This window comes from Nothobranchius furzeri, chromosome 15 (assembly GCF_043380555.1).
Source record: "Nothobranchius furzeri strain GRZ-AD chromosome 15, NfurGRZ-RIMD1, whole genome shotgun sequence".
Classification (NCBI taxonomy): domain Eukaryota; kingdom Metazoa; phylum Chordata; class Actinopteri; order Cyprinodontiformes; family Nothobranchiidae; genus Nothobranchius; species Nothobranchius furzeri.
Genome location: NC_091755.1, coordinates 15721608 through 15791203, shown reverse-complemented (window position 1 = coordinate 15791203; position 69596 = coordinate 15721608).

The window sequence follows — 69596 nt, the reverse complement described above, 5'->3', positions numbered from 1 at the left end:
ACAGAGGGCCTCCAGGAGAGAGGCCAAAGCAAGACGCGCCCCGAGGAGCGTCTTGACACATGTCAACACTGGGTCTGACAGAGGGCGTCCATGAGAGAGGCCCTAAGCAAGACGCGCCCGGAGGAGTGTCTTGCCACATGTCAACACTGGGTCTGACTGAGCCCCTCCAGGAGAGAGGCCCAAGCAAGACGCGCCCCGAGGAGCGTCTTGCCACGTGTCAACACTGGGTCTGACTGAGCGCCTCCAGGAGAGAGGCCCAAGCAAGATGCGCCCCGAGGAGCGTCTTGCCACGTGTCACCACTGGGTCTGACTGAGCGCCTCCAGGAGAGAGGCCCAAGCAACACGCGCCCCGAGGAGCGTCAGGCCACATGTCACTACTCAGTCTGACTGAGCGCCTCCAGGAGAGAGGCCAAAGCAAGAAGCGCCCCAAGGAGCGTCTTGCCACATGTCAACAATGGGTCTTACTGAGGGCCTCCAGGAGAGAAGCCCAAGCAAGACGCGCCCCGAGGAGCTTCTTGCCACAGTACTCAGCACTCGGTCTGACTGAGCGCCTCCAGGAGAGAGGCCAAAGCAAGACGCGCCCCGAGGAGCGTCTTGACACATGTCAACACTGGGTCTGACAGAGGGCCTCCATGAGAGAGGCCCAAGCAAGACGTGCCCCGAGGAGTGTCTTGCCACATGTCAACACTGGGTCTAACAGAGGGCCTCCAGGAGAGAGGCCCAAGCAAGACGCGCCCCGAGGAGTGTCTTGCCACATGTCACCACTTGGTCTGACTGAGCGCCTCCAGGAGAGAGGCCCAAGCAACACGCGCCCCGAGGAGCGTCAGGCCACGTGTCACTACTCAGTCTGACTAAGCGCCTCCAGGAGAGAGGCCCAAGCAAGTCGCGCCCCGAGGAGCGTCTTGCCACGTGTCAACACTGGGTCTGATTGAGGGCCTTCTGGAGAGAGGCCCAAGCAAGACGCGCCCCGAGGAGCGTCTTGCCACATGTCAACAATGGTTCTTACTGAGGGCCTCCAGGAGAGAAGCCCAAGCAAGACGCGCCCCGAGGAGCTTCTTGCCACATGTCAGCACTCGGTCTGACTGAGCGCCTGCAGGAGAGAGGCCAAAAAAGGACGCCCCCCGAGGAGCGTCTTGCCACAAGTCAACACTGGGTCTGACTGAGTGCCTCCATGAGAGAAGCCCCAGCAAGACGCGCCCCGAGGAGCGTCTTGCCACATGTCACTACTCGGTCTGTTTGAGCGCCTCTAGGAGAGTAGCCCAAGCAAGACGTGCCCCGAGGAGCATCTTGCCACATGTCAACACTGGGTCTGACTGAGCGCCTCCAGGAGAGAGGCCCAAGCAAGACATGCCCCGAGGAGCGTCTTGACACATGTCAACACTGGGTCTGACTGAGGGCCTCCATGAGAGAAGCCCAAGCAAGACGCGCCCCGAGGAGAGTCTTGCCACATGTCAACACTCGGTCTGACAGAGGGCATCCAGGAGAGAGGCCCAAGCAATACGCGCCCCGAGGAGCGTCTTACCACATGTCACCACTGGGTCTGACTGAGCCCGAGGAGCGTCTTGTCACATGTCAACACTGGGCCTTTCTGAGCGCCTCCAGGAGAGAAGGGGCGCGTCGTGCTTGGGCCTCTCTCCTGGAGGCCCTCTTTCAGACTGAGTAGTGACATATGGCCTGACGCTCCTCGGGGCGCGTCTTGCTTGGGCCTCTCTCCTGGAGGCGCTCAGTCAGACCCAGTGGTGACATGTGGCAAGACACTACTCGGGGCGCGTCTTGCTTGGGCTTCTCTCCTGGAGGCCCTCAGTCAGACCCATTGTTGACATGTGGCAAGACGCTCCTCGGGACACGTCTTGCTTGGGCCTCTCTCCTGGATTCGCTCAGTCAGACCGAGTAGTGACATGTGGCAAGACGCTCCTCGGGGCGTGTCTTGCTTGGGCCTCTCTCCTGGAGGCGCTCAGTCAGACCGAGTGCTGACATAAGGCAAGACGCTCCTCGGGGCGCGTATTGCTGGGGCCTCTCTCCTGGAGGTGCTCTATCAGACCCAGTGGTGACACGTGGCAAGACGCTCCTCGGGGCGCGTCTTGCTTGGGCCTCTCTCCTGGAGGAGCTCAGTCAGACCCAGTGGTGACACATGGCAAGACGCTCCTCGGGGCGCATCTTGCTTGGGCCTCTCTCCTGGAGGTGCTAAGTCAGACCCAGTGTTGACACGTGGCAAGACGCTCCTCGGGGCGCGTCTTGCTTGGGCCTCTCTCCTGGAGGCCCTCTTTCAGACCCAGTGTTGACATGTGGCAAGACGCTCCTCCGGGCGCATCTTGCTTGGGCCTCTCTCCACGAGGCCCTCAGTCAGACCCAGTGTTGACACGTGGCAAGACGCTCCTCGGGGCGCGTCTTGGTTGGGCCGCTTTCCTGGACGCGCTCATTCAGACCCAGTGGTGACATGTGGCAAGACGCTCCTCGGGGCGCGTATTGCTTGGGCCTCTCTCCTGAATGCCCTCAGTCAGACCGAATGTTGACATGTGGCAAGACTCTCCTCGGGGCGCGTCTTGCTTGGGCTTCTCTCATGGAGGCCCTCAATCCGACCCAGTGTTGACATGTGTCAATACGCTCCTCGGGGCGTGTCTTGCTTGGGCCTCTCTCCTGGAGGCGCTCAGTCAGACCCAGTGTTGACATGTGGCAAGACGCTCCTCGGGGCGCGTCTTATTTGGACCTCTCTCCTAGAGGCCCTCAGTCAGACCCAGTGTTGACATGTGGCAAGACGCTCCTCGGGGCGCGTCTTGCTTGGGCTTCTCTCCTGGAGGCCCTCAGTCAGACCCATTGTTGACATGTGGCAAGACGCTCCTCGGGGCACGTCTTGCTTGGGCCTCTCTCCTGGAGGCGCTCAGTCAAACCGAGTAGTGACATGTGGCAAGACGCTCCTCGGGGCGCGTCTTGCTTGGGCCTCTCTCCTGGAGGCGCTCAGTCAGACCGAGTGCTGACATAAGGCAAGACGCTCCTCGGGGCACGTCTTGCTGGGGCCTCTCTCCTGGAGGCGCTCAGTCAGACCCAGTGGTGACACGTGGCAAGACGCTCCTCGGGGCGCATCTTGCTTGGGCCTCTCTCCTGGAGGCGCTCAGTCAGACCCAGTGTTGACACGTGGCAAGACGCTCCTCGGGGCGCGTCTTGCTTGGGCCTCTCTCCTGGAGGCGCTCAGTCAGACCCAGTGTTGACATGTGGCAAGACACTCCTCGGGGCGCGTCTTGCTTGGGCCTCTCTCATGGAGGCCCTCTGTCAGACCCAGTGTTGACATGTGTCAAGACGCTCCTCGGGGCGCGTCTTGCTTTGGCCTCTCTCCTGGAGGCGCCCAGTCAGACCGAGTGCTGACATGTGGCAAGAAGCTCCTCGGGGCGCGTGTTGCTTGGGCTTCTCTCCTGGAGGCCCTCAGTAAGACCCATTGTTGACATGTGGCAAGACGCTCCTCGGGGCGCGTCTTGCTTGGGCCTCTCTCCAGAAGGCCCTCAATCAGACCCAGTGTTGACACGTGGCAAGACGCTCCTCGGGGCACGTCTTACTTTGGCCTCTCTCCTGGAGGCGCTCAGTCAGACTGAGTAGTGACATGTGGCCTGACACTCCTCGGGGCGCGTGTTGCTTGGGCCTCTCTCCTGGAGGCGCTCAGTCAGACCAAGTGGTGACATGTGGCAAGACACTCCTCGGGGCGCGTCTTGCTTGGGCCTCTCTCCTGGAGGCCCTCTGTCAGACCCAGTGTTGACATGTGTCAAGACGCTCCTCGGGGCGCGTCTTGCTTGGGCTTCTCTCCGGGAGGCCCTCAGTCATACCCATTGTTGACATGTGGCAAGACGCTCCTCGGGGTGCGTCTTGCTTGGGCCTCTCTCCTGGAGGCGCTCAGTCAGACCGAGTGCTGACATGTGGCAAGACGCTCCTCGGGCCGCGTGATGCTTGGGCTTCTCTCCTGGAGGCCCTCAGTCAGACCCATTGTTGACATGTTGCAAGACGCTCCTTTGGGCGCGTCTTGCTTGGGCCTCTCTCCTGGAGGCGCTCAGTCAGACCGAGTGCTGACATGTGGAAAGACTCTCCTCGGGGCGCGTCTTTCTTGGGCTTCTCTCCTGGAGGCGCTCAGAAAGACCCAGTGTTGACATGTGACAAGACGCTCCTCGGGGCGCGTCTTGCTTGGGCCTCTCTCCTGGAGGCGCTCAGTCAGAACCAGTGGTGACATGTGGCAAGACACTCCTCGGGGCGCGTCTTGCTTGGGCCTCTCTCCTGGAGGCCCTCTGTCAGACCCAGTGTTGGTATGTGGCAAGACGCTCCTCAGGGCGCGTCTTGGTTGGGTCTCTCTCCTGGAGGCGCTCAGTCAGACCCAGTGGTGACATGTGGCAAGACGCTCCTCGGGGCGTGTATTGCTTGGACCTCTCTCCTGGATGCCCTCTGTCAGACCGAGTGTTGACATGTGGCAAGACTCTCCTCGGGGCACGTCTTGCTTGGGCCTCTCTCCTGGAGGCGCTCAAACAGACCGAGTAGTGACATGTGGCAAGACGCTCCTCGGGGCGCGTCTTGCTGGGGCTTCTCTCATGGACGCACTCAGTCAGACCCAGTGTTGACATGTGGCAAGACGCTCCTCGGGGCGCGTCTTGCTTGGACCTCTCTCCCTGAGGAGCTCAGTCAGACCGAGTAGTGACATGTGGCAAGACGCTCCTCGGGGCGCGTCTTGCTTGAACCTCTCTCCCTGTGGCGCTCAGTCAGACCCAGTGTTGACATTTGGCAAGACACTCCTCGGGGCGCGTCTTGCTTGGGCCTCTCTCATGGAGGCCCTCTGTCAGACCCAGTGTTGACATGTGTCAAGACGCTCCTCGGGGCGCGTCTTGCTTGGGCCTCTCTCCTGGAGGCGCTCAGTCAGACCGAGTGCTGACATGTGGCAAGAAGCTCCTCGGGGCGCGTCTTGCTTGGGCTTCTCTCCTGGAGGCCCTCAGTCAGACCCATTGTTGACATGTGGCAAGACGCTCCTCGGGGCGCGTCTTGCTTGGGCTTCTCTCCTGGAGGCACTCAGTCAGAACCAGAGGTGACATGTGGCAAGACGCTCCTCGGGGCGCGTCTTGCTTGGGCCTCTCTCCTGGAGGCCCTCTTTCAGACTGAGTAGTGACATGTGGCCTGACGCTCCTCGGAGCGCGTCTTGCTTGGGCCTCTCTCCTGGAGGCGCTCAGTCAGACCCAGTGGTGACATGTGGCAAGACACTCCTCGGGGAGCGTCTTGCTTGGGCTTCTCTCCTGGAGGCCCTCAGTCAGACCCATTGTTGACATGTGGCAAGACGCTCCTCGGGACACGTCTTGCTTGGGCCTCTCTCCTGGAGGAGCTCAGTCAGACCCAGTGGTGACACGTGGCAAGACGCTCCTCGGGGCGCATCTTGCTTGGGCCTCTCTCCTGGAGGCGCTAAGTCAGACCCAGTGTTGACACGTGGCAAGACGCTCCTCGGGGCGCGTCTTGCTTTGGCCTCTCTCCTGGAGGCGCTCAGTCAGACCGAGTGCTGACATGTGGCAAGAAGCTCCTCGGGGCGCGTCTTGCTTGGGCTTCTCTCCTGGAGGCCCTCAGTCAGACCCATTGTTGACATGTGGCAAGACGCTCCTCGGGGCGCGTCTTATTTGGACCTCTCTCCTAGAGGCCCTCAGTCAGACCCAGTGTTGACATGTGGCAAGACGCTCCTCGGGGCGCGTCTTGCTTGGGCTTCTCTCCTGGAGGCCCTCAGTCAGACCCATTGTTGACATGTGGCAAGACGCTCCTCGGGGCACGTCTTGCTTGGGCCTCTCTCCTGGAGGCGCTCAGTCAAACCGAGTAGTGACATGTGGCAAGACGCTCCTCGGGGCGCGTCTTGCTTGGACCTTTCTCCTGGAGGCGCTCAGTTAGACCGAGTAGTGACATGTGTCAAGACGCTCCTCGGGGCGCGTCTTGCTTGGGCCTCTCTCCTGGAGGCGCTCAGTCAGACCGAGTGCTGACATGTGGCAAGAAGCTCCTCGGGGCGCGTCTTGCTTGGGCTTCTCTCCTGGAGGCCCTCAGTCAGACCCATTGTTGACATGTGGCAAGACGCTCCTCAGGGCGCGTCTTGCTTGGGCCTCTCTCCAGAAGGCCCTCAATCAGACCCAGTGTTGACGCGTGGCAAGACGCTCCTCGGGGCGCGTCTTGCTTGGGCCTCTCTCCTGGAGGCGCTCAGTCAGACCCAGTGGTGACATGTGGCAAGACGCTCCTCGGGGCGCGTATTGCTTGGGCCTCTCTCCTGGATGCCCTCTGTCAGACCCAGTGTTGACATGTGGCAAGACTCTCCTCGGGGCGCGTCTTGCTTGGGCTTCTCTCATGGAGGCCCTCAGTCAGACCCAGTGTTGACATGTGTCAAGAAGCTCCTCGGGGCGTGTCTTGCTTGGGCCTCTCTCCTGGAGGCGCTCAGTCAGACCCAGTGTTGACATGTGGCAAGACGCTCCTCGGGGCACTTCAGCTTGGGCTTCTCTCCTGGAGGCCCTCAGTCAGACCCATTGTTGACATGTGGCAAGACGCTCCTCGGGGCACGTCTTGCTTGGGCCTCTCTCCTGGAGGCGCTCAGTCAGACCGAGTAGTGACATGTGACAAGACGCTCCTCGGGGCGCGTCTTGCTTGGGCCTCTCTCCTGGAGGCGCTCAGTCAGACCCAGTGTTGACATGTGGCAAGACGCTCCTCGGGGCGCGTCTTGCTTGGGCCTCTCTCCTGGAGGTTCTCAGTCAGATCCAGTGTTGACATGTGGCAAGATGCTCCTCGGGGCGCGTCTTGCTGGGGCTTCTCTCATGGAGGCACTCAGTCAGACCCAGTGTTGACATGTGGCAAGACGCTCCTCGGGGCACGTCTTGCTTGGGCCTCTCTCCTGGAGGCGCTCAGTCAGACCCAGAGGAGACATGTGTCAAGATGCTCCTCGGGGCGCGTCTTGCTTGGGCCTCTCTCCTGGAGGCGCTCAGTCAGACCGAGTGCTGACATTTGGCAAGACGCTCCTCCGGGCGCGTCTTGCTTGGGCCTCTCTCCTGGAGGCGCTCAGTCAGACCCAGTGTTCACATGTGGCAAGACGCTCCTCGGGGTGCGTCTTGCTTGGGCCTCTCTCCTGGAGGCGCTCCGTCAGACCCAGTGTTGACATGTGGCAAGACGCTCCTCGGGGCACGTCTTGCTTGGGCCTCTCTCCTGGAGGCGCTCAGTCAGACCGAGTGCTGACATGTGGCAAGACGCTCCTCGGGGCGCGTCTTGCTTGGGCTTCTCTCCTGGAGGCCCTCAGTCAGACCCATTGTTGACATGTGGCAAGACGCTCCTCGGGGCGCGTCTCATTTGGGCCTCTCTCCTGGAGGCTCTCAGTCAGACCCAGTGTTGACATGTGGCAAGACGCTCCTCGGGGCGCGTCTTGCTTGGGCTTCTCTCCTGTAGGCCCTCAGTCAGACCCATTGTTGACATGTGGCAAGACGCTCCTCGGGGCACGTCTTGCTTGGGCCTCTCTCCTGGAGGCGCTCAGTCAGACCGAGTAGTGACATGTGGCAAGACGCTCCTCGGTGCGTGTCATGCTTGGGCCTCTCTCCTGGAGGAGCTCAGTCAGACCCAGTGGTGACACGTGGCAAGACGCTCCTCGGGGCGCATCTTGCTTGGGCCGCTCTCCTGGAGGCGCTAAGTCAGACCCAGTGTTGACATGTGGCAAGACGCTCCTCGGGGCGCGTCTTGCTTTGGCCTCTCTCCTGGAGGCGCTCAGTCAGACCCAGTGTTGACATGTGGCAAGACGCTCCTCGGGGCGCGTCTTGCTTGGGCCTCTCTCCTGGAGGTTCTCAGTCAGATCCAGTGTTGACATGTGGCAAGATGCTCCTCGGGGCGCGTCTTGCTGGGGCTTCTCTCATGGAGGCACTCAGTCAGACCCAGTGTTGACATGTGGCAAGACGCTCCTCGGGGCACGTCTTGCTTGGGCCTCTCTCCTGGAGGCGCTCAGTCAGACCCAGAGGAGACATGTGTCAAGATGCTCCTCGGGGCGCGTCTTGCTTGGGCCTCTCTCCTGGAGGCGCTCAGTCAGACCGAGTGCTGACATTTGGCAAGACGCTCCTCCGGGCGCGTCTTCCTTGGGCCTCTCTCCTGGAGGCGCTCAGTCAGACCCAGTGTTCACATGTGGCAAGACGCTCCTCGGGGTGCGTCTTGCTTGGGCCTCTCTCCTGGAGGCGCTCCGTCAGACCCAGTGTTGACATGTGGCAAGACGCTCCTCGGGGCACGTCTTGCTTGGGCCTCTCTCCTGGAGGCGCTCAGTCAGACCGAGTGCTGACATGTGGCAAGACGCTCCTCGGGGCGCGTCTTGCTTGGGCTTCTCTCCTGGAGGCCCTCAGTCAGACCCATTGTTGACATGTGGCAAGACGCTCCTCGGGGCGCGTCTCATTTGGGCCTCTCTCCTGGAGGCTCTCAGTCAGACCCAGTGTTGACATGTGGCAAGACGCTCCTCGGGGCGCGTCTTGCTTGGGCTTCTCTCCTGTAGGCCCTCAGTCAGACCCATTGTTGACATGTGGCAAGACGCTCCTCGGGGCACGTCTTGCTTGGGCCTCTCTCCTGGAGGCGCTCAGTCAGACCGAGTAGTGACATGTGGCAAGACGCTCCTCGGTGCGTGTCATGCTCGGGCCTCTCTCCTGGAGGAGCTCAGTCAGACCCAGTGGTGACACGTGGCAAGACGCTCCTCGGGGCGCATCTTGCTTGGGCCGCTCTCCTGGAGGCGCTAAGTCAGACCCAGTGTTGACATGTGGCAAGACGCTCCTCGGGGCGCGTCTTGCTTTGGCCTCTCTCCTGGAGGCGCTCAGTCAGACCGAGTGCTGACATGTGGCAAGAAGCTCCTCGGGGCGCGTCTTGCTTGGGATTCTCTCCTGGAGGCCCTCAGTCAGACCCATTGTTGACATGTGGCAAGACGCTCCTCGGGGCGCGTCTTGCTTGGGCCTCTCTCCAGAAGGCCCTCAATCATACCCAGTGTTGACACGTGGCAAGACGCTCCTCGGGGCGCGTCTTGCTTGGGCCTCTCTCCTGGAGGCGCTCAGACAGACTGAGTAGTGACATGTGGTCTGACGCTCCTCGGGGCGCGTCTTTCTTGGGCCTCTCTCCTGGAGGCGCTCAGTCAGACCCAGTGGTGACATGTGGCAAGACACTCCTCGGGGCGCGTCTTGCTTGGGCCTCTCTCCTGGAGGCCCTCAGTCAAACCCATTGTTGACATGTGGCAAGACGCTCCTCGGGGCGCGTCTTGCTTGGGCCTCTCTCCTGGAGGGGCTCAGTCAGACCGAGTGCTGACATGTGGCAAGACGCACCTCGGGCCGCGTGTTGCTTGGGCTTCTTTCCTGGAGGCCCTCAGTCAGACCCATTGTTGACATGTGGCAAGACGCTCCTCGGGGCGCGTCTTGCTTGGGCCTCTCTCCTGGAGGCGCTCAGTCAGAACCAGAGGTGACATGTGGCAAGACGCTCCTCGGGGCGCGTCTTGCTTCGGCCTCTCTCCTGGAGGTCCTCTGTCAGACCCAGTGTTGACATGTGGCAAGACTTTCCTCCGGGCGCATCTTGCTTTGGCCTCTCTCCTGCAGACCCTCAGTAAGACCCATTGTTGACATGTGGCAAGACGCTCCTCGGGGCGCGTCTTGCTTGTGCCTTTCTCCAGAAGGCCCTCAATCAGACCCAGTGTTGACATGTGGCAAGACGCTCCTCGGGGCGCATCTTGCTTGGGCCTCTCTCCTGGAGGCGCTCAGTCAGACTGAGTAGTGACATGTGGCCTGACGCTCCTCGGGGCGCGTCTTGCTTGGGCCTCTCTCCTGGAGGCGCTCAGTCAGACCCAGTGTTGACATGTGGCAAGACGCTCCTCGGGGCACGTCTTGCTTGGGCCTCTCTCCTGGAGGCGCTCAGTCAGACCGAGTAGTGACATGTGGCAAGACGCTCCTCGGGGCGCGTCTTGCTTGGACCTCTCTCCTGGAGGCGCTCAGTTAGACCGAGTAGTGACATGTCGCAAGACGCTCCTTGGGGCGCGTCTTGCTTGGGCCTCTCTCCTGGAGGCGCTCAGTCAGACCGAGTGCTGACATAAGGCAAGACGCTCCTCGGGGCGTGTCTTGCTGGGGCCTCTCTCCTGGAGGCGCTCAATCAGACCCAGTGGTGACACGTGGCAAGACGCTCCTCGGGGCGCGTCTTGCTTGGGCCTCTCTCCTGGAGCGCTCAGTCAGAGCCAGTGGTGACACGTGGCAAGACGCTCCTCGGGGCGCATCTTGCTTGGGCCTCTCTCCTGGAGGCACTCAGTCAGACCCAGTGTTGACACGTGGCAAGACATTCCTCGGGGCGCGTCTTGCTTGGGCCTCTCTCCTGGAGGCGCTCAGTCAGACCCAGTGTTGACATGTGGCAATACGCTCCTCGGGGCGCGTCTTGCTTGGGCCTCTCTCATGGAGGCCCTCTGTCAGACCCAGTGTTGACATGTGTCAAGACGCTCCTCGGGGCGCGTCTTGCTTGGGCTTCTCTCCTGGAGGCCCTCAGTCAGACCCATTGTTGACATGTGGCAAGACGCTCCTCAGGGCGCGTCTTGCTTGGGCCTCTCTCCAGAAGGCCCTCAATCAGACCCAGTGTTGACACGTGGCAAGACGCTCCTCGGGGCGCGTCTTGCTTGGGCCTCTCTCCTGGAGGCGCTCAGTCAGACCCAGTGGTGACATGTGGCAAGACGCTCCTCGGGGCGCGTATTGCTTGGGCCTCTCTCCTGGATGCCCTCTGTCAGACCCAGTGTTGGCATGTGGCAAGACTCTCCTCGGGGCGCGTCTTGCTTGGGCTTCTCTCATGGAGGCCCTCAGTCAGACCCAGTGTTGACATGTGTCAAGAAGCTCCTCGGGGCGTGTCTTGCTTGGGCCTCTCTCCTGGAGGCGCTCAGTCAGACCCAGTGTTGACATGTGGCAAGACGCTCCTCGGGGCACTTCTTGCTTGGGCTTCTCTCCTGGAGGCCCTCAGTCAGACCCATTGTTGACATGTGGCAAGACGCTCCTCGGGGCACGTCTTGCTTGGGCCTCTCTCCTGGAGGCGCTCAGTCAGACCGAGTAGTGACATGTGACAAGACGCTCCTCGGGGCGCGTCTTGCTTGGGCCTCTCTCCTGGAGGCGCTCAGTCAGACCCAGTGTTGACATGTGGCAAGACGCTCCTCGGGGCGCGTCTTGCTTGGGCCTCTCTCCTGGAGGTTCTCAGTCAGATCCAGTGTTGACATGTGGCAAGATGCTCCTCGGGGCGCGTCTTGCTGGGGCTTCTCTCATGGAGTCACTCAGTCAGACCCAGTGTTGACATGTGGCAAGACGCTCCTCGGGGCACGTCTTGCTTGGGCCTCTCTCCTGGAGGCGCTCAGTCAGACCCAGAGGAGACATGTGTCAAGATGCTCCTCGGGGCGCGTCTTGCTTGGGCCTCTCTCCTGGAGGCGCTCAGTCAGACCGAGTGCTGACATTTGGCAAGACGCTCCTCCGGGCACGTCTTGCTTGGGCCTCTCTCCTGGAGGCGCTCAGTCAGACCCAGTGTTCACATGTGGCAAGACGCTCCTCGGGGTGCGTCTTGCTTGGGCCTCTCTCCTGGAGGCGCTCCGTCAGACCCAGTGTTGACATGTGGCAAGATGCTCCTCGGGGCACGTCTTGCTTGGGCCTCTCTCCTGGAGGCGCTCAGTCAGACCGAGTGCTGACATGTGGCAAGACGCTCCTCGGGGCGCGTCTTGCTTGGGCTTCTCTCCTGGAGGCCCTCAGTCAGACCCATTGTTGACATGTGGCAAGACGCTCCTCGGGGCGCGTCTCATTTGGGCCTCTCTCCTGGAGGCTCTCAGTCAGACCCAGTGTTGACATGTGGCAAGACGCTCCTCGGGGCGCGTCTTGCTTGGGCTTCTCTCCTGTAGGCCCTCAGTCAGACCCATTGTTGACAGGTGGCAAGACGCTCCTCGGGGCACGTCTTGCTTGGGCCTCTCTCCTGGAGGCGCTCAGTCAGACCGAGTAGTGACATGTGGCAAGACGCTCCTCGGTGCGTGTCATGCTTGGGCCTCTCTCCTGGAGGCGCTCAGTCAGACCGAGTGCTGACATAAGGCAAGACGCTCCTCGGGGCGCGTCTTGCTGGGGCCTCTCTCCTGGAGGTGCTCTATCAGACCCAGTGGTGACACGTGGCAAGACGCTCCTCGGGGCGCGTCTTGCTTGGGCCTCTCTCCTGGAGGAGCTCAGTCAGACCCAGTGGTGACACGTGGCAAGACGCTCCTCGGGGCGCATCTTGCTTGGGCCGCTCTCCTGGAGGCGCTAAGTCAGACCCAGTGTTGACATGTGGCAAGACGCTCCTCGGGGCGCGTCTTTCTTGGGCCTCTCTCCTGGAGGCGCTCAGTCAGACCCAGTGGTGACATGTGGCAAGACACTCCTCGGGGCGCGTCTTGCTTGGGCCTCTCTCCTGGAGGCCCTCAGTCAAACCCATTGTTGACATGTGGCAAGACGCTCCTCGGGGCGCGTCTTGCTTGGGCCTCTCTCCTGGAGGGGCTCAGTCAGACCGAGTGCTGACATGTGGCAAGACGCACCTCGGGCCGCGTGTTGCTTGGGCTTCTTTCCTGGAGGCCCTCAGTCAGACCCATTGTTGACATGTGGCAAGACGCTCCTCGGGGCGCGTCTTGCTTGGGCCTCTCTCCTGGAGGCGCTCAGTCAGAACCAGAGGTGACATGTGGCAAGACGCTCCTCGGGGCGCGTCTTGCTTCGGCCTCTCTCCTGGAGGTCCTCTGTCAGACCCAGTGTTGACATGTGGCAAGACTTTCCTCCGGGCGCATCTTGCTTTGGCCTCTCTCCTGCAGACCCTCAGTAAGACCCATTGTTGACATGTGGCAAGACGCTCCTCGGGGCGCGTCTTGCTTGTGCCTTTCTCCAGAAGGCCCTCAATCAGACCCAGTGTTGACATGTGGCAAGACGCTCCTCGGGGCGCATCTTGCTTGGGCCTCTCTCCTGGAGGCGCTCAGTCAGACTGAGTAGTGACATGTGGCCTGACGCTCCTCGGGGCGCGTCTTGCTTGGGCCTCTCTCCTGGAGGCGCTCAGTCAGACCCAGTGTTGACATGTGGCAAGACGCTCCTCGGGGCACGTCTTGCTTGGGCCTCTCTCCTGGAGGCGCTCAGTCAGACCGAGTAGTGACATGTGGCAAGACGCTCCTCGGGGCGCGTCTTGCTTGGACCTCTCTCCTGGAGGCGCTCAGTTAGACCGAGTAGTGACATGTCGCAAGACGCTCCTCGGGGCGCGTCTTGCTTGGGCCTCTCTCCTGGAGGCGCTCAGTCAGACCGAGTGCTGACATAAGGCAAGACGCTCCTCGGGGCGTGTCTTGCTGGGGCCTCTCTCCTGGAGGCGCTCAATCAGACCCAGTGGTGACACGTGGCAAGACGCTCCTCGGGGCGCGTCTTGCTTGGGCCTCTCTCCTGGAGGCGCTCAGTCAGAGCCAGTGGTGACACGTGGCAAGACGCTCCTCGGGGCGCATCTTGCTTGGGCCTCTCTCCTGGAGGCACTCAGTCAGACCCAGTGTTGACACGTGGCAAGACATTCCTCGGGGCGCGTCTTGCTTGGGCCTCTCTCCTGGAGGCGCTCAGTCAGACCCAGTGTTGACATGTGGCATTACACTCCTCGGGGCGCGTCTTGCTTGGGCCTCTCTCATGGAGGCCCTCTGTCAGACCCAGTGTTGACATGTGTCAAGACGCTCCTCGGGGCGCGTCTTGCTTTGGCCTCTCTCCTGGAGGCCCTCTGTCAGACCCAGTGTTGACATGTGTCAAGACGCTCCTCGGGGCGCGTCTTGCTTGGGCTTCTCTCCTGGACGCCCTCATTCATACCCATTGTTGACATGTGGCAAGACACTCCTCGGGGCGCGTCTTGCTTTGGCCTCTCTCCTGGAGGCGCTCAGTCAGACCGAGTGCTGACATGTGGCAAGACGCTCCTCGGGCCGCGTGTTGCTTGGGCTTCTCTCCTGGAGGCCCTCAGTCAGACCCATTGTTGACATGTTGCAAGACGCTCCTCGGGGCGCGTCTTGCTTGGGCCTCTCTCCTGCAGGCGCTCAGTCAGACCGAGTGCTGACATGTGGAAAGACGCTCCTCGGGGCGCGTCTTGCTTGGGCTTCTCTCCTGGAGGCGCTCAGAAAGACCCAGTGTTGACATGTCACAAGACGCTCCTCGGGGCGCGTCTTGCTTGGGCCTCTCTCCTGGAGCCGCTCAGTCAGACCCAGTGGTGACATTTGGCAAGACGCTCCTCCGGGCGCGTCTTGCTTGGGCCTCTCTCCTGGAGGCGCTCAGTCAGACCCAGTGTTCACATGTGGCAAGACGCTCCTCGGGGTGCGTCTTGCTTGGGCCTCTCTCCTGGAGGCGCTCCGTCAGACCCAGTGTTGACATGTGGCAAGACGCTCCTCGGGGCACGTCTTGCTGGGGCCTCTCTCCTGGAGGCGCTCAGTCAGACCGAGTGCTGACATGTGGCAAGACGCTCCTCGGGCCGCGTGTTGCTTGGGCTTCTCTCCTGGAGGCCCTCAGTCAGACCTATTGTTGACATGTTGCAAGACGCTCCTCGGGGCGCGTCTTGCTTGGGCCTCTCTCCTGCAGGCGCTCAGTCACACCGAGTGCTGACATGTGGAAAGACGCTCCTCGGGGCGCGTCTTGCTTGGGCTTCTCTCCTGGAGGCGCTCAGAAAGACCCAGTGTTGACATGTGACAAGACGCTCCTCGGGGCGCGTCTTGCTTGGGCCTCTCTCCTGGAGGCGCTCAGTCAGACCCAGTGGTGACATTTGGCAAGACGCTCCTCCGGGCGCGTCTTGCTTGGGCCTCTCTCCTGGAGGCGCTCAGTCAGACCCAGTGTTCACATGTGGCAAGACGCTCCTCGGGGTGCGTCTTGCTTGGGCCTCTCTCCTGGAGGCGCTCCGTCAGACCCAGTGTTGACATGTGGCAAGACGCTCCTCGGGGCACGTCTTGCTGGGGCCTCTCTCCTGGAGGCGCTCAGTCAGACCGAGTGCTGACATGTGGCAAGACGCTCCTCGGGGCGCGTCTTGCTTGGGCTTCTCTCCTGGAGGCCCTCAGTCAGACCCATTGTTGACATGTGGCAAGACGCTCCTCGGGGCGCGTCTCATTTGGGCCTCTCTCCTGGAGGCTCTCAGTCAGACCCAGTGTTGACATGTGGCAAGACGCTCCTCGGGGCGCGTCTTGCTTGGGCTTCTCTCCTGTAGGCCCTCAGTCAGACCCATTGTTGACATGTGGCAAGACGCTCCTCGGGGCACGTCTTGCTTGGGCCTCTCTCCTGGAGGCGCTCAGTCAGACCGAGTAGTGACATGTGGCAAGACGCTCCTCGGTGCGTGTCATGCTTGGGCCTCTCTCCTGGAGGCGCTCAGTCAGACCGAGTGCTGACATAAGGCAAGACGCTCCTCGGGGCGCGTCTTGCTGGGGCCTCTCTCCTGGAGGTGCTCTATCAGACCCATTGGTGACACGTGGCAAGACGCTCCTCGGGGCGCGTCTTGCTTGGGCCTCTCTCCTGGAGGAGCTCAGTCAGACCCAGTGGTGACACGTGGCAAGACGCTCCTCGGGGCGCATCTTGCTTGGGCCGCTCTCCTGGAGGCGCTAAGTCAGACCCAGTGTTGACATGTGGCAAGACGCTCCTCGGGGCGCGTCTTGCTTTGGCCTCTCTCCTGGAGGCGCTCAGTAAGACCGAGTGCTGACATGTGGCAAGAAGCTCCTCGGGGCGCGTCTTGCTTGGGCTTCTCTCCTGGAGGCCCTCAGTCAGACCCATTGTTGACATGTGGCAAGACGCTCCTCGTGGCGCGTCTTGCTTGGGCCTCTCTCCAGAAGGCCCTCAATCATACCCAGTGTTGACACGTGGCAAGACGCTCCTCGGGGCGCGTCTTGCTTGGGCCTCTCTCCTGGAGGCGCTCAGACAGACTGAGTAGTGACATGTGGTCTGACGCTCCTCGGGGCGCGTCTTGCTTGGGCCTCTCTCCTGGAGGCGCTCAGTCAGACCCAGTGGTGACATGTGGCAAGACACTCCTCGGGGCGCGTCTTGCTTGGGCCTCTCTCCTGGAGGCCCTCTGTCAGACCCAGTGTTGACATGTGTCAAGACGCTCCACGGGGCGCGTCTTGCTTGGCCTTCTCTCCTGGAGGCCCTCAGTCAAACCCATTGTTGACATGTGGCAAGACGCTCCTCGGGGCGCGTCTTGCTTGGGCCTCTCTCCTGGAGGGGCTCAGTCAGACCGAGTGCTGACATGTGGCAAGACGCACCTCGGGCCGCGTGTTGCTTGGGCTTCTTTCCTGGAGGCCCTCAGTCAGACCCATTGTTGACATGTGGCAAGACGCTCCTCGGGGCGCGTCTTGCTTGGGCCTCTCTCCTGGAGGAGCTCAGTCAGACCCAGTGGTGACACGTGGCAAGACGCTCCTCGGGGCGCATCTTGCTTGGGCCGCTCTCCTGGAGGCGCTAAGTCAGACCCAGTGTTGACATGTGGCAAGACGCTCCTCGGGGCGCGTCTTGCTTTGGCCTCTCTCCTGGAGGCGCTCAGTAAGACCGAGTGCTGACATGTGGCAAGAAGCTCCTCGGGGCGCGTCTTGCTTGGGCTTCTCTCCTGGAGGCCCTCAGTCAGACCCATTGTTGACATGTGGCAAGACGCTCCTCGTGGCGCGTCTTGCTTGGGCCTCTCTCCAGAAGGCCCTCAATCATACCCAGTGTTGACACGTGGCAAGACGCTCCTCGGGGCGCGTCTTGCTTGGGCCTCTCTCCTGGAGGCGCTCAGACAGACTGAGTAGTGACATGTGGTCTGACGCTCCTCGGGGCGCGTCTTGCTTGGGCCTCTCTCCTGGAGGCGCTCAGTCAGACCCAGTGGTGACATGTGGCAAGACACTCCTCGGGGCGCGTCTTGCTTGGGCCTCTCTCCTGGAGGCCCTCTGTCAGACCCAGTGTTGACATGTGTCAAGACGCTCCACGGGGCGCGTCTTGCTTGGCCTTCTCTCCTGGAGGCCCTCAGTCAAACCCATTGTTGACATGTGGCAAGACGCTCCTCGGGGCGCGTCTTGCTTGGGCCTCTCTCCTGGAGGGGCTCAGTCAGACCGAGTGCTGACATGTGGCAAGACGCACCTCGGGCCGCGTGTTGCTTGGGCTTCTTTCCTGGAGGCCCTCAGTCAGACCCATTGTTGACATGTGGCAAGACGCTCCTCGGGGCGCGTCTTGCTTGGGCCTCTCTCCTGGAGGCGCTCAGTCAGAACCAGAGGTGACATGTGGCAAGACGCTCCTCGGGGCGCGTCTTGCTTCGGCCTCTCTCCTGGAGGTCCTCTGTCAGACCCAGTGTTGACATGTGGCAAGACTTTCCTCCGGGCGCATCTTGCTTTGGCCTCTCTCCTGCAGACCCTCAGTAAGACCCATTGTTGACATGTGGCAAGACGCTCCTCGGGGCGCGTCTTGCTTGTGCCTTTCTCCAGAAGGCCCTCAATCAGACCCAGTGTTGACATGTGGCAAGACGCTCCTCGGGGCGCATCTTGCTTGGGCCTCTCTCCTGGAGGCGCTCAGTCAGACTGAGTAGTGACATGTGGCCTGACGCTCCTCGGGGCGCGTCTTGTTTGGGCCTCTCTCCTGGAGGCGCTCAGTCAGACCCAGTGTTGACATGTGGCAAGACGCTCCTCGGGGCACGTCTTGCTTGGGCCTCTCTCCTGGAGGCGCTCAGTCAGACCGAGTAGTGACATGTGGCAAGACGCTCCTCGGGGCGCGTCTTGCTTGAACCTCTCTCCTGGAGGCGCTCAGTTAGACCGAGTAGTGACATGTCGCAAGACGCTCCTCGGGGCGCGTCTTGCTTGGGCTTCTCTCCTGGACGCCCTCAGTCATACCCATTGTTGACATGTGGCAAGACACTCCTCGGGGCGCGTCTTGCTTTGGCCTCTCTCCTGGAGGCGCTCAGTCAGACCGAGTGCTGACATGTGGCAAGACGCTCCTCGGGCCGCGTGTTGCTTGGGCTTCTCTCCTGTAGGCCCTCAGTCAGACCCATTGTTGACATGTTGCAAGACGCTCCTCGGGGCGCGTCTTGCTTGGGCCTCTCTCCTGCTGGCGCTCAGTCAGACCGAGTGCTGACATGTGGAAAGACGCTCCTCGGGCGCGTCTTGCTTGGGCTTCTCTCCTGGAGGCGCTCAGAAAGACCCAGTGTTGACATGTGACAAGACGCTCCTCGGGGCGCGTCTTGCTTGGGCCTCTCTCCTGGAGGCGCTCAGTCAGACCCAGTGGTGACATGTGGCAAGACACTCCTCGGGGCGCATCTTGCTTGGGCCTCTCTCCTGGAGGCGCTCAGTCAGACCCAGTGTTGACATGTGGCAAGACGCTCCTCGGGGCGCGTCTTGCTTGGGCTACTCTCCTGGAGGCCCTCAGTCAGACCCATTGTTGACATGTGGCAAGAGGCTCCTCGGGGCACGTCTTGCTTGGGCTTCTCTCCTGGAGGCGCTCAAACAGACCGAGTAGTGACATGTGGCAAGACGCTCCTCGGGGCGCGTCTTGCTGGGGCTTCTCTCATGGAGGCACTCAGTCAGACCCAGTGTTGACATGTGGCAAGACGCTCCTCGGGGCGCGTCTTGCTTGGACCTCTCTCCCTGAGGCGCTCAGTCAGACCGAGTAGTGACATGTGGCAAGACGCTCCTCGGGGCGCGTCTTGCTTGGACCTCTCTCCCTGAGGCGCTCTGTCAGACCCAGTGTTGACATTTGGCAAGACACTCCTCGGGGCGCGTCTTGCTTGGGCCTCTCTCATGGAGGCCCTCTGTCAGACCCAGTGTTGACATGTGTCAAGACGCTCCTCGGGGGAAGTCTTGCTTTGGCCTCTCTGCTGGAGGCGCTCAGTCATACCCATTGTTGACATGTGGCAAGAAGCTCCTCGGGGCGCGTCTTGCTTGGGCTTCTCTCCTGGAGGCCCTCAGTAAGAACCATTGTTGACATGTGGCAAGACGCTCCTCGGGACGTGTCTTGCTTGGGCCTCTCTCCTGGAGGCGCTCAGTCAGACCCAGTGGTGACACGTGGCAAGACGCTCCTCGGGGCGCATCTTGCTTGGGCCTCTCTCCTGGAGGCGCTCAGTCAGACCCAGTGTTGACATGTGGCAAGACACTCCTCCGGGCGCGTCTTGCTTGGGCCTCTCTCATGGACGCCCTCTGTCAGACCCAGTGTTGACATGTGTCAAGACGTTCCTCAGGGCGCGTCTTGCTTTGGCCTCTCTCCTGGAGGCCCTCTGTCAGACCCAGTGTTGACATGTGTCAAGACGCTCCTCGGGGCGCATCTTGCTTGGGCTTCTCTCCTGGAGGCCCTCAGTCATACCCATTGTTGACATGTGGCAAGACGCTCCTCGGGGCGCGTCTTGCTTTGGCCTCTCTCCTGGAGGCGCTCAGTCAGACCGAGTGCTGACATGTGGCAAGACGCTCCTCGGGCCGCTTGTTGCTTGGGCTTCTCTCCTGGAGGCCCTCAGTCAGACCCATTGTTGACATGTTGCAAGACGCTCCTTTGGGCGCGTCTTGCTTGGGCCTCTCTCCTGGAGGCGCTCAGTAAGACCCAGTGTTGACATGTGACAAGACGCTCCTCGGGGCGCGTCTTGCTTGGGCCTCTCTCCAGGAGGCGCTCAGTCAGACCCAGTGGTGATATGTGGCAAGACACTCCTCGGGGCGCGTCTTGGTTGGGCCTCTCTCCTGGAGGCCCTCTGTCAGACCCAGTGTTGGCATGTGGCAAGACGCTCCTCAGGGCGCGTCTTGCTTGGGCTTCTCTCATGGAGGCCCTCAGTCAGACCCAGTGTTGACATGTGTCAAGACGCTCCTCGGGGCATGTCTTGCTTGGGCCTCTCTCCTGGAGGCGCTCAGTCAGACCCAGTGTTGACATGTGGCAAGACGCTCCTGGGGGCGCGTCTTGCTTGGGCTACTCTCCTAGAGGCGCTCAAACAGACCGAGTAGTGACATGTGGCAAGACGCTCCTCGGGGCGCGTCTTGCTGGGGCTTCTCTCATGGAGGAACTCAGTCAGACCCAGTGTTGACTTGTGGCAAGACGCTCCTCGGGGGGCGTCCTTCTTTGGCCTCTCTCCTGGAGGCGCTCAGTCAGACCGAGTAGTGACATGTGGCAAGAAGCTCCTCGGGGCGCGTCTTGCTGGGGCTTCTCTCATGGAGGAACTCAGTCAGACCCAGTGTTGACTTGTGGCAAGACGCTCCTCGGGGGGCGTCCTTCTTTGGCCTCTCTCCTGGAGGCGCTCAGTCAGACCGAGTGCTGACATGTGGCAAGAAGCTCCTCGGGGCGCGTCTTGCTTGGGCTTATCTCCTGGAGGCCCTCAGTAAGAACCATTGTTGACATGTGGCAAGACGCTCCTCGGGGCGCGTCTTGCTTGGGCCTCTCTCCAGAAGCCCTCAATCAGACCCAGTGTTGACACGTGGCAAGACGCTCCTCGGGGCGCGACTTGCTTGGGCCTCTCTCCTGGAGGCGCTTAGTCAGACTGAGTAGTGACATGTGGCCTGACGCTCCTCGGGGCGCGTGTTGCTTGGGCCTCTCTCCTGGAGGCGCTCAGTCAGACCAAGTGGTGACATGTGGCAAGACACTCCTCGGGGCGCGTCTTGCTTGGGCCTCTCTCCTGGAGGCCCTCTGTTAGACCCAGTGTTGACATGTGGCAAGACACTCCTCGGGGCGCGTCTTGCTTGGGCCTCTCTCATGGAGGCCCTCTGTCAGACCCAGTGTTGACATGTGGCAAGACGCTCCTCGGGGCGCGTCTTGCTTTGGCCTCTCTCCTGGAGGCGCTCAGTCAGACCGAGTGCTGAGTACTGTGGCAAGAAGCTCCTCGGGGCGCGTCTTGCTTGGGCTTCTCTCCTGGAGGCCCTCAGTAAGACCCACTGTTGACATGTGGCAAGACGCTCCTTGGGGCGCTTCTTGCTTGGGCCTCTCTCCTGGAGGCGCTCAGTCAGACTGAGTAGTGACATGTGGCCTGACGCTCCTCGGGGCGCGTGTTGCTTGGGCCTCTCTCCTGGAGGCGCTCAGTAAGACCAAATGGTGACATGTGGCAAGACGCTCCTCGGGGCGCGTCTTGCTTGGGCCTCTCTCCAGAAGGCCCTCAATCAGACCCAGTGTTGACACGTGGCAAGACGCTCCTCGGGGCGCGTCTTGATTGGGCCTCTCTCCTGGAGGCGCTCAGTCAGACTGAGTAGTGACATGTGGCCTGACGCTCCTAGGGGCGCGTGTTTCTTGGGCCTCTCTCCTGGAGGCGCTCAGTCAGACCAAGTGGTGACATGTGTCAAGACGCTCCTCGGGGCGCGTCTTGCTTGGGCCTCTCTCCTGGAGGCCCTCTGTCAGACCCAGTGTTGACATGTGGCAAGACGCTCCTCCGGGCGCGTCTTGCTTGGGCCTCTCTCCTGGAGGCCCTAAGTCAGACCCATTGTTGACATGTGGCAAGACGCTCCTCGGGGCGCGTCTTGCTTGGGCCTCTCTCCTGGACGCGCTCAGTCAGACCGAGTGCTGACATAAGGCAAGACGCTCCTCGGGGCGCGTCTTGCTTGGGCCTCTCTCCTGGAGGCCCTCAGTCAGACCCAGTGTTGACATGTGACAAGACGCTCCTCGGGGCGCGTCTTGCTTGGGCCTCTCTCCTGGAGGCTCTCAGTCAGAACCAGAGGTGACATGTGGCAAGACGCTCCTCGGGGCGCGTCTTGCTTGGGCATCTCTCCTGGAGGCCCTCTGTCAGACCCAGTGTTGACATGTGGCAAGACGCTCCTCCGGGCGCATCTTGCTTGGGACTCTCTCCTGGAGGCCCTCAGTCAGACCCATTGTTGACATGTGGCCTGACGCTCCTCGGGGCGCGTCTTGTTTGGGCCTCTCTCCTGGAGGCGCTCAGTCAGACCCAGTGTTGACATGTGGCAAGACGCTCCTCGGGGCACGTCTTGCTTGGGCCTCTCTCCTGGAGGCGCTCAGTCAGACCGAGTAGTGACATGTGGCAAGACGCTCCTCGGGGCGCGTCTTGCTTGAACCTCTCTCCTGGAGGCGCTCAGTTAGACCGAGTAGTGACATGTCGCAAGACGCTCCTCGGGGCGCGTCTTGCTTGGGCTTCTCTCCTGGACGCCCTCAGTCATACCCATTGTTGACATGTGGCAAGACACTCCTCGGGGCGCGTCTTGCTTTGGCCTCTCTCCTGGAGGCGCTCAGTCAGACCGAGTGCTGACATGTGGCAAGACGCTCCTCGGGCCGCGTGTTGCTTGGGCTTCTCTCCTGTAGGCCCTCAGTCAGACCCATTGTTGACATGTTGCAAGACGCTCCTCGGGGCGCGTCTTGCTTGGGCCTCTCTCCTGCTGGCGCTCAGTCAGACCGAGTGCTGACATGTGGAAAGACGCTCCTCGGGCGCGTCTTGCTTGGGCTTCTCTCCTGGAGGCGCTCAGAAAGACCCAGTGTTGACATGTGACAAGACGCTCCTCGGGGCGCGTCTTGCTTGGGCCTCTCTCCTGGAGGCGCTCAGTCAGACCCAGTGGTGACATGTGGCAAGACACTCCTCGGGGCGCATCTTGCTTGGGCCTCTCTCCTGGAGGCGCTCAGTCAGACCCAGTGTTGACATGTGGCAAGACGCTCCTCGGGGCGCGTCTTGCTTGGGCTACTCTCCTGGAGGCCCTCAGTCAGACCCATTGTTGACATGTGGCAAGACGCTCCTCGGGGCACGTCTTGCTTGGGCTTCTCTCCTGGAGGCGCTCAAACAGACCGAGTAGTGACATGTGGCAAGACGCTCCTCGGGGCGCGTCTTGCTGGGGCTTCTCTCATGGAGGCACTCAGTCAGACCCAGTGTTGACATGTGGCAAGACGCTCCTCGGGGCGCGTCTTGCTTGGACCTCTCTCCCTGAGGCGCTCAGTCAGACCGAGTAGTGACATGTGGCAAGACGCTCCTCGGGGCGCGTCTTGCTTGGACCTCTCTCCCTGAGGCGCTCTGTCAGACCCAGTGTTGACATTTGGCAAGACACTCCTCGGGGCGCGTCTTGCTTGGGCCTCTCTCATGGAGGCCCTCTGTCAGACCCAGTGTTGACATGTGTCAAGACGCTCCTCGGGGGAAGTCTTGCTTTGGCCTCTCTGCTGGAGGCGCTCAGTCATACCCATTGTTGACATGTGGCAAGAAGCTCCTCGGGGCGCGTCTTGCTTGGGCTTCTCTCCTGGAGGCCCTCAGTAAGAACCATTGTTGACATGTGGCAAGACGCTCCTCGGGACGTGTCTTGCTTGGGCCTCTCTCCTGGAGGCGCTCAGTCAGACCCAGTGGTGACACGTGGCAAGACGCTCCTCGGGGCGCATCTTGCTTGGGCCTCTCTCCTGGAGGCGCTCAGTCAGACCCAGTGTTGACATGTGGCAAGACACTCCTCCGGGCGCGTCTTGCTTGGGCCTCTCTCATGGACGCCCTCTGTCAGACCCAGTGTTGACATGTGTCAAGACGTTCCTCAGGGCGCGTCTTGCTTTGGCCTCTCTCCTGGAGGCCCTCTGTCAGACCCAGTGTTGACATGTGTCAAGACGCTCCTCGGGGCGCATCTTGCTTGGGCTTCTCTCCTGGAGGCCCTCAGTCATACCCATTGTTGACATGTGGCAAGACGCTCCTCGGGGCGCGTCTTGCTTTGGCCTCTCTCCTGGAGGCGCTCAGTCAGACCGAGTGCTGACATGTGGCAAGACGCTCCTCGGGCCGCTTGTTGCTTGGGCTTCTCTCCTGGAGGCCCTCAGTCAGACCCATTGTTGACATGTTGCAAGACGCTCCTTTGGGCGCGTCTTGCTTGGGCCTCTCTCCTGGAGGCGCTCAGTAAGACCCAGTGTTGACATGTGACAAGACGCTCCTCGGGGCGCGTCTTGCTTGGGCCTCTCTCCAGGAGGCGCTCAGTCAGACCCAGTGGTGATATGTGGCAAGACACTCCTCGGGGCGCGTCTTGGTTGGGCCTCTCTCCTGGAGGCCCTCTGTCAGACCCAGTGTTGGCATGTGGCAAGACGCTCCTCAGGGCGCGTCTTGCTTGGGCTTCTCTCATGGAGGCCCTCAGTCAGACCCAGTGTTGACATGTGTCAAGACGCTCCTCGGGGCATGTCTTGCTTGGGCCTCTCTCCTGGAGGCGCTCAGTCAGACCCAGTGTTGACATGTGGCAAGACGCTCCTGGGGGCGCGTCTTGCTTGGGCTACTCTCCTAGAGGCGCTCAAACAGACCGAGTAGTGACATGTGGCAAGACGCTCCTCGGGGCGCGTCTTGCTGGGGCTTCTCTCATGGAGGAACTCAGTCAGACCCAGTGTTGACTTGTGGCAAGACGCTCCTCGGGGGGCGTCCTTCTTTGGCCTCTCTCCTGGAGGCGCTCAGTCAGACCGAGTAGTGACATGTGGCAAGAAGCTCCTCGGGGCGCGTCTTGCTGGGGCTTCTCTCATGGAGGAACTCAGTCAGACCCAGTGTTGACTTGTGGCAAGACGCTCCTCGGGGGGCGTCCTTCTTTGGCCTCTCTCCTGGAGGCGCTCAGTCAGACCGAGTGCTGACATGTGGCAAGAAGCTCCTCGGGGCGCGTCTTGCTTGGGCTTATCTCCTGGAGGCCCTCAGTAAGAACCATTGTTGACATGTGGCAAGACGCTCCTCGGGGCGCGTCTTGCTTGGGCCTCTCTCCAGAAGCCCTCAATCAGACCCAGTGTTGACACGTGGCAAGACGCTCCTCGGGGCGCGACTTGCTTGGGCCTCTCTCCTGGAGGCGCTTAGTCAGACTGAGTAGTGACATGTGGCCTGACGCTCCTCGGGGCGCGTGTTGCTTGGGCCTCTCTCCTGGAGGCGCTCAGTCAGACCAAGTGGTGACATGTGGCAAGACACTCCTCGGGGCGCGTCTTGCTTGGGCCTCTCTCCTGGAGGCCCTCTGTTAGACCCAGTGTTGACATGTGGCAAGACACTCCTCGGGGCGCGTCTTGCTTGGGCCTCTCTCATGGAGGCCCTCTGTCAGACCCAGTGTTGACATGTGGCAAGACGCTCCTCGGGGCGCGTCTTGCTTTGGCCTCTCTCCTGGAGGCGCTCAGTCAGACCGAGTGCTGAGTACTGTGGCAAGAAGCTCCTCGGGGCGCGTCTTGCTTGGGCTTCTCTCCTGGAGGCCCTCAGTAAGACCCACTGTTGACATGTGGCAAGACGCTCCTTGGGGCGCTTCTTGCTTGGGCCTCTCTCCTGGAGGCGCTCAGTCAGACTGAGTAGTGACATGTGGCCTGACGCTCCTCGGGGCGCGTGTTGCTTGGGCCTCTCTCCTGGAGGCGCTCAGTAAGACCAAATGGTGACATGTGGCAAGACGCTCCTCGGGGCGCGTCTTGCTTGGGCCTCTCTCCAGAAGGCCCTCAATCAGACCCAGTGTTGACACGTGGCAAGACGCTCCTCGGGGCGCGTCTTGATTGGGCCTCTCTCCTGGAGGCGCTCAGTCAGACTGAGTAGTGACATGTGGCCTGACGCTCCTAGGGGCGCGTGTTTCTTGGGCCTCTCTCCTGGAGGCGCTCAGTCAGACCAAGTGGTGACATGTGTCAAGACGCTCCTCGGGGCGCGTCTTGCTTGGGCCTCTCTCCTGGAGGCCCTCTGTCAGACCCAGTGTTGACATGTGGCAAGACGCTCCTCCGGGCGCGTCTTGCTTGGGCCTCTCTCCTGGAGGCCCTAAGTCAGACCCATTGTTGACATGTGGCAAGACGCTCCTCGGGGCGCGTCTTGCTTGGGCCTCTCTCCTGGACGCGCTCAGTCAGACCGAGTGCTGACATAAGGCAAGACGCTCCTCGGGGCGCGTCTTGCTTGGGCCTCTCTCCTGGAGGCCCTCAGTCAGACCCAGTGTTGACATGTGACAAGACGCTCCTCGGGGCGCGTCTTGCTTGGGCCTCTCTCCTGGAGGCTCTCAGTCAGAACCAGAGGTGACATGTGGCAAGACGCTCCTCGGGGCGCGTCTTGCTTGGGCATCTCTCCTGGAGGCCCTCTGTCAGACCCAGTGTTGACATGTGGCAAGACGCTCCTCCGGGCGCATCTTGCTTGGGACTCTCTCCTGGAGGCCCTCAGTCAGACCCATTGTTGACATGTGGCAAGACGCTCCTCGGGGCGCGTCTTGCTTGGGCCTCTCTCCTGGAGGCGCTCAGTCAGACCGAGTGCTTACATAAGGCAAGACGCTCCTCGGGGCGCGTCTTGCTGGGGCCTCTCTCCTGGAGGCGCTCAGTCAGACCCAGTGCTGACATGTGGCAAGACGATCCTCGGGGCGCGTCTTGCTTGGGCCTCTCTCCTGGAGGCGCTCAGTCAGACCCAGTGTTGACATGTGGCAAGACGCTCCTCGGGGCGCGTCTTGCTTGGGCCTCTCTCCTGGAGGCGCTCAGTCAGACCCAGTGTTGACATGTGGCAAGATGCTCCTCTGGGCGCGTCTTGCTTGGGCCTCTCTCCTGGAGGCGCTCAGTCATCCCCAGTGGTGACACGTGGAAAGACGCTCCTCGGGGCGCGTCTTGCTTGGGCCTCTCTCCTGGAGGCTTTCAGTCAGACCCAGTGTTGGCATGTGGCAAGACACTCCTCGGGGCGCGTCTTGGTTGGGCCTCTTTCCTGGAGGCGCTCATTCAGACCCAGTGGTGACATGTGGCAAGACGCTCCTCGGGGCGCGTATTGCTTGGGCCGCTCTCCTGAATGCCCTCTGTCAGACCGAGTGTAGACATGTGGCAAGACTCTCCTCGGGGCGCGTCTTGCTTGGGCTTCTCTCATGGAGGCCCTCAGTCCGACCCAGTGTTGACATGTGTCAAGACGCTCCTCGGGGCGTGTCTTGCTTGGGCCTCTCTCCTGGAGGCACTCAGTCAGACCCAGTGCTGACATATGGCAAGACGCTCCTCGGGTCGCGTCTTACTTGGGCCTCTCTCCTGGAGGCGCTCAGTCAGACTGAGTAGTGACATGTGGCCTGACGCTCCTCGGGGCGCGTCTTGCTTGGACCTCCCTCCTGGAGGCGCTCAGTCAGACCGAGTAGTGACATTTGGCAAGACGCTCCTCGGGGCGCGTCTTGCTTGGACCTCTCTCCTGGAGGCGCTCAGTTAGACCGAGTAGTGACATGTGGCAAGACGCTCCTCGGGGCGCGTCTTGCTTGGGCCTCTCTCCTGGAGGCGCTCAGTCAGACCGAGTGCTGACATAAGCCCAAGCAAGACGCGCCCCGAGGAGAGTCTTGCCACATGTCAACACTGGGTCTGACAGAGGGCATCCAGAAGAGAGGCCCAAGCAATACACGCCCCGAGGAGCGTCTTGCCACATGTCACCACTGGGTCTGACTGAGCGCCTCCAGGAGAAAGGCCCAAGCAAGAAGCGCCCCGAGGAGCGTCTTGCCACGTGTCAACACTGGGTCTGATTGAGGGCCTTCTGGAGAGAGGCCCAAGCAAGACGCGCCCCGAGGAGCGTCTTGCCACATGTCAACAATGGGTCTGACTGAGGGCCTCCAGGAGAGAAGCCCAAGCAAGACGCGCCACGAGGATCGTCTTGCCACATGTCAGCACTCGGTCTGACTGAGCGCCTCCAGGAGAGAGGCCCAAGCAAGACGTGCCCCGAGGAGCGTCTTGCCACATGTCAACACTGGGTCTGACTGAGCGCCTCCAGGAGAGAGGCCCAAGCAAGACACGCCCCGCGGAGCGTCTTGCCACATGTGAACACTGGGTCTTACTGAGCGCCTCCAGGAGATAGGCCCAAGCAAGACGCGCCCGGAGGAGCGTCTTGCCACATGTCAGCACTCGGTCTGACTGAGCGCCTCCAGGAGAGAGGCCCAAGCAAGACGCGCCCCGAGGAGCATCTTGACACATGTCTCCTCTGGGTCTGACTGAGCGCCTCCAGGAGAGAGGCCCAAGCAAGACGTGCCCCGAGGAGCGTCTTGCCACATGTCAACACTGGGTCTGACTGAGTGCCTCCATGAGAGAAGCCCCAGCAAGACGCGCCCCGAGGAGCATCTTGCTACATGTCAACACTGGGTCTGACTGAGAACCTCCAGGAGAGAGGCCCAAGCAAGACGCGCCCCGAGGAGCATCTTGCCACATGTCAACACTGTGTCTGACTAAGCGCCTACAGGAGAGAGGCCCAAGCAAGACGCGCCCCGAGGAGCGTCTTGTCACATGTCATTACTCGGTCTGACTGAGCGCCTCCAGGAGAGAGGCCCAAGCAAGACGTGCCCCGAGGAGCGTCTTGCCACATGTCAACAATGGGTCTGACTGAGGGCCTCCAGGAGAGAGGCCCGAGGAGCGTCTTGCCACATGTCACCTCTGGGTCTGACTGAGCGCCTCCAGGAGAGAGGCCCAAGCAAGACGCGCCCAGAGGAGCGTCTTGCCACGTGTCACCACTGGGTCTGATTGAGCACCTCCAGGAGAGAGGCCCCAGCAACACGCGCACCGAGGAGCGTCTTGCCTTATGTCAGCACTCGGTCTGACTGAGCGCCTCCAGGAGAGAGGCCCAAGCAAGAAGCGCCCCGAGGAGCGTCTTGCCACATGTCACTACTTGGTCTGACTGAGCGCCTCCAGGAGAGAGGCCCAAGCAAGACGTGCCCCGAGGAGCGTCTTGCCACATGTCAACAATGGGTCTGACTGAGGGCCTCCAGGAGAGATGCCCAAGCAAGACGCGCCCCGAGGAGCGTCTTGCCCCATGTCAACACTGGGTCTGACTGAGGGCGTCCAGGAGAGAGGCCCAAATAAGACGCGCCCCGAGGAGCGTCTTGCCACATGTCAACACTGGGTCTGACTGAGGGTCTCCAGGAGAGAAGCCCAAGCAAGATGCGCCCCGAGGAGCGTCTTGCCACATGTCACCTCTGGGTCTGACTGAGCGCCTCCAGGAGAGAGGCGCAAGCAAGAAACGCCCGAGGAGCGTCTTGACACATGAAAACACTGGGTCTGACTGAGCGCCTCCAGGCGAGAGGCCCCAGCAAGACGCGCCCCGAGGAGCGTCTTGCCTCATGTCAGCACTCGGTCTGACTGAGCGCCTCCAGGAGAGAGGCCCAAGCAAGAAGCACCCCGAGGAGCGTCTTGCCACATGTCAACAATGGGTCTGACTGAGGGCCTCCAGGGGAGAAGCCCAAGCAAGACGCGCCCCGAGGAGCGTCTTGCCACATGTCACTACTCGGTCTGACTGAGCGCCTCCAGGAGAGAGGTCCAAGCAACACGCGCCCCGAGGAGCGTCTTGCCACATGTCAACACTGGGTCTGACTGAGTGCCTCCATGAGAGAAGCCCCAGCAAGACGGGCCCCGAGGAGCGTCTTGCCACATGGCACTACTCGGTCTGACTGAGCGCCTCCAGGAGAGAGGCCCAAGCAAGATGTGCCCCGAGGAGCGTCTTGCCACATGTCAACACTGGGTCTGACTGAGCGCCTCCAGGAGAGAGGCCCAAGCAAGACACGCCCCGAGGAGCTTCTTGACACATGTCAACACTGGGTCTGACTGAGGGCCTCCATGAGAGAAGCCCAAGCAAGACGCGCCCCGAGGAGTGTCTTGCCACATGTCAACACTGGGTCTGACAGAGCGCATCCAGGAGAGAGGCCCAAGCAATACGCGCCCCGAGGAGCATCTTGCCACATGTCAACAATGGGTCTGACTGAGGGCCTCCAGGAGAGAAGACAAAGCAAGACGCGCCCCGAGGAGCTTCTTTCCACATGTCAACAATGGGTCTTACTGAGGGCCTCCATGAGAGAAGCCCAAGCAAGACGCGCCCCGAGGAGTGTCTTGCCACATGTCAACACTGTGTCTGACTGAGCGCCTCCAGTAGAGAGGCCCAAGCAAGACGCGCCCCGAGGAGCGTCTTGCCACGTGTCAACTCTGGGTCTGACTTAGCGCCTCCAGGAGAGAGGCCCAAGCAAGATGCGCTCAGAGGAGCGTCTTGCCACTTGTCATCACTGGGTCTGATTGAGCACCTCCAGGAGAGAGGCCCCAGCAAGACGCGCCCCGAGGAGCGTCTTCCCTTATGTCAGCACTCGGTCTGACTGAGCGCCTCCAGGAGAGAGGCCCAAGCAAGACGCGCCCCGAGGAGCGTCTTGCCACATGTCACTACTCGGTCTAACTGAGCGCCTCCAGGAGAGAGGTCCAAGCAAGACGTGCCCCGAGGAGCGTCTTGCCAAATGTCACTACTCGGTCTGACTGAGCGCCTCCAGGAGGGAGGTCCAAGCAAGACGCGCCCCGAGGAGCGTCAGGCCACATGTCACTACTCAGTCTGACTGAGCGCCTCCAGGAGAGAGGCCCAAGTAAGACGCGCCCCGAGGAGCGTCTTGCCACATGTCAGCACTGGGTCTGACTGAGCGCCTCCAGGAGAGAGGCCCAAGCAAGACACGCCCCGAGGAGCGTCTTGACACATGTCAACACTGGGTCGGACTGAGGGCCTTCATGAGAGAAGCCCAAGCAAGACGCGCCCCGAGGAGAGTCTTGCCACATGTCAACACTCGGTCTGACAGAGGGCATTCAGGAGAGCGGCCCAAGCAATACGCGCCCCGAGGAGCGTCTTGCCACATGTCACCACTGGGTCTGAATGAGCGCCTCCAGGAAAGAGGCCCAACCAAGACGCGCCCCGAGGAGTGTCTTGCCACATGCCAACACTGGGTCTGACTGAAAGCCTCCAGGAGAGAGGCCCAAGCAAGACGCGCCCCGAGGAGCGTCTTTCCACGTGTCACCACTGGGGATGACTGAGCGCCTCCAGGAGAGAGGCCCAAGCAAGACGCGCCCAGAGGAGCGTCTTGCCACATCAACACTGGGTCTGACTGAGCGCCTCCAGGAGAGAGGCCCAAGCAAGACGCACCCCGAGGAGCGTCTTGCCACATGTCAACACTGGGTCTGACTGAGCGCCTCCAGGAGAGAGGCCCAAGCAAGACGCGCCCCGAGGATCGTCTTGCCACATGTCAGCACTGGGTCTGACTGAGCGCCTCCAGGAGAGAGGCCCCAGCAAGACGCGCCCCGAGGAGCGTCTTGCCTTATGTCAGCACTCGGTCTGACTGAGCGCCTCCAGGAGAGAGGCCCAAGCAAGACGCGCCCCGAGGAGCGTCTTGCCACATGTCAACAATGGGTCTGACTGAGGGCCTCCAGGAGAGAGGCCCAAGCAAGATGCGCCCGGAGGAGCGTCTTGCCACATGTCAACACTGGGTCTGACAGAGGGCCTCCAGGAGAGAGGCCCAAGCAAGACGCGCCCCGAGGAGCGTCTTGCCACATGTCACCTCTGGTTCTGACTGAGAGCCTCCAGGAGAGAGGCCCAAGCAAGACGCGCCCCGAGGAGCGTCTTGTCACATGTCAACACTGGGTCTGACTGAGGGCCTCCAGGAGAGAGGCCCAAGCAAGACGCGCCCCGAGGAGCATCTTGCCTTATGTCAGCACTCGGTCTGACTGAGCGCCTCCAGGAGAGAGGCCCAAGCAAGACGCGCCCCGAGGAGCGTCGTGCCACATGTCACTACTTGGTCTTACTGAGCGCCTCCAGGAGAGAGGCCCAAGCAACACGCGCCCCGAGGAGCGTCAGGCCACATGTCACTACTCAGTCTGACTGAGCGCCTCCAGGAGAGAGTTCCAAGCAAGAAGCGCCCCAAGGAGCGTCTTGCCACATGTCAACAATGGGTCTTACTGAGGGCCTCCAGGAGAGAAGCCCAAGCAAGACGCGCCCCGAGGAGCTTCTTGCCACAGTACTCAGCACTCGGTCTGACTGAGCGCCTCCAGGAGAGAGGCCAAAGCAAGACGCGCCCCGAGGAGCGTCTTGACACATGTCAACACTGGGTCTGACAGAGGGCCTCCATGAGAGAGGCCCAAGCAAGACGCGCCCCGAGGAGTGTCTTGCCACATGTCAACACTGGGTCTAACAGAGGGCCTCCAGGAGAGAGGCCCAAGCAAGACGCGCCCCGAGGAGTGTCTTGCCACATGTCACCACTTGGTCTGACTGAGCGCCTCCAGGAGAGAGGCCCAAGCAACACGCGCCCCGAGGAGCGGCAGGCCACATGTCACTACTCAGTCTGACTAAGCGCCTCCAGGAGAGAGGCCCAAGCAAGTCGCGCCCCAAGGAGCGTCTTGCCACGTGTCAACACTGGGTCTGATTGAAGGCCTTCTGGAGAGAGGCCCAAGCAAGACGCGCCCCGAGGAGCGTCTTGCCACATGTCAACAATGGTTCTTACTGAGGGCCTCCAGGAGAGAAGCCCAAGCAAGACGCGCCCCGAGGAGCTTCTTGGCACATGTCAGCACTCGTTCTGACTGAGCGCCTCCAGGAGAGAGGCCAAAGAAGGACGCCCCCCGAGGAGCGTCTTGCCACAAGTCAACACTGGGTCTGACTGAGTGCCTCCATGAGAGAAGCCCCAGCAAGACGCGCCCCGAGGAGCGTCTTGCCACATGTCACTACTCGGTCTGTTTGAGCGCCTCTAGGAGAGTAGCCCAAGCAAGACGTGCCCCGAGGAGCATCTTGCCACATGTCAACAATGGGTCTGACTGAGGGCCTCCAGGAGAGAAGCCCAAGCAAGACATGCCCCGAGGAGCGTCTTGACACATGTCAACACTGGGTCTGACTGAGGGCCTCCATGAGAGAAGCCCAAGCAAGACGCGCCCCGAGGAGAGTCTTGCCACATGTCAACACTCGGTCTGACAGAGGGCATCCAGGAGAGAGGCCCAAGCAATACGCGCCCCGAGGAGCGTCTTGCCACATGTCACCACTGGGTCTGACTGAGCACCTCCAGGAGAGAGGCCCAACCAAGACGCGCCCTGAGGAGCGTCTTGCCACATGCCAACACTGGGTCTGACAGAGGGCCTCCAGGAGAGAGGCCCAACCAAGACGCGCCCCGAGGAGTGTCTTGCCACATGTCACCACTGGGTCTGACTGAGCGCCTCCAGGAGAGAGGCCCAAGCAAGACGCGCCGCGAGGAGCGTCTTGTCACATGTCAACACTGGGTCTTACTGAGCGCCTCCAGGAGAGAGGCCCAAGCAAGACGCGCCCAAAGGAGCGTCTTGCAACATGTCAACAATGGGTCTGACTGAGGGCCTCCAGGAGAGAAGCCCAAGCAACAAGCGGCCCGAGGAGCGTCTTGCCACATGTCAGCACTCGGTCTGACTGAGCGCCTCCAGGAGAGAGGCCAAAGCAAGACGCGCCCCGAGGAGCGTCTTGCCACATGTCAACAATGGGTATGACTGAGGGCCTCCAGGAGAGAGGCCAAAGCAAGATGCGCCCTGAGGAGCGTCTTGACACATGTCAACACTGGGTCTGACAGAGGGCGTCCATGAGAGAGGCCCAAGCAAGACGCGCCCGGAGGAGTGTCTTGCCACATGTCAACACTTGGTCTGACTGAGCGCCTCCAGGAGAGAGGCCCAAGCAAGACGCGCCCCGAGGAGCGTCTTGCCACGTGTCAACACTGGGTCTGACTGAGCGCCTCCAGGAGAGAGGCCCAAGCAAGATGCGCCCCGAGGAGCGTCTTGCTAGTGTCACCACTGGGTCTGACTGAGCGCCTCCAGGAGAGAGGCCCAAGCAAGACACGCCCAGAGGAGCGTCTTGCCACGTGTCAACACTGGGTCTGATTGAGGGCCTTCTGGAGAGAGGCCCAAGCAAGACGCGTCCCGAGGAGCGTCTTGCCACATGTCAACAATGGTTCTTACTGAGGGCCTCCAGGAGAGAAGCCCAAGCAAGACGCGCCCCGAGGAGCTTCTTGCCACATGTCAACAATGGGTATGACTGAGCGCCTCCAGGAGAGAGGCCAAAGCAAGACTTCCCCCGAGGAGCGTCTTGACACATGTCAACACTGGGTCTGACAGAGGGCCTCCATGAGAGAGGCCCAAGCAAGACGCGCCCCGAGGAGTGTCTTGCCAAATGTCAACACTGGGTCTGACAGAGCGCCTCAGGGAGAGAGTTCCAAGCAAGACGCGCCCCGAGGAGCGTCTTGCCACATGTCACTACTCGGTCTGACTGAGCGCCTCAGGGAGAGAGGTCCAAGCAAGACGCGCCCCGAGGAGCGTCTTGCCACATGTCAACACTGGGTCTGACTGAGTGCCTCCATGAGAGAAGCCCCAGCAAGACGCGCCCCGAGGAGCGTCTTGCCACATGTCACTACTCGGTCTGTTTGAGCGCCTCCAGGAGAGAAGCCCAAGCAAGACGTGCCCCGAGGAGCGTCTTGCCACATGTCAACAATGGGTCTGACTGAGGGCCTCCAGGAGAGTAGCCCAAGCAAGACGCGCCCCGAGGAGCGTCTTGCCACATGTCAACACTGGGTCTGACTGAGCGCCTCCAGGAGAGAGGCCCAAGCAAGACACGCCCCGAGGAGCGTCTTGACACATGTCAACACTGGGTCTGACTGAGGGCCTCCATGAGAGAAGCCCAACCAAGACGCGCCCTGAGGAATGTCTTGCCACATGCCAACACTGGGTCTGACAGAGGGCCTCCAGGAGAGAGGCCCAAGCAAGATGCGCCCCGAGGAGTGTCTTGCCACATGTCACCACTGGGTCTGACTGAGCGCCTCCAGGAGAGAGGCCCAAGCAAGACGCGCCCCGAGGAGCGTCTTGTCACATGTCAACACTGGGTCTTTCTGAGCGCCTCCAGGAGAGAAGCCCAAGCAAGACGCGCCCCGAGGAGCGTCTTTCCACATGTCAGCACTCGGTCTGACTGAGCGCCTGCAGGAGAGAGGCCCAAGCAAGACGCGCTTCGAGGAGCGTCTTGCAACATGTCAACAATGGGTCTGACTGAGGGCCTCTAGGAGAGAAGCCCAAGCAACACGCGGCCCGAGGAGTGTCTTGCCACATGTCAGCACTCGGTCTGACTGAGCGCCTCCAGGAGAGAGGCCAAAGCAAGACGCGCCCCGAGGAGTGTCTTGCCACATGTCAACAATGGGTATGACTGAGGGCGTCCAGGAGAGAAGCCCAAGCAAGACGCGCCCTGGGGAGCGTCTTGACACATGTCAACACTGGGTCTGACAGAGGGCCTCCAGGAGAGAGGCCAAAGCAAGACGCGCCCCGAGGAGCGTCTTGACACATGTCAACACTGGGTCTGACAGAGGGCCTCCATGAGAGAGGCCCAAGCAAGACGCGCCCCGAGGAGTGTCTTGCCACATGTCAACACTGGGTCTGACTGAGCGCCTCCAGGAGAGAGGCCCAAGCAAGACGCGCCCCGAGGAATGTCTTGCCACGTGTCAACACTGGGTCTGACTGAGTGCCTCCAGGAGAGAGGCCCAAGCAAGATGCGCCCCGAGGAGCGTCTTGCCACGTGTCACCACTGGCTCTGACTGAGCGCCTCCAGGAGAGAGGCCCAAGCAAGACGCGCCCCGAGGAGCGTCTTGCCACGTGTCACCACTGGGTCTGATTGAGCGCCTCCAGGAGAGAGGCCCCAGCAAGACGCGCCCCGAGGAGCGTCTTGCCTTATGTCAGCACTCGGTCTGACTGAGCGCCTCCAGGAGAGAGGCCCAAGCAAGACGCGCCCCGAGGAGCGTCTTGCGACATGTCACTACTCGGTCTAACTGAGCGCCTCCAGGAGAGAGGTCCAAGCAAGACGCGCCCCGAGGAGCGTCTTGCCACATGTCACTACTCGGTCTGACTGAGCGCCTCCAGGAGAGAGGCCCAAGCAAGACGTGCCCCGAGGAGCGTCTTGCCACATGTCAACACTGGGTCTGACCGAGCGCCTCCAGGAGAGAGGCCCAAGCAAGACGCGCCCCGAGGAGCGTCAGGCCACATGTCACTACTCAGTCTGACTGAGCGCCTCCAGGAGAGAGGCCCAAGCAAGATGCGCCCCGAGGAGCGTCTTGCCACATGTCAACACTGGGTCTGATTGAGGGCCTTCTGGAGAAAGGCACAAGCAAGACGTGCCCCGAGGAGCGTCTTGCCACATGTCAACAATGGGTCTTACTGAGGGTCTGCAGGAGAAAGGCCAAAGCAAGATGCGCCCGGAGGAAAGTCTTGCCACATGTCAACACTGGGTCTGACAGAGGGCCTCCAGGAGAGAGGCCGAAGCAAGACGCGCCCCGAGGAGCGTCTTACCACATGTCACCTCTGGTTCTGACTGAGCGCCTCCAGGAGAGAGGCCCAAGCAAGACGCGCACCGAGGAGCGTCTTGCCACATGTCAACAATGGGTCTGACTGAGGGCCTCCAGGAAAGAAGCCCAAGCAACACGCGGCCCGAGGAGCGTCTTGCCACATGTCAGCACTCGGTCTGACTGAGCCCCTCCAGGAGAGAGGCCCAAGCAAGACGCGCCCCGAGGAGCGTCTTGCCACATGTCAACAATGGGTTTGACTGAGGGCCTCCAGGAGAGAAGGCCAAGCAAGACGCACCCCGTGGAACGTCTTGACACATGTCAACACTGGGTCTGACAGAGGGCCTCCAGGAGAGAGGCCCAAGCAAGACGCGCCCCGAGGAGTGTCTTGCCACATGTCACCACTGGGTCTGACTGAGCGCCTCCAGGAGAGAGGCCCAAGCAAGACGCGCCCCGAGGAGCGTCTTGCCACGTGTCAACACTGGGTATGATTGAGGGCCTTCTGGAGAGAGGCCCAAGCAAGACGCGCCCCGAGGAGCGTCTTTCCACATGTCAACACTGGGTCTGACTGAGCGCCTCCAGGAGAGAGGCCCAAGCAAGACGCGCCCGGAGGAGCGTCTTGCCACATGTCAGCACTCGGTCTGACTGAGCGCCTCCAGGAGACAGGCCAAAGCAAGACGCGCCCCGAGGAGCGTCTTGCCACATGTCAACACTGGGTCTGACTTAGCGCCTCCAGGAGAGCGGCCCAAGCAAGATGCGCCCCGAGGAGCGTCTTGCCACGTGTCACCACTGGGTCTGACTGAGCTCCTCCAGGAGAGAGGCCCAAGCAAGACGCGCCCCGAGGAGCGTCTTGCCACGTGTCACGACTGGGTCTGATATAACACCTCCAGGAGAGAGGCCCCAGCAAGACGCGCCCCGAGGAGCGTCTTGCCTTATGTCAGCACTCGGTCTGACTGAGCGCCTCCAGGAGAGAGGCCCAAGCATGACACGCACCGAGGAGCGTCTTGCCACATGTCACTACTCGGTCTGACTGAGCGCCTCCAGGAGAGAGGCCCAAGCAAGACGTGCCCCGAGGAGCGTCTTGCCACATGTCAACAATGGGTCTGACTGAGGGCCTACAGGAGAGAAGCCCAAGCAAGATGCGCCCCGAGGAGCGTCTTGCCACTTGTCAACACTGGGTCTGACTGAGAGCCTCCAGGAGAGAGGCCCAAATGAGACGCGCCCCGAGGAGCGTCTTGCCACATGTCAACAATGGGTCTGACTGAGGGCCTCCAGGAGAGAAGCCCAAGCAAGACGCGCCCCGAGGAGCGTCTTGCAACATGTCAGCACTCGGTCTGACTGAGCGCCTCCAGGAGAGAGGCCCAAGCAAGACGTGCCCCGAGGAGCGTCTTGCCACATGTCAACACTGGGTCTGACGGAGCACCTCCAGGAGAGAGGCCCAAGCAAGACGCACCCCGAGGAGCTTCTTGCCACATGTGAACACTGGGTCTGACTGAGCGCCTCCAGGAGAGAGGCCCAAGCAAGACGCGCCCGGAGGAGCGTCTTGCCACATGTCAGCACTCGGTCTGACTGAGCGCCTCCAGGAGAGAGGCCCAAGCAAGACGCGCCCCGAGGAGCATCTTGACACATGTCTCCTCTGGGTCTGACTGAGCGCCTCCAGGAGAGAGGCCCAAGCAAGACGTGCCCCGAGGAGCGTCTTGCCACATGTCAACACTGGGTCTGACTGAGTGCCTCCATGAGAGAAGCCCCAGCAAGACGCGCCCCGAGGAGCATCTTGCCACATGTCAACACTGGATCTGACTGAGAACCTCCAGGAGAGAGGTCCAAGCAAGACGCGCCCCGAGGAGCGTCTTGCCACATGTCACTACTCGGTCTGACTGAGCGCCTCCAGGAGAGAGGCCCAAGCAAGACGTGCCCCGAGGAGCGTCTTGCCACATGGCAACACTGGGTCTGACCGAGCGCCTCCAGGAGAGAGGCCCAAGCAAGACGCGCCCCGAGGAGCGTCAGGCCACATGTCACTACTCAGTCTGACTGAGCGCCTCCAGGAGAGAGGCCCAAGCAAGATGCGCCCCGAGGAGCGTCTTGCCACATGTCAACACTGGGTCTGATTGAGGGCCTTCTGGAGAAAGGCACAAGCAAGACGCGCCCCGAGGAGCGTCTTGCCACATGTCAACAATGGGTCTTACTGAGGGTCTGCAGGAGAAAGGCCAAAGCAAGATGCGCCCGGAGGAAAGTCTTGCCACATGTCAACACTGGGTCTGACAGAGGGCCTCCAGGAGAGAGGCCGAATCAAGACGCGCCCCGAGGAGCGTCTTGCCACATGTCAACAATGGGTCTTACTGAGGGCCTACAGGAGAGAAGCCCAAGCAAGATGCGCCCCGAGGAGCGTCTTGCCACATGTCAACACTGGGTCTGACTGAGAGCCTCCAGGAGAGAGGCCCAAATGAGACGCGCCCCGAGGAGCGTCTTGCCACATGTCAACAATGGGTCTGACTGAGGGCCTCCAGGAGAGAAGCCCAAGCAAGACGCGCCCCGAGGAGCGTCTTGCAACATGTCAGCACTCGGTCTGACTGAGCGCCTCCAGGAGAGAGGCCCAAGCAAGACGTGCCCCGAGGAGCGTCTTGCCACATGTCAACACTGGGTCTGACGGAGCGCCTCCAGGAGAGAGGCCCAAGCAAGACGCACCCCGAGGAGCGTCTTGCCACATGTGAACACTGGGTCTGACTGAGCGCCTCCAGGAGAGAGGCCCAAGCAAGACGCGCCCGGAGGAGCGTCTTGCCACATGTCAGCACTCGGTCTGACTGAGCGCCTCCAGGAGAGAGGCCCAAGCAAGACGCGCCCCGAGGAGCATCTTGACACATGTCTCCTCTGGGTCTGACTGAGCGCCTCCAGGAGAGAGGCCCAAGCAAGACGTGCCCCGAGGAGCGTCTTGCCACATGTCAACACTGGGTCTGACTGAGTGCCTCCATGAGAGAAGCCCCAGCAAGACGCGCCCCGAGGAGCATCTTGCCACATGTCAACACTGGATCTGACTGAGAACCTCCAGGAGAGAGGCCCAAGCAAGACGCGCCCCGAGGAGCGTCTTGCCACATGTCAACACTGGGTCTGACTAAGCGCCTCCAGGAGAGAGGCCCAAGCAAGACGCGCCCCGAGGAGCGTCTTGTCACATGTCACTACTCGGTCTGACTGAGCGCCTCCAGGAGAGAGGCCCAAGCAAGACGTGCCCCGAGGAGCGTCTTGCCACATGTCAACAATGGGTCTGACTGAGGGCCTTCAGGAGAGAAGCCCAAGCAAGAAGTGCCCCGAGGAGCGTCTTGCCACATGTCAACACTGGGTCTGACTGAGCGCCTCCAGGAGAGAGGCCCAAGCAAGACACGCCCCGAGGAGCTTCTTGACACATGTCAACACTGGGTCTGACTGAGGGCCTCCATGAGAGAAGCCCAAGCAAGACGCGCCCCGGGGAGAGTCTTGCCACATGTCAACACTGGGTCTGACAGAGGGCATCCAGGAGAGAGGCCAGAGCAATACGCGCCCCGAGGAGCGTTTTGCCACATGTCACCACTGGGTCTGACTGAGCGCCTCCAGGAGAGAGGCCCAAGCAAGACGCGCCCCGAGGAGCGTCTTGCCACGTGTCAACAATGGGTCTGATTGAGGGCCTTCTGGAGAGAGGCCCAAGCAAGACGTGCCCCGAGGAGCGTCTTGCCACATGTCAACAATGGGTCTGACTGAGGGCCTCCAGGAGAGAAGCCCAAGCAAGACGCGCCCCGAGGAGCGTCTTGCCACATGTCAACACTGGGTCTGACTGAGGGCCTCTAGGAGAGAGGTCCAAATAAGACGCGCCCCGAGGACCGTCTTGCCACATGTCAACAATGGGTCTGACTGAGGGCCTCCAGGAGAGAAGCCCAAGCAAGACGCGCCCCGAGGAGCGTCTTGACACGTGTCAACACTGGGTCTGATTGAGGGCCTTCTGGAGAGAGACCCAAGCAAGACGCGCCCCGAGGAGCGTCTTGCCACATGTCAACAATGGGTCTGACTGAGCTCCTCCAGGAGAGAGGCCCAAGCAAGACGCGCCCCGAGGAGCGTCTTGCCACGTGTCACCACTGGATCTGATAGAGCACCTCCAGGAGAGAGGCCCCAGCAAGACGCGCCCCGAGGAGCGTCTTGCCTTATGTCAGCACTCGGTCTGACTGAGCGCCTCCAGGAGAGAGGCCCAAGCAAGACACGCCCCGAGGAGCGTCTTGCCACATGTCACTACTCGGTCTGACTGAGCGAATCCAGGAGAGAGGCCCAAGCAAGACGTGTCCCGAGGAGCGTCTTGCCACATGTCAACAATGGGTCTGACTGAGGGCCTCCAGGAGAGAAGCCCAAGCAAGACGCGCCCCGAGGAGTGCCTTGCCACATGTCACCACTGGGTCTGACTGAGCGCCTCCAGGAGAGAGGCCCAAGCAAGACGCGCCCCAAGGAGCGTCAGGCCACATGTCACTACTCAGTCTGAAAGAGGGCCTCCAGGAGAGAGGCCCAAGCAAGACGCGCCCCGAGGAGCGTCTTGCCACATGTCACCTCTGGTTCTGACTGAGCGCCTCCAGGAGAGAGGCCCAAGCAAGACGCGCCCCGAGGAGCGTCTTGTCACATGTCAACACTGGGTCTTTCTGAGCGCCTCCAGGAGAGAAGCCCAAGCAAGACGCGCCCCGAGGAGCGTCTTGCCACATGTCAACAATGGGTCTGACTGAGGGCCTCCAGGAGAGAAGCCCAAGCAAGACGCGCCCCGAGGAGCTTCTTGCCACATGTCAGCACTCGGTCTGACTGAGCGCCTCCAGGAGAGAGGCCCAAGCAAGACGCGCCCCGAGGAGCGTCTTGACACATGTCAACACTGGGTCTGACAGAGGGCCTCCATGAGAGAGGCCCAAGCAAGACGCGCCCCGAGGAGTGTCTTGCCAAATGTCAACACTGGGTCTGACTAAGCGCCACAGGGAGAGAGGTCCAAGCAAGACGCGCCCCGAGGAGCGTCTTGCCACATGTCACTACTCGGTCTGACTGAGCGCCTCAGGGAGAGAGGTCCAAGCAAGATGCGCCCCGAGGAGCGTCTTGCCACATGTCAACACTGGGTCTGACTGAGTGCCTCCATGAGAGAAGCCCCAGCAAGACGCGCCCGAGGAGCGTCTTGCCACATGTCACTACTCGGTCTGTTTGAGCGCCTCCAGGAGAGAGGCCCAAGCAAGACGTGCCCCGAGGAGAGTCTTGCCACATGTCACCACTGGGTCTGACTGAGCGCCTCCAGGAGAGAGACCCAACCAAGACGCGCCCTGAGGAGCGTCTTGCCACATGCCAACACTGGGTCTGACAGAGGGCCTCCAGGAGAGAGGCCCAAGCAATACACGCTCCGAGGAGCGTCTTGCCACATGTCACCACTGGGTCTGACTGAGCGCCTCCAGGAGAGAGACCCAACCAAGACGCGCCCTGAGGAGCGTCTTGCCACATGCCAACACTGGGTCTGACAGAGGGCCTCCAGGAGAGAGGCCCAAGCAAGACGCGCCCCGAGGAGTGTCTTGCCACATGTCACCACTGGTTCTGACTGAGCGCCTCCAGGAGAGAGGCCCAAGCAAGACGCGCCCCGAGGAGCGTCTTGTCACATGTCAACACTGGGTCTTTCTGAGCGCCTCCAGGAGAGAAGCCCAAGCAAGACGCGCCCCGAGGAGAGTCTTTCCACATGTCAGCACTGGGTCTGACTGAGCGCCCCCAGGAGAGAGGCCCAAGCAAGACGCGCCCCGAGGAGCGTCTTGCCACATGTGAACACTGGGTCTGACTGAGCGCCTCCTGGAGAGAGGCCCAAGCAAGACGCGCCCGGAGGAGCGTCTTGCCACATGTCAGCACTCGGTCTGACTGAGCGCCTCCAGGAGAGAGGCCCAAGCAAGACGCACCCCGAGGACCGTCTTGACACATGTCTCCTCTGGGTCTGACTGAGCGCCTCCAGGAGAGAGGCCCAAGCAAGACGTGCCCCGAGGAGCATCTTGCCACATGTCAACACTGGGTCTGACTGAGTGCCTCCATGGGAGAAGCCCCAGCAAGACGCGCCCCGATGAGCGTCTTGCCACATGTCAACACTGGGTCTGACTGAGCACCTCCAGGAGAGAGGTCCAAGCAAGACGCGCCCCGAGGAACGTCTTGCCACATGTCAACACTGGGTCTGACTGAGCGCCTCCAGGAGAGAGGCCCAAGGAGCGTCTTGCCACATGTCACCTCTGGGTCTGACTGAGCGCCTCCAGGAGAGAGGCGCAAGCAACAAACGCCCGAGGAGCGTCTTGACACATGTCAACACTGGGTCTGACTGAGCGCCTCCAGGAGAGAGGCCCAAGCAAGAAGCGCCCCGAGGAGCGTCTTGCCACATGTCAACAATGGGTCTGACTGAGGGCCTCCAGGAGAGAAGCCCAAGCAAGACGCGCCCCGAGGAGCGTCTTGCCACATGTCAACACTGGGTCTAATTGAGCGCCTCCAGGAGAGAGGCCCAAGCAAGACGCGCCCCGAGGAGCGTCTTGCCATATGTCACTACTCGGTCTGACTGAGCGCCTCCAGGAGAGATGTCCAAGCAACACGCGCCCCGAGGAGCGTCTTGCCACATGTCACTACTCGGTCTGACTGAGCGCCTCCAGGAGAGAGGCCCAAGCAAGACGTGCCCCGAGGAGCGTCTTGCCACATGTCAACAATGGGTCTGACTGAGGGCCTCCAGGAGAGAAGCCCAAGCAAGAAGCTCCCCGAGGAGCGTCTTGACACATGTCAACACTGGGTCTGACTGAGGGCCTCCATGAGAGATGCCCAAGCAAGACGCGCCCCGAGGAGAGTCTTGCCACATGTCAACACTGGGTCTGACAGAGGGCATCCAGGAGAGAGGCCCAAGCAATTAGCGCCCCGAGGAGCATCTTGCCACATGTGAACAATTGGTCTGACTGAGGGCCTCCAGGAGAGAAGCCAAAGCAAGACGCTCCCCGAGGAGCTTCTTTCCACATGTCAACAATGGGTCTTACTGAGGGCCTCCATGAGAGAAGCCCAAGCAAGACGCGCCCCGAGGAGTGTCTTGCCACATGTCAACACTGTGTCTGACTGAGCGCCTCCAGGAGAGAGGCCCAAGCAAGACGCGCCCCGAGGAGCGTCTTGCCACGTGTCAACACTGGGTCTGACTTAGCGCCTCCAGGAGAGAGGCCCAAGCAAGATGCGCCCCGAGGAGCGTCTTGCCACGTGTCACCACTGGGTCTGACTGAGCTCCTCCAGGAGAGAGGCCCAAGCAAGACGCGCCCAGAGGAGCGTCTTGCCACGTGTCACCACTCGGTCTGATTGAGCACCTCCAGGAGAGAGGCCCCAGCAAGACGCGCCCCGAGGAGCGTCTTGCCTTATGTCAGCACTCGGTCTGACTGAGCGCCTCCAGGAGAGAGGCCCAAGCAAGACGCGCCCTGAGGAGCGTCTTGCCACATTTCACTACTCGGTCTAACTGAGCGCCTCCAGGAGAGAGGTCCAAGCAAGACGCGCCCCGAGGAGCGTCTTGCCAAATGTCACTACTCGGTCTGACTGAGCGCCTCCAGGAGAGAAGCCCAAGCAAGACGCGCCCAGAGGAGCGTCTTGCCACATGTCAACACTGGGTCTGACTGAGCGCCTCCAGGAGAGAGGCCCAAGCAAGACACGCCCCGAGGAGCGTCTTGACACATGTCAACACTGGGTCGGACTGAGGGCCTCCATGAGAGAAGCCCAAGCAAGACGCGCCCCGGGGAGAGTCTTGCCACATGTAAACACTCGGTCTGACATAGGGCATTCAGGAGAGAGGCCCAAGCAATACGCTCCCCGAGAAGCGTCTTGCCACATGTCACCACTGGGTCTGAATGAGCGCCTCCAGGAGAGAGGCCCAAGCAAGATGCGCCCCGAGGAGCGTCTTGCCACATGTCAGCACTGGGTCTGACTGAGCGCCTCCAGGAGAGAGGCCCCAGCACGACGCGCCCCGAGGAGCGTCTTGCCTTATGTCAGCACTCGGTCTGACTGAGCGCCTCCAGGAGAGAGGCCCAAGCAAGACGCGCCCCGAGGAGCGTCTTGCCACATGTCAACAATGGGTCTGACTGAGGGCCTCCAGGAGAGAGGCCCAAGCAAGATGCGCCCGGAGGAGCGTCTTGCCACATGTCAACACTGGGTCTGACAGAGGGCCTCCAGGAGAGAGGCCCAAGCAAGACACGCCCTGAGGAGCGTCTTGCCACATGTCACCTCTGGTTCTGACTGAGCGCCTCCAGGAGAGAGGCCCAAGCAAGACGCGCCCCGAGGAGCATCTTGTCACATGTCAACACTGGGTCTGTCTGAGCGCCTCCAGGAGAGAAGCCCAAGCAAGACGCGCCCCGAGGAGCGTCTTGCCACATGTCAACAATGGGTCTGACTGAGGGCCTCCAGGAGAGAAGCCCAAGCAAGACGCGCCCCGAGGAGCTTCTTGACACATGTCAACACTGGGTCTGACAGAAGGCCTCCAGGAGAGAGGCCCAAGCAAGACGCGCCCCGAGGAGTGTCTTGCCACATGTCACCACTGGGTCTGACTGAGCGCCTCCAGGAGAGAGGCCCAAGCAAGACGCGCCCCGAGGAGCGTCTTGCCACATGTCAACAATGGGTCTGACTGAGGGCCTCCAGGAGAGAAGCCCAAGCAAGACGCGCCCCGAGGAGCGTCTTGACACATGTCACTACTCAGTCTGACTGAGCGCCTCCAGGAGAGAGGCCCAAGCAAGACGCGCCCCGAGGAGCATCTTGCCACAAGTCAGCACTGGGTCTGACTGAGCGCCTCCAGGAGAGAGGCCCCAGCAAGACGCGCCCCGAGGAGCTTATTGCCTTATGTCAGCACTCGGTCTGACTGAGCGCCTCCAGGAGAGAGGCCCAAGCAAGACGCGCCCCGAGGAGCGTCTTGCCACATGTCAACAATGGGTCTGACTGAGGGCCTCCAGGAGAGAAGCCCAAGCAACACGCGGCCCGAGGAGCGTCTTGCCACATGTCAGCACTCGGTCTGACTGAGCGCCTCCAGGAGAGAGGCCCAAGCAAGACGCGCCCCGAGGAGCGTCTTGCCACATGTCAACAATGGGTCTGACTGAGGGCCTCCAGGAGAGAAGCCCAAGCAAGACGCGCCCCGAGGAGCGTCTTGACACATGTCAACACTGGGTCTGACAGAGGGCCTCCAGGAGAGAGGCCCAAGCAAGACGCGCCCCGAGGAGTGTCTTGCCACATGTCACCACTTGGTCTGACTGAGCGCCTCCAGGAGGGAGGCCCAAGCAACACGCGCCCCGAGGAGCGTCAGGCCACATGTCACTACTCAGTATGACTGAGCGCCTCCAGGAGAGAGGCCCAAGCAAGACGCGCCCCGAGGAGCGTCTTGCCACATGTCAACAATGGGTCTTACTGAGGGCCTCCAGGAGAGAAGCCAAAGCAAGACGCGCCCCGAGGAGCTTCTTACCACATGTCAGCACTCGGTCTGATTGAGGGCCTTCTGGAGAGAGGCCCAAGCAAGACGCGCCCCGAGGAGCGTCTTGACACATGTCAACACTGGGTCTGACAGAGGGCCTCCATGAGAGAGGCCCAAGCAAGACGCGCCCCGAGGAGTGTCTTGCCACATGTCAACACTGGGTCTGACAGAGGGCCTCCAGGAGAGAGGCCCAAGCAAGACGCGCCCCGAGGAGTATCTTGCCACATGTCACCACTTGGTCTGACTGAGCGCCTCCAGGAGAGAGCCCCAAGTAAGACGCGCCCCGAGGAGCGTCTTGCCACGTGTTTACACTGGGTCTGATTGAGGGCCTTCTGGAGAGCGGCCCAAGCAAGACGCGCCCCGAGGAGCGTATTGCCACATGTCACTACTCGGTCTGACTGAGCGCCTCCAGGACAGAGGCCCAAGCAAGACGTGCCCCGAGGAGCGTCTTGCCACATGTCAACAATGGGTCTGACTGAGGGCCTCCAGGAGAGAAGCCCAAGCAAGACGCGCCCCGAGGAGCGTCTTGCCACATGTCAACACTGGGTCTGACTGCGGGCCTCCAGGAGAGAGGCCCAAATAAGACGCGCCCCGAGGAGCGTCTTGCCACATGTCACCTCTGGGTCTGACTGAGCGCCTCCAGGAGAGAGGCCCAAGCAAGACGCGCCCCGAGGAGCATCTTGTCACATGTCATCACTGGGTCTGTCTGAGCGCCTCCAGGAGAGAGGCCCAAGCAAGACGCGCCCCGAGGAGTATCTTGCCACATGTCACCACTTGGTCTGAATGAGCGCCTCCAGGAGAGAGCCCCAAGTAAGACGCGCCCCGAGGAGCGTCTTGCCACGTGTTTACACTGGGTCTGATTGAGGGCCTTCTGGAGAGCGGCCCAAGCAAGACGCGCCCCGAGGAGCGTCTTGCCACATGTCACTACTCGGTCTGACTGAGCGCCTCCAGGAGAGAGGCCCAAGCAAGACGTGCCCCGAGGAGCGTCTTGCCACATGTCAACAATGGGTCTGACTGAGGGCCTCCAGGAGAGAAGCCCAAGCAAGACGCGCCCCGAGGAGCGTCTTGCCACATGTCAACACTGGGTCTGACTGCGGGCCTCCAGGAGAGAGGCCCAAATAAGACGCGCCCCGAGGAGCGTCTTGCCACATGTCACCTCTGGGTCTGACTGAGCGCCTCCAGGAGAGAGGCCCAAGCAAGACGCGCCCCGAGGAGCATCTTGTCACATGTCAACACTGGGTCTGTCTGAGCGCCTCCAGGAGAGAAGCCCAAGCAAGACGCGCCCCGAGGAGCGTCTTGCCACATGTCAACAATGGGTCTGACTGAGGGCCTCCAGGAGAGAAGCCCAAGCAAGACGCGCCCCGAGGAGCGTCTTGACACATGTCAACACTGGGTCTGACAGAGGGCCTCCAGGAGAGAGGCCCAAGCAAGATGCGCCCCGAGGAGTGTCTTGCCACATGTCACCACTGGGTCTGACTGAGCGCCTCCAGGAAAGAGGCCCAAGCAAGACACGCCCCGAGGAGCGTCAGGCCACATGTCACTACTCAGTCTGACTGAGCGCCTCCAGGAGAGAGGCCCAAGCAAGACGCGCCCCGAGGAGCATCTTGCCACATGTCAGCACTGGGTCTGACTGAGCGCCTCCAGGAGAGAGGCCCCAGCAAGACGCGCCCCGAGGAGCTTCTTGCCTTATGTCAGCACTCGGTCTGACTGAGCGCCTCCAGGAGAGAGGCCCAAGCAAGACGCGCCCCGAGGAGCGTCTTGCCACATGTCAACAATGGGTCTGACTGAGGGCCTCCAGGAGAGAAGCCCAAGCAACACGCGGCCCGAGGAGCGTCTTGCCACATGTCAGCACTCGGTCTGACTGAGCGCCTCCAGGAGAGAGGCCCAAGCAAGACGCGCCCCGAGGAGCGTCTTGCCACATGTCAACAATGGGTCTGACTGAGGGCCTCCAGGAGAGAAGCCCAAGCAAGACGCGCCCCGAGGAGCGTCTTGACACATGTCACCACTTGGTCTGACTGAGCGCCTCCAGGAGGGAGGCCCAAGCAACACGCGCCCCGAGGAGCGTCAGGCCACATGTCACTACTCAGTCTGACTGAGCGCCTCCAGGAGAGAGGCCCAAGCAAGACGCGCCCCGAGGAGCGTCTTGCCACATGTTAACACTGGGTCTGACAGAGGGCCTCCAGGAGAGAGGCCCAAGCAAGACGCGCCCGAGGAGTGTCTTGCCACATGTCACCACTGGGTCTGACTGAGCGCCTCCAGGAGAGAGGCCCAAGCAAGACGCGCCCCGAGGAGCGTCAGGCCACATGTCACTACTCAGTCTGACTGAGCGCCTCCAGGAGAGAGGCCCCAGCAAGAGGCGCCCCGAGGAGCTTCTTGCCTTATGTCAGCACTCGGTCTGACTGAGCGCCTCCAGGAGAGAGGCCCAAGCAAGACGTGCCCCGAGGAGCGTCTTGCCACATGTCAACAATGGGTCTGACTGAGGGCCTCCAGGAGAGAAGCCCAAGCAAGACGCGCCCCGAGGAGCGTCTTGACACATGTCAACACTGGGTCTGACAGAGGGCCTCCAGGAGGGAGGCCCAAGCAAGACGCGCCCCGAGGAGTGTCTTGCCACATGTCACCACTTGGTCTGACTGAGCGCCTCCAGGAGGGAGGCCCAAGCAACACGCGCCCCGAGGAGCGTCAGGCCACATGTCACTACTCAGTCTGACTGAGCGCCTCCAGGAGAGAGGCCCAAGCAAGACGCGCCCCGAGGAGCGTCTTGCCACATGTCAACAATGGGTCTTACTGAGGGCCTCCAGGAGAGAAGCCCAAGCAAGACGCGCCCCGAGGAGCTTCTTGCCACATGTCAGCACTCGGTCTGATTGAGGGCCTTCTGGAGAGAGGCCCAAGCAAGACGCGCCCCGAGGAGCGTCTTGACACATGTCAACACTGGGTCTGACAGAGGGCCTCCATGAGAGAGGCCCAAGCAAGACGCGCCCCGAGGAGTGTCTTGCCGCATGTCAACACTGGGTCTGACAGAGGGCCTCCAGGAGAGAGGCCCAAGCAAGACGCGCCCCGAGGAGTATCTTGCCACATGTCACCACTTGGTCTGACTGAGCGCCTCCAGGAGAGAGCCCCAAGTAAGACGAGCCCCGAGGAGCGTCTTGCCACGTGTTTACACTGGGTCTGATTGAGGAACTTCTGGAGAGAGGCCCAAGCAAGACGCGCCCCGAGGAGCGTCTTGCCACATGTCACTACTCGGTCTGACTGAGCGCCTCCAGGAGAGAGGCCCAAGCAAGACGTGCCCCGAGGAGCGTCTTGCCACATGTCAACAATGGGTCTGACTGAGGGCCTCCAGGAGAGAAGCCCAAGCAAGACGCGCCCCGAGGAGCGTCTTGCCACATGTCAACACTGGGTCTGACTGAGGGCCTCCAGGAGAGAGGCCCAAATAAGACGCGCCCCGAGGAACGTCTTGCCACATGTCACCTCTGGGTCTGACTGAGCGCCTCCAGGAGAGAGGCCCAAGCAAGACGCGCCCCGAGGAGCATCTTGTCACATGTCAACACTGGGTCTGTCTGAGCGCCTCCAGGAGAGAAGCCCAAGCAAGACGCGCCCCGAGGAGCGTCTTGCCACATGTCAACAATGGGTCTGACTGAGGGCCTCCAGGAGAGAAGCCCAAGCAAGACGCGCCCCGAGGAGCGTCTTGACACATGTCAACACTGGGTCTGACAGAGGGCCTCCAGGAGAGAGGCCCAAGCAAGACGCGCCCCGAGGAGTGTCTTGCCACATGTCACCACTGGGTCTGACTGAGCGCCTCCAGGAGAGAGGCCCAAGCAAGACGCGCCCCGAGGAGCGTCAGGCCACATGTCACTACTCAGTCTGATTGAGCGCCTCCAGGAGAGAGGCCCAAGCAAGACGCGCCCCGAGGAGCATCTTGCCACATGTCAGCACTGGGTCTGACTGAGCGCCTCCAGGAGAGAGGCCCCAGCAAGACGCGCCCCGAGGAGCTTCTTGCCTTATGTCAGCACTCGGTCTGACTGAGCACCTCCAGGAGAGAGGCCCAAGCAAAAAGCGCCCCGAGGAGCGTCTTGCCACATGTCAACAATGGGTCTGACTGAGGGCCTCCAGGAGAGAAGCCCAAGCAACACGCGGCCCGAGGAGCGTCTTGCCACATGTCAGCACTCGGTCTGACTGAGCGCCTCCAGGAGAGAGGCCCAAGCAAGACGCGCCCCGAGGAGCGTCTTGCCACATGTCAACAATGGGTCTGACTGAGGGCCTCCAGGAGAGAAGCCCAAGCAAGACGCGCCCTGAGGAGCGTCTTGACACATCTCACCACTTGGTCTGACTGAGCGCCTCCAGGAGGGAGGCTCAAGCAACACGCGGCCCGAGGAGCGTCAGGCCACATGTCACTACTCAGTCTGACTGAGCGCCTCCAGGAGAGAGGCCCAAGCAAGACGCGCCCCGAGGAGCGTCTTGCCACATGTCAACAATGGGTCTTACTGAGGGCCTCCAGGAGAGAAGCCCAAGCAAGACGTGCCCCGAGGAGCTTCTTGCCACATGTCAGCACTCGGTCTGATTGAGGGCCTTCTGGAGAGAGGCCCAAGCAAGACGCGCCCCGAGGAGCGTCTTGACACATGTCAACACTGGGTCTGACAGAGGGCCTCCATGAGAGAGGCCCAAGCAAGACGCGCCCCGAGGAGTGTCTTGCCACATGTCAACACTGGGTCTGACAGAGGGCCTCCAGGAGAGAGGCCCAAGCAAGACGCGCCCCGAGGAGTATCTTGCCACATGTCACCACTTGGTCTGACTGAGCGCCTCCAGGAGAGAGGCCCAAGCAACACACGCCCCGAGGAGCGTCAGGCCACATGTCACTACTCAGTCTGACTGAGCGCCTCCAGGAGAGAGCCCCAAGTAAGACGCGCCCTGAGGAGCGTCTTGCCACGTGTTTACACTGGGTCTGATTGAGGGCCTTCTGGAGAGAGGCCCAAGCAAGACGCGCCCCGAGGAGCGTCTTGCCACATGTCACTACTCGGTCTGACTGAGCGCCTCCAGGAGAGAGGCCCAAGCAAGACGTGCCCCGAGGAGCGTCTTGCCACATGTCAACAATGGGTATGACTGAGGGCCTCCAGGAGAGAAGCCCAAGCAAGACGCGCCCCGGGGAGCGTCTTGCCACATGTCAACACTGGGTCTGACTGAGGGCCTCCAGGAGAGAGGCCCAAATAAGAAGCGCCCCGAGGAGCGTCTTGCCACATGTCAACACTGGGTCTGACTGAGGGCCTCCAGGAGAGAAGCCCAAGCAAGATGCGCCCCGAGGAGAGACTTGCCACATGTCAACACTGGGTCTGACTGAGCGCCTCCAGGAGAGAGGCCCGAGGAGCGTCTTGCCACATGTCACCTCTGGGTCTGACTGAGCGCCTCCAGGAGAGAGGCCCCAGCAAGACGCGCCCCGAGGAGTGTCTTGCCTCATGTCAGCACTCGGTCTGACTGAGCGCCTCCAGGAGAGAGGCCCAAGCAATACGCGCCCCGAGGAGCGTCTTGCCACATGTCAACAATGGGTCTGACTGAGGGCCTCCAGGAGAGAAGCCAAAGCAAGACGTGCCCCGAGGAGCTTCTTTCCACATGTAGACAATGGGTCTTACTGAGGGCCTCCATGAAAGAAGCCCAAGCAAGACGCGCCCCGAGGAGTGTCTTGCCACCTGTCAACACTGTGTCTGACTGAGCGCCTCCAGGAGAGAGGCCCAAGCAAGGCGCGCCCCGAGGAGCGTCTTGCCACGTGTCAACACTGGGTCTGACTTAGCGCCTCCAGGAGAGAGGCCCAAGCAAGATGCGCCCCGAGGAGCGTCTTGCCACGTGTCACCACTGGGTCTTCCTGAGCTCCTCCAGGAGAGAGGCCCAAGCAAGACGCGCCCAGAGGAGCGTCTTGCCACGTGTCACCACTGGGTCTGAATGAGCACCTCCAGGAGAGAGGCCCCAGCAAGACGCGCCCCGAGGAGTGTCTTTCCTCATGTCAGCACTCGGTCTCACTGAGCGCCTCCAGGAGAGAGGCCCAAGCAAGAAGCGCCCCGAGGAGCGTCTTGCCACATGTCAACACTGGGTCTAATTGAGCGCCTCCAGGAGAGAGGCCCAAGCAAGACTCGCCCCGAGGAGCGTCTTGCCACATGTCACTACTCGGTCTGACTGAGCGCCTCCAGGAGAGAGGTCCAAGCAACACGCGCCCCGAGGAGCGTCTTGCCACATGTCAACACTGGGTCTGACTGAGTGCCTCCATGAGAGAAGCCCCAGCAAGACGGGCCCCGAGGAGCGTCTTGCCACATGTCACTACTCGGTCTGACTGAGCGCCTCCAGGAGAGAGGCCCAAGCAAGACGCGCCCCGAGGAGCGTCTTGCCACGTGTCAACACTGGGTCTGACTTAGCGCCTCCAGGAGAGAGGCCCAAGCAAGATGCGCCCCGAGGAGCGTCTTGCCACGTGTCACCACTGGGTCTGACTGAGCTCCTCCAGGAGAGAGGCCCAAGCAAGACGCGCCCAGAGGAGCGTCTTGCCACGTGTCACCACTGGGTCTGAATGAGCACCTCCAGGAGAGAGGCCCCAGCAAGACGCGCCCCGAGGAGCGTCTTGCCTTATGTCAGCACTCGGTCTGAATGAGCGCCTCCAGGAGAGAGGCTCAAGCAAGAAGCGCCCCGAGGAGCGTCTTGCCACATGTCAACAATGGGTCTGACTGAGGGCCTCCAGGGGAGAAGCCCAAGCAAGACGCGCCCCGAGGAGCGTCTTGCCACATGTCAACACTGGGTCTAATTGAGCGCCTCCAGGAGAGAGGCCCAAGCAAGACGGGCCCCGAGGAGCGTCTTGCCACATGTCACTACTCGGTCTGACTGAGCGCCTCCAGGAGAGAGGTCCAAGCAACACGCGCCCCGAGGAGCGTCTTGCCACATGTCAACACTGGGTCTGACTGAGTGCCTCCATGAGAGAAGCCCCAGCAAGACGGGCCCCGAGGAGCGTCTTGCCACATGTCACTACTCGGTCTGACTGAGCGCCTCCAGGAGAGAGGCCCAAGCAAGACGTGCCCCGAGGAGCGTCTTGCCACATGTCAACACTGGGTCTGACTGAGCGCCTCCAGGAGAGAGGCCCAAGCAAGACACGCCTCGAGGAGCGTCTTGACACATGTCAACACTGGGTCTGACTGAGGGCCTCCATGAGAGAAGCCCAAGCAAGACGCGCCCCGAGAAGAGTCTTGCCACATGTCAACACTGGGTCTGACAGAGGGCATCCAGGAGAGAGGCCCAAGCAATACGCGCCCCGAGGAGCGTCTTGCCACTTGTCAACAATGGGTCTGACTGAGGGCCTCCAGGAGAGAAGCCAAAGCAAGACGCGCCCCGAGGAGCTTCTTTCCACATGTCATCAATGGGTCTTACTGAGGGCCTCCATGAGAGAAGCCCAAGCAAGACGCGCCCCGAGGAGTGTCTTTCCACATGTCAACACTGTGTCTGACTGAGCGCCTCCAGGAGAGAGGCCCAAGCAAGACGCGCCCCGAGGAGCGTCTTGCCACGTGTAAACACTGGGTCTGACTTAGCGCCTCCAGGAGAGAGGCCCAAGCAAGATGCGCCCCGAGGAGCGTCTTGCCACGTGTCACCACTGGGTCTGACTGAGCTCCTCCAGGAGAGAGGCCCAAGCAAGACGCGCCCAGAGGAGCGTCTTGCCACGTGTCACCACTGGGTCTGATTGAGCACCTCCAGGAGAGAGGCCCCAGCAAGACGCGCCCCGAGGAGCGTCTTGCCACATGTCACTACTCGGTCTAACTGAGCGCCTCCAGGAGAGAGGTCCAAGCAAGACGCGCCCCGAGGAGCGTCTTGCCAAATGTCACTACTCGGTCTGACTGAGCGCCTCCAGGAGGGAGGTCCAAGCAATACGCGCCCCGAGGAGCGTCAGGCCACATGTCACTACTCAGTCTGACTGAGCGCCTCCAGGAGAGAGGCCCAAGCAAGACGCGCCCCGAGGAGCGTCTTGCCACATGTCAGCACTGGGTCTGACTGAGCGCCTCCAGGAGAGAGGCCCAAGCAAGACACGCCCCGAGGAGCGTCTTGACACATGTCAAGACTGGGTCGGACTGAGGGCCTCCATGAGAGAAGCCCAAGCAAGACGCGCCCCGAGGAGAGTCTTGCCACATGTCAACACTCGGTCTGACAGAGGGCATTCAGGAGAGAGGCCCCAGCAATACGCGCCCCGAGGAGCGTCTTGCCACATGTCACCACTGGGTCTGACTGAGCGCCTCCAGGAGAGAGGCCCAAGCAAGACGCGCCCCGAGGAGCGTCTTTCCATGTGTCACCACTGGGTCTGACTGAGCGCCTCCAGGAGAGAGGCCCAAGCAAGACGCGCCCACAGGAGCCTCTTGCCACATGTCAACACTGGGTCTGACTGAGCGCCTCCAGGAGAGAGGCCCAAGCAAGACGCGCCCCGAGGAGCGTCTTGCCACATGTCAACACTGGGTCTGACTGAGCGCCTCCAGGAGAGAGGCCCAAGCAAGACGCGCCCCGAGGATCGTCTTGCCACATGTCAGCACTGGGTCTGACTGAGCGCCTCCAGGAGAGAGGCCCCAGCAAGACGCGCCCCGAGGAGCGTCTTGCCTTATGTCAGCACTCGGTCTGACTGAGCGCCTCCAGGAAAGAGGCCCAAGCAAGACGCGCCCCGAGGAGCGTCTTGCCACATGTCAACAATGGGTCTGACTGAGGGCCTCCAGGAGAGAGGCCCAAGCAAGATGCGCCCGGAGGAGCGTCTTGCCACATGTCAACACTGGGTCTGACAGAGGGCCTCCAGGAGAGAGGACCAAGCAAGACGCGCCCCGAGGAGCGTCTTGCCACATGTCACCTCTGGTTCTGACTGAGAGCCTCCAGGAGAGAGGCCCAAGCAAGACGCGCCCCGAGGAGCGTCTTGTCACATGTCAACACTGGGTCTGTCTGAGCGCCTCCAGGAGAGAGGCCCAAGCAAGACGCGCCCCGAGGAGCGTCTTGCCACATGTCAACAATGGGTCTGACTGAGGGCCTCCAGGAGAGAAGCCCAAGCAACACGCGGCCCGAGGAGCGTCTTGCCACATGTCAGCACTCGGTCTGACTGAGCGCCTCCAGGAGAGAGGCCCAAGCAAGACGCGCCCCGAGGAGCGTCTTGCCACATGTCAACAATGGGTCTGACTGAGGGCCTCCAGGAGAGTAGCCCAAGCAAGACGCGCCCCGAGGAGCGTCTTGACACATGTCAACACTGGGTCTGACAGAGGGCCTCCAGGAGAGAGGCCCAAGCAAGACGCGCCCCGAGGAGTGTCTTGCCACATGTCACCACTTGGTCTGACTGAGCACCTCCAGGAGAGAAGCCCAAGCAACACGCGCCCCGAGGAGCGTCAGGCCACATGTCACTACTCAGTCTGACTGAGCGCCTCCAGGAGAGAGGCCCAAGCAAGACGCGCCCCGAGGAGCGTCTTGCCACATGTCAACAATGGGTCTTACTGACGGCCTCCAGGAGAGAAGCCCAAGCAAGACGCGCCCCGAGGAGCTTCTTGCCACATGTCAGCACTCGGTCTGACTGAGCGCCTCCAGGAGAGAGGCCAAAGCAAGATGCGCCCCGAGGAGCGTCTTGACACATGTCAACACTGGGTCTGACAGAGGGCCTCCATGAGAGAGGCCCAAGCAAGACGCGCCCCGAGGAGTGTCTTGCCACATGTCAACACTGGGTCTGACAGAGGGCCTCCAGGAGAGAGGCCCAAGCAAGACGAGCCCCGAGGAGTGTCTTGCCACATGTCACCACTTGGTCTGACTGAGCGCCTCCAGGAGAGAGGCCCAAGCAACACGCGCCCCGAGGAGCGTCATGCCACATGTCACTACTCAGTCTGACTGAGCGCCTCCAGGAGAGAGGCCCAAGCAACACGCGCCCCGAGGAGCGTCTTGCCACATGTCAACACTGGGTCTGATTGAGGGCCTTCTGGAGAGAGGCCCAAGCAAGACGCGCCCCGAGGAGCGTCTTGCCACATGTCAACACTGGGTCTAATTGAGCGCCTCCAGGAGAGAGGCCCAAGCAAGACGCGCCCCGAGGAGCGTCTTGCCACATGTCACTACTCGGTCTGACTGAGCGCCTCCTGGAGAGAGGTCCAAGCAACACGCGCCCCGAGAAGCGTCTTGCCACATGTCAACACTGGGTCTGACTGAGTTCCTCCATGAGAGAAGCCCCAGCAAGACGGGCCCCGAGGAGCGTCTTGCCACATGTCACTACTCGGTCTGACTGAGCGCCTCCAGGAGAGAGGCCCAAGCAAGACGTGCCCCGAGGAGCGTCTTGCCACATGTCAACGCTGGGTCTGACTGAGCGCATCCAGGAGAGAGGCCGAAGCAAGACACGCCCCGGGAGCGTCTTGACACATGTCAACACTGGGTCTGACTGAGGGCCTCCATGAGAGAATCCCAAGCAAGACGCGCCCCGAGGAGAGTCTTGCCACATGTCAACACTGGGTCTGACAGAGGGCATCCAGGAGAGAGGCCCAAGCAATACGCGCCCCGAGGAGCGTCTTGCTACATGTCAACAATGGGTCTGACTGAGGGCCTCCAGGAGAGAAGCCAAAGCAAAACGCGCTCCGAGGAGCTTCTTTCCACATGTCCACAATGGGTCTTACTGAGGGCCTCCATGAGAGAAGCCCAAGCAAGACGCGCCCCGAGGAGTGTCTTGCCACATGTCAACACTGTGTCTGACTGAGCGCCTCCAGGAGAGAGGCCCAAGCAAGATGCGCCCCGAGGAGCGTCTTGCCACGTGTCACCACTGGGTCTGACTGAGCTCCTCCAGGAGAGAGGCCAAAGCAAGACGCGCCCAGAGGAGCGTCTTGCCACGTGTCACGACTGGGTCTGATTGAGCACCTCCAGGAGAGAGGCCCCAGCAAGACGCGCCCCGAGGTGCGTCTTGCCTTATGTCAGCACTCGGTCTGACTGAGCGCCTCCAGGAGAGAGGCCCAAGCAAGACGCGCCCCGAAGAGCGTCTTGCCACATGTCACTACTCGGTTTAACTGAGCGCCTCCAGGAGAGAGGTCCAAGCAAGACGCGCCCCGAGGAGCGTCTTGCCAAATGTCACTACTCGGTCTGACTGAGCGCCTCCAGGAGGGAGGTCCAAGCAAGACGCACCCCGAGGAGCGTCAGGCCACATGTCACTACTCAGTCTGACTGAGCGCCTCCAGGAGAGAGGCCCAAGCAAGACGCGCCCCGAGGAGCGTCTTGCCACTTGTCAGCACTGGGTCTGACTGAGCGCCTCCAGGAGAGAGGCCCAAGCAAGACGCGCCCCGAGGAGCGTCTTGCCACATGTCAACACTGGGTCTGACTGAGGGCCTTCTGGAGAGAGGCCCAAGCAAGACGCGCCCCGAGGAGCGTCTTGCCACATGTCAACAATGGGTCTGACTGAGGGCCTCCAGGAGAGAAGCCCAAGCAAGATGCGCCCCGAGGAGCTTCTTGCCACATGTCAGCACTCGGTCTGACTGAGCGCCTCCAGGAGAGAGGCCCAAGCAAGACGCGCCCCGAGGAGCGTCTTGACACATGTCACTACTCGGTCTAACTGAGCGCCTCCAGGAGAAAGGTCCAAGCAAGACGCGCCCCGAGGAGCGTCTTGCCACATGTCACTACTCGGTTTGACTGAGCGCCTCCAGGAGAGAGGCCCAAGCAAGACGTGCCCCGAGGAGCGTCTTGCCACATGTCAACAATGGGTCTGACTGAGGGCCTCCAGGAGAGAAGCCCAAGCAAGACGCGCCCCGAGGAGCGTCTTGCCACATGTCAACACTGGGTCTGACTGAGGGCCTCTAGGAGAGAGGTCCAAATAAGACGCGCCCCGAGGAGCGTCTTGCCACATGTCAACAATGGGTCTGACTGAGGGCCTCCAGGAGAGAAGCCCAAGTAAGACGCGCCACGAGGAGCGTCTTGCCACGTGTCAACACTGGGTCTGATTGAGGGCCTTCTGGAGAGAGACCCAAGCAAGACGCGCCCCGAGGAGCGTCTTGCCACATGTCAACAATGGGTCTGACTGAGCTCCTCCAGGAGAGAGGCCCAAGCAAGACGCGCCCCGAGGAGCGTCTTGCCACGTGTCACCACTGGGTCTGATAGAGCACCTCCAGGAGAGAGGCCCCAGCAAGACGCGCCCCGAGGAGCGTCTTGCCTTATGTCAGCACTCGGTCTGACTGAGCACCTCCAGGAGAGAGGCCCAAGCAAGACACGCCCCGAGGAGCGTCTTGCCACATGTCACTACTCGGTCTGACTGAGCGAATCCAGGAGAGAGGCCCAAGCAAGACGTGTCCCGAGGAGCGTCTTGCCACATGTCAACAATGGGTCTGACTGAGGGCCTCCAGGAGAGAAGCCCAAGCAAGACGCGCCCCGAGGAGTGTCTTGCCACATGTCACCACTGGGTCTGACTGAGCGCCTCCAGGAGAGAGGCCCAAGCAAGACGCGCCCCGAGGAGCGTCAGGCCACATGTCACTACTCAGTCTGAAAGAGGGCCTCCAGGAGAGAGGCCCAAGCAAGACGCGCCCCGAGGAGCGTCTTGCCACATGTCACCTCTTGTTCTGACTGAGCGCCTCCAGGAGAGAGGCCCAAGCAAGACGCGCCCCGAGGAGCGTCTTGTCACATGTCAACACTGGGTCTTTCTGAGCGCCTCCAGGAGAGAAGCCCAAGCAAGACGCGCCCCGAGGAGCGTCTTGCCACATGTCAACAATGGGTCTGACTGAGGGCCTCCAGGAGAGAAGCCCAAGCAAGACGCGCCCCGAGGAGCTTCTTGCCACATGTCAGCACTCGGTCTGACTGAGCGCCTCCAGGAGAGAGGCCCAAGCAAGACGCGCCCCGAGGAGCGTCTTGCCACGTGTCAACACTGGGTCTGACTGAGCGCCTCCAGGAGAGAGGCCCAAGCAAGATGCGCCCCGAGGAGCGTCTTGCCACGTGTCACCACTGGGTCTGACTGAGCGCCTCCAGGAGAGAGGCCCAAGCAAGACACGCCCCGAGGAGCGTCTTGCCACGTGTCAACACTGGGTCTGATTGAGGGCCTTCTGGAGAGAGGCCCAAGCAAGACGCGTCCCGAGGAGCGTCTTGCCACATGTCAACAATGGTTCTTACTGAGGGCCTCCAGGAGAGAAGCCCAAGCAAGACGCGCCCCGAGGAGCTTCTTGCCACATGTCAACAATGTGTATGACTGAGCGCCTCCAGGAGAGAGGCCAAAGCAAGACTTCCCCCGAGGAGCGTCTTGACACATGTCAACACTGGGTCTGACAGAGGGCCTCCATGAGAGAGGCCCAAGCAAGACGCGCCCCGAGGAGTGTCTTGCCAAATGTCAACACTGGGTCTGACTGAGTGCCTCCATGAGAGAAGCCCCAGCAAGACGCGCCCCGTTGAGCGTCTTGCCACATGTCACTACTCGGTCTGTTTGAGCGCCTCCAGGAGAGAAGCCCAAGCAAGACGTGCCCCGAGGAGCGTCTTGCCACATGTCAACAATGTGTCTACCTGAGGGCCTCCAGGAGAGTAGCCCAAGCAAGACGCGCCCCGAGGAGCGTCTTGCCACATGTCAACACTGGGTCTGACTGAGCGCCTCCAGGAGAGAGGCCCAAGCAAGACACGCCCCGAGGAGCGTCTTGACACATGTCAACACTGGGTCTGACTGAGGGCCTCCATGAGAGAAGCCCAACCAAGACGCGCCCTGAGGAATGTCTTGCCACATGCCAACACTGGGTCTGACAGAGGGCCTCCAGGAGAGAGGCCCAAGCAAGATGCGCCCCGAGGAGTGTCTTGCCACATGTCACCACTGGGTCTGACTGAGCGCCTCCAGGAGAGAGGCCCAGGCAAGACGCGCCCCAAGGAGCGTCTTGTCACATGTCAACACTGAGTCTTTCTGAGCGCCTCCAGGAGAGAAGCCCAAGCAAGACGCGCCCCGAGGAGCGTCTTTCCACATGTCAGCACTCGGTCTGACTGAGCGCCTGCAGGAGAGAGGCCCAAGCAAGACGCGCCCCGAGGAGCGTCTTGCAACATGTCAACAATGGGTCTGACTGAGGGCCTCCAGGAGAGAAGCCCAAGCAACACGCGGCCCGAGGAGCGTCTGGCCACATGACAGCACTCGGTCTGACTGAGCGCCTCCAGGAGAGAGGCCAAAGCAAGACTCGCCCCGAGGAGTGTCTTGCCACATGTCAACAATGGGTATGACTGAGGGCGTCCAGGAGAGAAGCCCAAGCAAGACGCGCCCCGAGGAGCGTCTTGACACATGTCAACACTGGGTCTGACAGAGGGCCTCCAGGAGAGAGGCCAAAGCAAGACGTGCCCCGAGGAGCGTCTTGACACATGTCAACACTGGGTCTGACAGAGGGCCTCCATGAGAGAGGCCCAAGCAAGACGCGCCCCGTGGAGTGTCTTGCCACATGTCAACACTGGGTCTGACTGAGCGCCTCCAGGAGAGAGGCCCAAGCAACACGCGCCCCGAGGAATGTCTTGCCACGTGTCAACACTGGGTCTGACTGAGTGCCTCCAGGAGAGAGGCCCAAGCAAGATGCGCCCCGAGGAGCGTCTTGCCACGTGTCACCACTGGCTCTGACTGAGCGCCTCCAGGAGAGAGGCCCAAGCAAGACGCGCCCCGAGGAGCGTCTTGCCACGTGTCACCACTGGGTCTGATTGAGCGCCTCCAGGAGAGAGGCCCCAGCAAGACACGCCCCGAGGAGCGTCTTGCCTTATGTCAGCACTCGGTCTGACTGAGCGCCTCCAGGAGAGAGGCCCAAGCAAGACGCGCCCCGAGGAGCGTCTTGCGACATGTCACTACTCGGTCTAACTGAGCGCCTCCAGGAGAGAGGTCCAAGCAAGACGCGCCCCGAGGAGCGTCTTGCCACATGTCACTACTCGGTCTGACTGAGCGCCTCCAGGAGAGAGGCCCAAGCAAGACGTGCCCCGAGGAGCGTCTTGCCACATGTCAACACTGGGTCTGACTGAGCGCCTCCAGGAGAGAGGCCCAAGCAAGACGCGCCCCGAGGAGCGTCAGGCCACATGTCACTACTCAGTCTGACTGAGCGCCTCCAGGAGAGAGGCCCAAGCAAGATGCGCCCCGAGGCGCGTCTTGCCACATGTCAACACTGGGTCTGATTGAGGGCCTTCTGGAGAAAGGCACAAGCAAGACGCGCCCCGAGGAGCGGCTTGCCACATGTCAACAATGGGTCTTACTGAGGGTCTGCAGGAGAGAGGCCAAAGCAAGATGCGCCCGGAGGAAAGTCTTGCCACATGTCAACACTGGGTCTGACAGAGGACCTCCAGGAGAGAGGCCGAAGCAAGACGCGCCCCGAGGAGCGTTTTACCACATGTCACCTCTGGTTCTGACTGAGCGCCTCCAGGAGAGAGGTCCAAGCAAGACGCGCCCCGAGGAGAGTCTTGCCACATGTCACTACTCGGTCTGACTGAGCGCCTCAGGGAGAGAGGTCCAAGCAAGACGCGCCCCGAGGAGCGTCTTGCCACATGTCAACACTGGGTCTGACTGAGTGCCTCCATGAGAGAAGCCCCAGCAAGACGCGCCCCGAGGAGCGTCTTGCCACATGTCACTACTCGGTCTGTTTGAGCGCCTCCAGGAGAGAAGCCCAAGCAAGACGTGCCCCGAGGAGCGTCTTGCCACATGTCAACAATGGGTCTGACTGAGGGCCTCCAGGAGAGTAGCCCAAGCAAGACGCGCCCCGAGGAGCGTCTTGCCACATGTCAACACTGGGTCTGACTGAGCGCCACCAGGAGAGAGGCCCAAGCAAGACACGCCCCGAGGAGCGTCTTGACACATGTCAACACTGGGTCTGACTGAGGGCCTCCATGAGAGAAGCCCAACCAAGACGCGCCCTGAGGAATGTCTTGCCACATGCCAACACTGGGTCTGACAGAGGGCCTCCAGGAGAGAGGCCCAAGCAAGATGCGCCCCGAGAAGTGTCTTGCCACATATCACCACTGGGTCTGACTGAGCGCCTCCAGGAGAGAGGCCCAAGCAAGACGCGCCCCGAGGAGCGTCGTGTCACATGTCAACACTGGGTCTTTCTGAGCGCCTCCAGGAGAGAAGCCCAAGCAAGACGCGCCCCGAGGAGCGTCTTTCCACATGTCAGCACTCGGTCTGACTGAGCGCCTGCAGGAGAGAGGCCCAAGCAAGACGCGCCCCGAGGAGCGTCTTGCAACATGTCAACAATTGGTCTGACTGAGGGCCTCCAGGAGAGAAGCCCAAGCAACACGCGGCCCGAGGAGCGTCTTGCCACATGTCAGCACTCGGTCTGACTGAGCGCCTCCAGGAGAGAGGCCAAAGCAAGACGCGCCCCGAGGAGTGTCTTGCCACATGTCAACAATGGGTATGACTGAGGGCGTCCAGGAGAGAAGCCCAAGCAAGACGCGCCCCGAGGAGCGTCTTGACACATGTCAACACTGGGTCTGACAGAGGGCCTCCAGGAGAGAGGCCAAAGCAAGACGTGCCCCGAGGAGCGTCTTGACACATGTCAACACTGGGTCTGACAGAGGGCCTCCATGAGAGAGGCCCAAGCAAGACGCGCCCCGAGGAGTGTCTTGCCACATGTCAACACTGGGTCTGACTGAGCGCCTCCAGGAGAGAGGCCCAAGCAAGACGCGCCCCGAGGAATGTCTTGCCACGTGTCAACACTGGGTCTGACTGAGTGCCTCCAGGAGAGAGGCCCAAGCAAGACGCGCCCCGAGGCGCGTCTTGCCTTATGTCAGCACTCGGTCTGACTGAGCGCCTCCAGGAGAGAGGCCCAAGCAAGACGCGCCCCGAGGAGCGTCTTGCGACATGTCACTACTCGGTCTAACTGAGCGCCTCCAGGAGAGAGGTCCAAGCAAGACGCGCCCCGAGGAGCGTCTTGCCACATGTCACTACTCGGTCTGACTGAGCGCCTCCAGGAGAGAGGCCCAAGCAAGACGTGCCCCGAGGAGCGTCTTGCCACATGTCAACACTGGGTCTGACTGAGCACCTCCAGGAGAGAGGCCCAAGCAAGACGCGCCCCGAGGAGCGTCAGGCCACATGTCACTACTCAGTCTGACTGAGCGCCTCCAGGAGAGAGGCCCAAGCAAGATGCGCCCCGAGGAGCGTCTTGCCACATGTCAACACTGGGTCTGATTGAGGGCCTTCTGGAGAAAGGCACAAGCAAGACGCGCCCCGAGGAGTGTCTTGCCACATGTCAACAATGGGTCTTACTGAGGGTCTGCAGGAGAGAGGCCAAAGCAAGATGCGCCCGGAGGAAAGTCTTGCCACATGTCAACACTGGGTCTGACAGAGGACCTCCAGGAGAGAGGCCGAAGCAAGACGCGCCCCGAGGAGCGTCTTGCCACATGTCACCTCTGGTTCTGACTGAGCACCTCCAGGAGAGAGGCCCAAGCAAGACGCGCCCCGAGGAGCGTCTTGCCACATGTCAACAATGGGTCTGACTGAGGGCCTCCAGGAAAGAAGCCCAAGCAACACGCGGCCCGAGGTGCGTCTTGCCACATGTCAGCACTCGGTCTGACTGATCCCCTCCAGGAGAGAGGCCCAAGCAAGACGCGCCCCGAGGAGCGTCTTGCCACATGTCAACAATGGGTTTGACTGAGGGCCTCCAGGAGAGAAGGCCAAGCAAGACGCGCCCCGTGGAGCGTCTTGACACATGTCAACACTGGGTCTGACAGAGGGCCTCCAGGAGAGAGGCCCAAGCAAGACGCGCCCCGAGGAGTGTCTTGCCACATGTCACCACTGGGTCTGACTGAGCGCCTCCAGGAGAGAGGCCCAAGCAAGACGCGCCCCGAGGAGCGTCAGACCACATGTCACTACTCAGTCTGTCTGAGCGCCTCCAGGAGAGAGGCCCAAGCAAGACGCGCCCCGAGGTGCGTCTTGCCACGTGTCAACACTGGGTATGATTGAGGGCCTTCTGGAGAGAGGCCCAAGCAAGACGCGCCCCGAGGAGCGTCTTGCCACATGTCAACAATGGGTCTGACTGAGGGCCTCCAGGAGAGAAGCCCAAGCAAGACGCGCCCCGAGGAGCTTCTTGCCACATGTCAGCACTCGGTCTGACTGAGCGCCTCCAGGAGAGAGGCCAAAGCAAGACGCGCCCCGAGGAGCGACTTGCCACATGTCAACACTGGGTCTGACTTAGCGCCTCCAGGAGAGCGGCCCAAGCAAGATGCGCCCCGAGGAGCGTCTTGCCACGTGTCACCACTGGGTCTGACTGAGCTCCTCCAGGAGAGAGGCCCAAGCAAGACGCGCCCCGAGGAGCGTCTTGCCACGTGTCACCACTGGGTCTGATAGAGCACCTCCAGGAGAGAGGCCCCAGCAAGACGCGCCCCGAGGAGCGTCTTGCCTTATGTCAGCACTCGGTCTGACTGAGCGCCTCCAGGAGAGAGGCCCAAGCATGACACGCACTGAGGAGCGTCTTGCCACATGTCACTACTCGGTCTGACTGAGAGCCTCCAGGAGAGAGGCCCAAGCAAGACGTGCCCCGAGGAGCGTCTTGCCACATGTCAACAATGGGTCTGACTGAGGGCCTACAGGAGAGAAGCCCAAGCAAGACGCGCCCCGAGGAGCTTCTTGCCACATGTCAACACTGGGTCTGACTGAGAGCCTCCAGGAGAGAGGCCCAAATGAGACGCGCCCCGAGGAGCGTCTTGCCACATGTCAACAATGGGTCTGACTGAGGGCCTCCAAGAGAGAAGCCCAAGCAAGACGCGCCCCGAGGAGCGTCTTGCCACATGTCAGCACTCGGTCTGACTGAGCGCCTCCAGGAGAGAGGCCCAAGCAAGACGTGCCCCGAGGAGCGTCTTGCCACATGTCAACACTGGGTCTGACGGAGCGCCTCCAGGAGAGAGGCCCAAGCAAGACGCACCCCGAGGAGCGTCTTGCCACATGTGAACACTGGGTCTGACTGAGCGCCTCCAGGAGAGAGGCCCAAGCAAGACGCGCCCGGAGGAGCGTCTTGCCAAATGTCAGCACTCGGTCTGACTGAGCGCCTCCAGGAGAGAGGCCCAAGCAAGACGCGCCCCGAGGAGCATCTTGACACATGTCTCCTCTGGGTCTGACTGAGCGCCTCCAGGAGAGAGGCCCAAGCAAGACGTGCCCCGAGGAGCGTCTTGCCACATGTCAACACTGGGTCAGACTGAGTGCCTCCATGAGAGAAGCCCCAGCAAGACGCGCCCCAAGGAGCGTCTTGCCTTATGTCAGCACTCGGTCTGACTGAGCGCCTCCAGGAGAGAGGCCCAAGCATGACACGCACTGAGGAGCGTCTTGCCACATGTCACTACTCGGTCTGACTGAGAGCCTCCAGGAGAGAGGCCCAAGCAAGACGTGCCCCGAGGAGCGTCTTGCCACATGTCAACAATGGGTCTGACTGAGGGCCTCCAGGAGAGAAGCCCAAGCAAGATGCGCCCCGAGGAGCTTCTTGCCACATGTCAGCACTCGGTCTGACTGAGCGCCTCCAGGAGAGAGGCCCAAGCAAGACGCGCCCCGAGGAGCGTCTTGACACATGTCACTACTCGGTCTAACTGAGCGCCTCCAGGAGAAAGGTCCAAGCAAGACGCGCCCCGAGGAGCGTCTTGCCACATGTCACTACTCGGTTTGACTGAGCGCCTCCAGGAGAGAGGCCCAAGCAAGACGTGCCCCGAGGAGCGTCTTGCCACATGTCAACAATGGGTCTGACTGAGGGCCTCCAGGAGAGAAGCCCAAGCAAGACGCGCCCCGAGGAGCGTCTTGCCACATGTCAACACTGGGTCTGACTGAGGGCCTCTAGGAGAGAGGTCCAAATAAGACGCGCCCCGAGGAGCGTCTTGCCACATGTCAACAATGGGTCTGACTGAGGGCCTCCAGGAGAGAAGCCCAAGTAAGACGCGCCACGAGGAGCGTCTTGCCACGTGTCAACACTGGGTCTGATTGAGGGCCTTCTGGAGAGAGACCCAAGCAAGACGCGCCCCGAGGAGCGTCTTGCCACATGTCAACAATGGGTCTGACTGAGCTCCTCCAGGAGAGAGGCCCAAGCAAGACGCGCCCCGAGGAGCGTCTTGCCACGTGTCACCACTGGGTCTGATAGAGCACCTCCAGGAGAGAGGCCCCAGCAAGACGCGCCCCGAGGAGCGTCTTGCCTTATGTCAGCACTCGGTCTGACTGAGCACCTCCAGGAGAGAGGCCCAAGCAAGACACGCCCCGAGGAGCGTCTTGCCACATGTCACTACTCGGTCTGACTGAGCGAATCCAGGAGAGAGGCCCAAGCAAGACGTGTCCCGAGGAGCGTCTTGCCACATGTCAACAATGGGTCTGACTGAGGGCCTCCAGGAGAGAAGCCCAAGCAAGACGCGCCCCGAGGAGTGTCTTGCCACATGTCACCACTGGGTCTGACTGAGCGCCTCCAGGAGAGAGGCCCAAGCAAGACGCGCCCCGAGGAGCGTCAGGCCACATGTCACTACTCAGTCTGAAAGAGGGCCTCCAGGAGAGAGGCCCAAGCAAGACGCGCCCCGAGGAGCGTCTTGCCACATGTCACCTCTTGTTCTGACTGAGCGCCTCCAGGAGAGAGGCCCAAGCAAGACGCGCCCCGAGGAGCGTCTTGTCACATGTCAACACTGGGTCTTTCTGAGCGCCTCCAGGAGAGAAGCCCAAGCAAGACGCGCCCCGAGGAGCGTCTTGCCACATGTCAACAATGGGTCTGACTGAGGGCCTCCAGGAGAGAAGCCCAAGCAAGACGCGCCCCGAGGAGCTTCTTGCCACATGTCAGCACTCGGTCTGACTGAGCGCCTCCAGGAGAGAGGCCCAAGCAAGACGCGCCCCGAGGAGCGTCTTGCCACGTGTCAACACTGGGTCTGACTGAGCGCCTCCAGGAGAGAGGCCCAAGCAAGATGCGCCCCGAGGAGCGTCTTGCCACGTGTCACCACTGGGTCTGACTGAGCGCCTCCAGGAGAGAGGCCCAAGCAAGACACGCCCCGAGGAGCGTCTTGCCACGTGTCAACACTGGGTCTGATTGAGGGCCTTCTGGAGAGAGGCCCAAGCAAGACGCGTCCCGAGGAGCGTCTTGCCACATGTCAACAATGGTTCTTACTGAGGGCCTCCAGGAGAGAAGCCCAAGCAAGACGCGCCCCGAGGAGCTTCTTGCCACATGTCAACAATGTGTATGACTGAGCGCCTCCAGGAGAGAGGCCAAAGCAAGACTTCCCCCGAGGAGCGTCTTGACACATGTCAACACTGGGTCTGACAGAGGGCCTCCATGAGAGAGGCCCAAGCAAGACGCGCCCCGAGGAGTGTCTTGCCAAATGTCAACACTGGGTCTGACTGAGTGCCTCCATGAGAGAAGCCCCAGCAAGACGCGCCCCGTTGAGCGTCTTGCCACATGTCACTACTCGGTCTGTTTGAGCGCCTCCAGGAGAGAAGCCCAAGCAAGACGTGCCCCGAGGAGCGTCTTGCCACATGTCAACAATGTGTCTACCTGAGGGCCTCCAGGAGAGTAGCCCAAGCAAGACGCGCCCCGAGGAGCGTCTTGCCACATGTCAACACTGGGTCTGACTGAGCGCCTCCAGGAGAGAGGCCCAAGCAAGACACGCCCCGAGGAGCGTCTTGACACATGTCAACACTGGGTCTGACTGAGGGCCTCCATGAGAGAAGCCCAACCAAGACGCGCCCTGAGGAATGTCTTGCCACATGCCAACACTGGGTCTGACAGAGGGCCTCCAGGAGAGAGGCCCAAGCAAGATGCGCCCCGAGGAGTGTCTTGCCACATGTCACCACTGGGTCTGACTGAGCGCCTCCAGGAGAGAGGCCCAGGCAAGACGCGCCCCAAGGAGCGTCTTGTCACATGTCAACACTGAGTCTTTCTGAGCGCCTCCAGGAGAGAAGCCCAAGCAAGACGCGCCCCGAGGAGCGTCTTTCCACATGTCAGCACTCGGTCTGACTGAGCGCCTGCAGGAGAGAGGCCCAAGCAAGACGCGCCCCGAGGAGCGTCTTGCAACATGTCAACAATGGGTCTGACTGAGGGCCTCCAGGAGAGAAGCCCAAGCAACACGCGGCCCGAGGAGCGTCTGGCCACATGACAGCACTCGGTCTGACTGAGCGCCTCCAGGAGAGAGGCCAAAGCAAGACTCGCCCCGAGGAGTGTCTTGCCACATGTCAACAATGGGTATGACTGAGGGCGTCCAGGAGAGAAGCCCAAGCAAGACGCGCCCCGAGGAGCGTCTTGACACATGTCAACACTGGGTCTGACAGAGGGCCTCCAGGAGAGAGGCCAAAGCAAGACGTGCCCCGAGGAGCGTCTTGACACATGTCAACACTGGGTCTGACAGAGGGCCTCCATGAGAGAGGCCCAAGCAAGACGCGCCCCGTGGAGTGTCTTGCCACATGTCAACACTGGGTCTGACTGAGCGCCTCCAGGAGAGAGGCCCAAGCAACACGCGCCCCGAGGAATGTCTTGCCACGTGTCAACACTGGGTCTGACTGAGTGCCTCCAGGAGAGAGGCCCAAGCAAGATGCGCCCCGAGGAGCGTCTTGCCACGTGTCACCACTGGCTCTGACTGAGCGCCTCCAGGAGAGAGGCCCAAGCAAGACGCGCCCCGAGGAGCGTCTTGCCACGTGTCACCACTGGGTCTGATTGAGCGCCTCCAGGAGAGAGGCCCCAGCAAGACACGCCCCGAGGAGCGTCTTGCCTTATGTCAGCACTCGGTCTGACTGAGCGCCTCCAGGAGAGAGGCCCAAGCAAGACGCGCCCCGAGGAGCGTCTTGCGACATGTCACTACTCGGTCTAACTGAGCGCCTCCAGGAGAGAGGTCCAAGCAAGACGCGCCCCGAGGAGCGTCTTGCCACATGTCACTACTCGGTCTGACTGAGCGCCTCCAGGAGAGAGGCCCAAGCAAGACGTGCCCCGAGGAGCGTCTTGCCACATGTCAACACTGGGTCTGACTGAGCGCCTCCAGGAGAGAGGCCCAAGCAAGACGCGCCCCGAGGAGCGTCAGGCCACATGTCACTACTCAGTCTGACTGAGCGCCTCCAGGAGAGAGGCCCAAGCAAGATGCGCCCCGAGGCGCGTCTTGCCACATGTCAACACTGGGTCTGATTGAGGGCCTTCTGGAGAAAGGCACAAGCAAGACGCGCCCCGAGGAGCGGCTTGCCACATGTCAACAATGGGTCTTACTGAGGGTCTGCAGGAGAGAGGCCAAAGCAAGATGCGCCCGGAGGAAAGTCTTGCCACATGTCAACACTGGGTCTGACAGAGGACCTCCAGGAGAGAGGCCGAAGCAAGACGCGCCCCGAGGAGCGTTTTACCACATGTCACCTCTGGTTCTGACTGAGCGCCTCCAGGAGAGAGGTCCAAGCAAGACGCGCCCCGAGGAGAGTCTTGCCACATGTCACTACTCGGTCTGACTGAGCGCCTCAGGGAGAGAGGTCCAAGCAAGACGCGCCCCGAGGAGCGTCTTGCCACATGTCAACACTGGGTCTGACTGAGTGCCTCCATGAGAGAAGCCCCAGCAAGACGCGCCCCGAGGAGCGTCTTGCCACATGTCACTACTCGGTCTGTTTGAGCGCCTCCAGGAGAGAAGCCCAAGCAAGACGTGCCCCGAGGAGCGTCTTGCCACATGTCAACAATGGGTCTGACTGAGGGCCTCCAGGAGAGTAGCCCAAGCAAGACGCGCCCCGAGGAGCGTCTTGCCACATGTCAACACTGGGTCTGACTGAGCGCCACCAGGAGAGAGGCCCAAGCAAGACACGCCCCGAGGAGCGTCTTGACACATGTCAACACTGGGTCTGACTGAGGGCCTCCATGAGAGAAGCCCAACCAAGACGCGCCCTGAGGAATGTCTTGCCACATGCCAACACTGGGTCTGACAGAGGGCCTCCAGGAGAGAGGCCCAAGCAAGATGCGCCCCGAGAAGTGTCTTGCCACATATCACCACTGGGTCTGACTGAGCGCCTCCAGGAGAGAGGCCCAAGCAAGACGCGCCCCGAGGAGCGTCGTGTCACATGTCAACACTGGGTCTTTCTGAGCGCCTCCAGGAGAGAAGCCCAAGCAAGACGCGCCCCGAGGAGCGTCTTTCCACATGTCAGCACTCGGTCTGACTGAGCGCCTGCAGGAGAGAGGCCCAAGCAAGACGCGCCCCGAGGAGCGTCTTGCAACATGTCAACAATTGGTCTGACTGAGGGCCTCCAGGAGAGAAGCCCAAGCAACACGCGGCCCGAGGAGCGTCTTGCCACATGTCAGCACTCGGTCTGACTGAGCGCCTCCAGGAGAGAGGCCAAAGCAAGACGCGCCCCGAGGAGTGTCTTGCCACATGTCAACAATGGGTATGACTGAGGGCGTC